Source organism: Onychostoma macrolepis, chromosome 23 (assembly GCF_012432095.1).
Source record: "Onychostoma macrolepis isolate SWU-2019 chromosome 23, ASM1243209v1, whole genome shotgun sequence".
Classification (NCBI taxonomy): domain Eukaryota; kingdom Metazoa; phylum Chordata; class Actinopteri; order Cypriniformes; family Cyprinidae; genus Onychostoma; species Onychostoma macrolepis.
In genome coordinates this window covers 2,715,773-2,776,720 of record NC_081177.1, presented here as the reverse complement: position 1 = coordinate 2,776,720, position 60,948 = coordinate 2,715,773, and the positions used below count along the sequence as shown (strand labels likewise).

Here is a 60,948-nt window from a genome sequence, read left to right as displayed (position 1 = left end):
ACAAACCACACATTTCAGTGTTTTTTTTGTTTTGTTTTGTTTTTTTGTGGATATTTCAGCTGACAGTTTGCTTTGTACATTCAGTTTAACAACATAAAGTTAAAGAGGGTAAACTTTATCATTCAACTGAACTGTGCTCGTATGTTTTAAACACTTCGTCTACCTGTTCTTACTCAACACATGTATTAAATGTAAGTTTTTGTGTTGTAAAAATTCGTCGGTCGGACTTTTTAGCTCCGCACTCCGACTGTAGTAAACTGTCGTAAAGAGAGCGCAGAAGACGGCAGACGCGTGTGGAGCGCCGCACACGTGGTCGGTGTTTTGGTCAGAGAGTATCGAATGAATCCATGTAAAAACTCTTTTGTGTTGATGTGGTGAAGATGTTACCTGTTATGGACAACAACGATAAAGCAGATGATGATGATCGGAGAGGAGTTAAGCGCAAGATGGATTTGTCCAGGTCAGTTAACTTACTGTAGTCTAAACATGTAAACAGAGTAAAATCTCAGTGATTGTGTAGGTCTGTTTACATCTGTGTCGCATTTCTGATAGTCTTGTCGTATATATTCGCTTGTGTAACGTTACATTCAGCTAAAACATCTGTTTACAGTTAGAAATAATATCAGCAACGTATAATTCAGTACCATAGTATATTTAACTTACCATGGTATTTACTATTCCATTGCTGTAAAAAACGAATACTGCCCAAATTAAATTGCTAATATTTTATGCACATTATTGTATCCTGTATATATCAGCATTGTATCGACTTATTTATAATGACATTTCACTTTATTCGTAATGACATAAAAAAAAAAACTGTATTTATTGATCGCTAAATTGCATATCTTCATTATAAATTGCATATGACTTCTTCAGCTGTGACATTTGTGCGACTAAAGAGGCCAAATACAGATGTCCGAGCTGCATGAAACACACCTGCAGGTAACACACACACACACACACACACACACACACCCCTGGATGTAACTTTACTCAGGGTTATTGTACACTATTAATGACGTTGAATTTAATAATGTTGTCAAGTCATGCATCACTGTAGTCAGTGTTAATGCTGTAATCAGACCTCTGTCTATAATTTATTATCTATTATTTAATATTTTAACATCTAATAATATTTTAATATATTTGATTATATTGCTACATTATTAAAATAATAAAATTATATTACAAAAAATACAGTGAACATATATATACTTATATTATAAATGCATTATTTATAATATATTTACATTTAGTCATTTAGCAGACACTTTTATCCAAGGCAACTTACAAATGAGGACAATGGAAGCAATCAAAATCAACAAAAGAGCAATGATACGCAAGTGCTATAACAAGTCTCAGTTAGCTTAACGCAGTACATGTAGCAAGGTTGTTTTTTTATTATATAATAAATAAAAAGAAAAACAGATAGAATAGAGTAAGCTAGTGTTAGAGACCTTTTTTGCTTTTGTTAATTATATAATAAATAAAAAGAAAACAAACAGATAAAATACAAAAAGATTAGAAAAGCTAGTGTTACTATTTTTTTTTTTTTTTTTTTTTAAAGAATAGAATTAGAAAAGAGAGTGCTAGAGTTAGAGGGTCAAATATAATTATTATAAAAATTAGAAAAGAGAGTGCTAGAGTTAGAGGGTCAAATATAATTATAATAAAAATAATTTAATATCATTACTATGTATTATTTGATATCTAATTATATTTCAATGAATATTAATTATAAATATGGGTCAATATCACTGTAGGGTGCCTTTTGGTGTCCTGTACATAAATAACTCATTTGCCATGATAACTTAACATGAAAATGACTATGAAAGGGTGTGTTATATTAGGCTAAGTTTTTATATTCATAACAAAAGCATTACTTGGCTCTTTAGATACATTTTCTAGATTTTTTTTTTTTAGTTTTGTGTATAAGAGGATGCATGTTATTTTGCTTTGTCCCATGCACCGCTCATTAAATTTGAATGAGAGTAGAATACAGTCAAATCATAAAGTTAAAAAATGTTGTTCTCTATTAATAGTTTGTTAAATTTATATAATCCAGTGTGTTCAATAGCTAGGTGTGGGGGCAATAACATGCAAACAAAAAACTGCATCCAAATATCACAGTTTACTCCAAATGAGAAAAAAAAAATACATGTGCGAATTGAACAAGTTTCTTTAAGAACACATGGTTTACATAAAATCTTTTATGTATTTATAATTTGAAAGCAAACAAATAACCCTGTTTAGGAAAGGGACATCATACTTTTCAGAAAATATCATTTGCATCTTAATTTTGCAGTGAAAACGTATTTAACATTAATATATATGTGGATGACAGTACATATACAAGTACTATAAATTTAATATTATTAATTTAATTATAACAAAATAGTATTATTACCATCTACATGTGATTCTCAATAAATTAGAATGTCGTGTAAAAGTTCATTTATTTCAGTAATTCAACTCAAATTGTGAAACTCGTGTATTAAATAAATTCAGTGCACACAGACTGAAGTAGTTTAAGTCTTTGGTTCTTTTAATTGTGATGATTTTGGCTCACATTTAACAAAAACCCACCAATTCATTCTCAACAAATTAGAATATGGTGACATGCCAATCAGCTGATCAACTCAAAACACCTCCTGCAAAGGTTTCCTGAGCCTTCAAAATGGTCTCTCAGTTTGGTTCACTAGGCTACACAATCATGGGGAAGACTGCTGATCTGACAGTTGTCCAGAAGACAATCATTGACACCCTTCACAAGGAGGGTAAGCCACAAACATTCATTGCCAAAGAAGCTGGCTGTTCACAGAGTGCTGTATCCAAGCATGTTAACAGAAAGTTGAGTGGAAGGAAAAAGTGTGGAAGAAAAAGATGTACAACCAACCGAGAGAACCGCAGCCTTATGAGGTTTGTCAAGCAAAATCGATTCAAGAATTTGGGTGAACTTCACAAGGAATGGACTGAGGCTGGGGTCAAGGCATCAAGAGCCACCACACACAGACGTGTCGAGGAATTTGGCTACAGTTGTCGTATTCCTCTTGTTAAGCCACTCCTGAACCACAGACAACGTCAGAGGCGTCTTACCTGGGCTAAGGAGAAGAAGAACTGGACTGTTGCCCAGTGGTCCAAAGTCCTCTTTTCAGATGAGAGCAAGTTTTGTATTTCATTTGGAAACCAAGGTCCTAGAGTCTGGAGGAAGGGTGGAGAAGCTCATAGCCCGAGTTGCTTGAAGTCCAGAGTTAAGTTTCCACGGTCTGTGATGATTTGGGGTGCAATGTCATCTGCTGGTGTTGGTCCATTGTGTTTTTGAAAACAAAGTCACTGCACCCGTTTACCAAGAAACTTTGGAGCACTTCATGCTTCCTTCTGCTGACCAGCTTTTTAAAGATGCTGATTTAATTTTCCAGCAGGCTTTGGCACCTGCCCACACTGACAAAAGCACCAAAAGTTGGTTAAATGACCATGGTGTTGGTGTGCTTGACTGGCCAGAAACTCACCAGACCTGAACCCCAGAGAGAATCTATGGTGTATTGTCAAGAGGAAAATGAGAAACAAGAGACCAAAAAATGCAGATGAGCTGAAGGCCACTGTCAAAGAAACCTGGGCTTCCATACCACCTCAGCAGTGCCACAAACTGATCACCTCCATGCCACGCTGAATTGAGGCAGTAATTAAAGCAAAAGGAGCCCCTACCAAGTATTGAGTACATACAGGTGCTGGTCATATAATTAGAATATCATCAAAAAGTTGATTTATTTCACTAATTCTATTCAAAAAGTGAAACTTGTATATTATATTCATTCATTACACACAGACTGATATATTTCAAATGTTTATTTCTTTTAATTTTGATGATTATAACTGACAACTAAGGAAAATCCCAAATTCAGTATCTCAGAAAATTTGAATATTACTTAAGACCAATACAAAGAAAGGATTTTTAGAAATCTTGGCCAACTGAAAAGTATGAGCTCCTTTTGCCTGAATTACTGCAGCAATGCGGCGTGGCATGGAGTCGATCAGTCTGTGGCACTGCTCAGGTGTTATGAGAGCCCAGGTTGCTCTGATAGTGGCCTTCAGCTCTTCTGCATTGTTGGGTCTGGCATATCGCATCTTCCTCTTCACAATACCCCACAGATTTTCTATGGGGTTAAGGTCAGGCGAGTTTGCTGGCCAATTAAGAACAGGGATACCATGGTCCTTAAACCAGATACTGGTTGCTTTGGCACTGTGTGCAGGTGCCAAGTCCTGTTGGAAAATGAAATCAGCATCTCCATAAAGTTGGTCAGCAGCAGGAAGCATGAAGTGCTCTAAACTTCCTGGTATACGGCTGCGTTGACCTTGGACCTCAGAAAACACAGTGGACCAACACCAGCAGATGACATGGCAGCCCAAATCATCACTGACTGTGGAAACTTCACACTGGACCTCAAGCAACGTGGATTGTGTGCCTCTCCTCTCTTCCTTCAGACTCTGGGACCTTGATTTCCAAATGAAATGCAAAATTTACTTTCATCAGAGAACATACCTTTGGACCACTCCGCAGCAGTCCAGTCCTTTTTGTCTTTAGCCCAGGTGAGACGCTTCTGACGCTGTCTGTTGTTCAAGAGTGGCTTGACACAAGGAATGCGACAGCTGAAACTCATGTCTTGCATACGTCTGTGCGTAGTGGTTCTTGAAGCACTGACTACAGCTGCAGTCCACTCTTTGTGAATCTCCCCCACATTTTTGAATGGCTTTTGTTTCACAATCCTCTCCAGGGTGCGGTTATCCCTATTGCTTGTACACTTTTTCTACCACATCTTTTCCTTCCTTCGCCTCTCTATTAATGTGCTTGGACACAGAGCTCTGTGAACAGCCAGCCTCTTTTGCAATGACCTTTTGTGTCTTGCCCTCCTTTTGCAACGTGTCAATGGTCGTCTTTTGGACAACTGTCAAGTCAGCAGTCTTCCCCATGAATGTGTAGCCTACAGAACTAGACTGAGAGACCATTTAAAGGCCTTTGCAGGTGTTTTGAGTTAATTAGCTGATTAGAGTGTGGCACCAGGTGTCTTCAATATTGAACCTTTTCACAATATTCAAATTTTCTGAGATACTGAATTTGGGATTTTCCTTAGTTGTCAGTTATAATCATCAAAATTAAAAGAAATAAACATTTGAAATATATCAGTCTGTGTGTAATGAATGAATATAATATACAAGTTTCACTTTTTGAATAGAATTAGTGAAATAAATCAACTTTTTGATGATATTCTAATTATATGACCAGCACCTGTATACAGTAAATGAACATACTTTCCAGAAGGCCAACAATTCACTAAAAATGTTTTTTTTTATTGGTCTTATGAAGTATTCTAATTTTTGAGAGTGAATTGGTGGGTTTTTGTTAAATGTGAGCTAAAATCATCGCAATTAAAAGAACCAAAGACTTAAACTACTTCAGTCTGTGTGCATTGAATTTATTTAATACACGAGTTTCACAATTTGAGTTGAATTACTGAAATAAATGAACTTTTCCACGACATTCTAATTCATTGAGATGCACCTGTATTATTTAACATCTTAATAATGACAAGCAATTTATTGATGGTGTTTACTCTGTCAGTGTTAGTACTGTGCTCAAACCTCTTTGAGACATAATAAGTTTTGACAAATTAATAACAGTACAGCTTTCTTCAAGTGTGTATTTAGTGTTATTTGGTTTCTGTGTAGTTTGGCCTGCGTCAAGCAGCACAAGATGGTGTCAGGATGCTGTGGTGTTCGTGACAAGACAGCGTTTGTCCCCCTCGCTGGTTTTAACGAAATCAGCCTGCTCAACGGTGAGTATCTGCTCCTGTCTTTACAGAATCAGCTGAGTGGATGTGATCACTGAGGTGTTGTGTCGTGTAGATTACAGGTTTCTGGAGGACACGGCTCGACTGTCACAGCAGTCCAACAGAGATGCCGTCCTGATCAGCAGCCGTCGACACCCGAAGGAGGTGAGGCCTGTGAATATCTGTTCCTCATACAGACGTCAAAACCAGGGGAAAACATGGGCTCTGTTTCTTCCTGTCTTTGAAGGGCATGTGGATGATCAGAAAAGCAAGAGCAGTCAAAGTCACCCTGAAGTTTCTGCCCAAAGTGTTCAGCAAACACCGGGAGAACCGCACCATCTTCAGAAGAGCGTAAGTCTGGGGCCAAATTCAAGAACATCTCTCATTTTTAAGATCAATTCTAAACAGCTCGTAAGAAAGTTCCAAAGTTTTTACTGAGTAGACGAGAAGAAAATGACAATAATTTGAAATGAAAAATATAAAATATATTACTATCTAGTATTTAACATCTAATTATTAAAGTTCAGTGTGTACGTCATCATGCAGCATTTGTTCTCTTAAGGACAAAATGACCAATTTAAAATGAAAATTGCTAAAAGAATAATAATTTAGTTAAAATAATAATTTAATAATTCAATAATTTATGTATTTAATGTCTATATATTAGTTTTTAATACTGTAACATTTAATATTATTAATATAACAATATAAAATTAATAACATTGCTATCTATTATTTAATGTCTAATTATTGACGTTCAGTGTGTGCATGTAGCTTTTTTCTTATTTTCTTAATTTTAATAATAATGTAATATTTGGATATTTTATACCTTTTTACTGACTTGCTCATCAGTTTAATGAAAAACATCTTATCGTATTAACCATAAGCATGCACGCTATTTTTCATTGTGACTGTCTTGATGAGGAGTTCAGCAAAAGATAAGAACATTCTTAAGATATTTTTTTGGGAATACCAAATATTCTTAATTTTATTCTTAAATTAGAAAATAAGAATAAAGTATTTACTTTTTTTGTCTATCTGTTTATTGATATTTAATATTTTAATTAATCAGAATGTCTTGTGAATCTGGCCCTTGTGCATTTACTGTAAAAACCTGCTGTTTTCATCCCAGCTGCCTGCAGTTCTGCACTGAGCCACGTGGTGGCGCTCTTGCTAAGTGCAGTCAGTACAGGGATGTTGATGGCTTGTTGAGGGTTTTGGTCTCAGCTGATGATAAATGACTTCTGCTTTGGTCGGGCTGACCCACCCTGACCATTTCTGCTTCTGCTCAATGGGATTCTGTTATTTAATTTGTGTTTTCAGTGTGACGGCACAGAGCTGGCAGAACAGTCTGTCAGACTGCGGGATCCTGGAAAGTTCATAATTACGCTCTGTCCTCTTTTAATAAGCGTAATTAATGTCATTGAAGAGGAGAAGGCGGTTAACTGAACACACCTCCCTTCATGACATCACCACATTCCATAGATATGGAGGCAGAGTGGGCGCTGGTGATTGGCTGGCGGCGTTGCTGGGGTGCTTGTGATTGGCTGTAGTGAGCGAGGGCATTAGTAGTTGGCTGAATGCTTGTGATTGGTCGAGTGAGTTCCAGGAGCACTATGATTGGCTGAATGGGTTGCCGGGCTGCTTGAGAGTGGCTGTAGTCAGCATGTGTACTAATTAAGAATGCCATAAGCATTTTTGTGGACCAAATATCAGTATTGTCAATCTCAGCTGTATTTGTTGGCATTATATTTAGCAATATTTGGATAATGATGATGATTCCTTGTGTTTGAAGCTGCATTTGCATTAAAATTAAATTTTACCTTGAACTGATGCTGCAACATATTTGGTTTAGTTGAATTATTTGTTGTTTGCTTGCTTTATTACTGTTCCTGATCTTAAATATCAACAACAAATAATCAGTGATTAATAAATCATCAACAACCTTAGCACAAACAGCCTGTATTATAATCATTAGTAACTTTTAACATTTCACCTGTAATGAAGAATAATCAGAGGAACATTAGTCCAGCTGGAAAAACCACATGTTTCCACATGTCAGGCTCATGTTGTACAAATCATGCAGAAATTATGAATCACTATATTGTTGACTTCATATTTCTGATGCCTTGTCCCATTTTTATAATTATTTAATGTAGTTGTTTTGGGACAAGCGGCAAGCTTTCAGACTTTTTGATCTGGCAATCTGATCGGCTGTCAGCTTCCTGGAGTAAAGTACCATTTTTTTTAATTGGTCCATCTGGAAACGAGGTCATCGTACTAGGTTCACAAAGCAAGAGCTATTGAGCAAGAACTAAGTACAAAGTTTAGCATTTAAGCGGCATCAAGTGTTTTATTTCTCTGAAGTTTTGGATTTTCTCTACTTTGCGCTGTGATTTAAAGTCCCGATGTAACGGAACTAGCGACAGATCTGTTCTTCTGAACTGTGACATAAATTTATCAAAAAAGAAAAAGGGGCGTGCTCTTGGTTCCATCCGTTGGTTAATGAATGGATGGAGGCAGATCTGAATGCAAGCTTGCAGTTAATTATACGAAAGGTTCAGGGTTTAAGCAAACAAAGTGATTGAAGTCTGAAATATGGCATCAGAGAAGTCTTATCAGTTCACTGGAAGGTCAAGTTACGATATTCTTGAAGCATGATACTTTAATAAAAAAAACTTGCGAGGTAAAATTACAATAAGGTCAACAACATTCATTTCAAAGATATTTGTGTCAGCTTTATTTATTTTTTTTCTTTTCTATTTCTATTTTTTATATAGTAATCCATATCAGATGATCTTGCCCTTAACACTTCATCAAAACAGAGATTGGTTGCTTTACTTGTCAGTCATATGTGCTTTTATTAGTGGGCCTGTCTTGACCAAAATAAGCTGCAATGTGGATCAGAACTTATTTGACTGAAAGCGTATGTCAAGCCCTATAGCAGATGTTTATGTACAGTATGTGATGATCCGTATCTAATTACATTAGATACATTAGATACAGATGAGATTAAACTGAATCTCATTCATGCACTGGTACGGCTGACAGAAGCAGGACAAATGCGGGAGAGAAATCAGTTTCAGAATGTACCAAGTACATTATATCAGAAGCAGATGTTTAGCAGCTGCACATGGTTAGCGACACGCTGCACTCGGGCCAGATACTCGCGGCTCGCCAGGGTCCGTCTGTGACAGATGTGCTAGTGGCAGGCATGATGCAGACGATAAAGCCAAGAATGTCTCTCTCATGAAAACGAACGTTCAGATTCCACGACACGCATCGGACGCATGTGGCACGAACTTGACCGATCGCAGCGCGGCACGGTGCTTTTCTTGCATTTGGGTCAAAGTTCACAGCTTCGCTTGTGTTCGAGGACGCTCCTTGTTGGCGTGCTGTTTACTGTTGGAACATGTGTTCTAGATGAAGTTTTAATCCCCCCAAATGAGTCTAAATCACTGTAAAGCTGTTGCGTGTGCTTCCTCAGGAGGATCGCTGTCAGCTCCTTAACAGGCCACTTAGCAGAATTCGCAAATTCTTTAGGAAATGATGAACAGCGTTCGTTTTGGCATCGCGCGGGTGGAACACGGTGTCCTGTGCTGAGACGACGCCCATGTGCTTGCTGGGTTTACAGTGGGGACACCGGGATTTTTCCTGTCTGTGCCGTTGTTGGCGAATTTTCTTGTCCGTTGTGTTTTGCCGCCGCCATGTGCGGTTGCAGCATCTGGCTTTTCTCTTTCACACCGTTCTGTCAGATCGCAGTGTCATGGTCATTCCATTTTCTCTCTTTACTGGCACCGTTAGCTGCGTTTGGGACGCCGGTGTCGGCTTTTAGACGCTACGCAGACTTCACCGCGCAAAATCTGCCTGAGGTGAAGGCCAGCGCGGTGTTTGAGTGCATACGTGCCGTTACCTTTGGGATGTTATGTAGAATGACAAATTCATTACTGAACAGGACGCGTTGTTCGGACTGAGCGCCAGGACTCACCTGTAGTCAAGTTGACTTTTGCAGGTGTTTTTGAGCCTTTTAACGGATTCGACTGTTACAGCTTTTTTTTTATATAAGTACATTACATTTTTATTTATTTATTTATTTTATTTTTTTCCATTTGCCTGTGCAAAACTGACCAGCTTAATTCTAAAATGCTTTGGGTGGTTGCCAGGGCGTTGCTATGCTGTTGTTAAAGGGGTCATGAACTGCCACTGGTTTTTTTTATTTTGTACTGTCCTCTGAGGTCCACTGTAATGTTTTTTTTACATCAAAAAACATTATAATTTTGAAGTAATAGGCTATTTTCTGTCCTATTTTTGACCCTCTCATCAGAATGCTCCATTTAAATAGGTGTGGCAGATTGTAGACTCGGAAGTAAACGCCCCTGCTATTATTGGCTTGTTTGACAGTCTAAGTTCTTCACAGATGGACACTGCTGTGATTTAGGTTAAAAATGCATAACTACTCGGTACATATCAAATTATCTGTTTAACAGACAAAGCAATAGTTATCATGTAATAAAAATAGTTTCTCACACTTGTGTGACGCCTTATTACTGTCAGATCCAATACAGTCAGCACAGCATCGTCTTTTAGTTTCAATCATTTGAAAATCCCACGTCGATTTGTGCCTTGTTTGTAAATGAATCCACTGTAAAAGAAAGTGAACAAAAGATGGAGTTCTTACTGATGTGGTCAGGAACTTCATTAAAAAATAAAGTTCATTCATCATGCTTTCCTAATGTTGGGATCAGAAGGAAGGCAATGCAAACACTGTTTTTCACTGTCCAACATCTTGTTGTCTTCTGTGCATCTTTATCGTTTGGTTTCTGCATAGACCTGTGCATTTGCCTCTCTCGTAAACACTACATGTGCGAATCGGTGGGCGGGGCTAAACAGGCAGTGATGTTGATCATCTTCTGCGGAGGCGGTGCTTATCCACACCATTATGGGGAAGTCGTGGCCCAATGATTAGAGAGTCGGACTCGTAATCCAAAGGTTGCGAGTTCGAGTCTCAGGTCCGGCAGGAATTGTAGGTGGGGGGAGTGAATGTACAGCGCTCTCTTCCAGGTTGTCAGGGTGTTACTATGTAGTAGGTGTTCTGATATTGTGTTGCTATATGGTTGCTAGTGTGTTCTTGGTGGTGGTTTGGGTGTTACTAAGCAGTTGCTAGGTTGTTGCGGGTGGTTTCCAGGGTGTTACTATGCAATTTCTAAGGTGTTCTGATTGATTGTTAACATGTTGCTTTGTAGTTGCTAGGGTTTTTTGGATGCATGCATGCTTATGTATTTCTGGGTTTTCATTCAGTGTTTAAAAGCACATTTCTGAAAATTCAACCAAGAAAGAACTTAAACGGCACCTATTTTGCCCCTTTTTTACAAGATGTAATATAAGTCTCAGGTGTCCCCAGAATGTGTCTGTGAGGTTTCCGCTCAAAATAGCCCACAAATTATTTATTATATCATTTTGAAAATGCCTATTTTCATTGGAAACAGAAACAGGCTGTTTTAGTGCATGTCTCTTGAAATGCAAATGAACTGCTGTTCCTCACCCCCTTTTGCAGAATAGAGCTGTGCTTTTACAGCTCTTACCTCAAATACTCTGCTAAAAACATCTGTTTGGTTTTGATTAACATGTCTATTGCGCTGAAAACATGCATTTTAAAGCCATAATAGTTTAAACTTCTGATATATGTGTTTTTTGGAAGCACACATCCAAAGAACGCTCACAGAAAGCAGCTGTCACAGGTATGTGAGTACTAAACTAAGTTCTCTTTCATTTCTTATTGTGCTTAAACTGTCAAATGCACACACATTTATGTTAAAAACACACATTAGTTACAAAAAAACAGTCGGTTATGTCTGTGAAATAAATTGCATGTTTATATCAGATCTGTGTATTAAGTGACAGCAGTGTAATATACAGTACCTGCTGCTGTGTACGCTGTTAAAATGACCCAAACAATAAAATAAAAACAGAAAATTACTCACTGCTTATGAATTATGGGGATTGAAAAAAGGAGCGGATAGATTTTTATCATTATAGGGTGGCTATGTACACACACTTCCAACACACATTTATGTTCAAACGACATATAAAAGTTAATTTTGCATAATAGGTGCCCTTTAAAACATTTAACAGCTGTGGGTTCAACATTTTTATTTTCTTTCTTGGGTTAATTATGTCAGCTTCTTGTATCCGTGCCCAAATGGTCAAAACACGTCATAAAGTGCATAAACTTGTGAATTTTGTCTATGGTATGTTTATGAGTATATCAAGCTTAATAGTAAAATAGTTAGGCAAAAAGTTTATCTGTGCTGGTTTAATGCTTCAACCTGCTATTCAACCTGTTGCTGTCATTTCTCAGATATCGACTGCATCTACTGTATCTGTGTGCTGCAAATAAATGCCATTGGTAAAGTGGTAAACAGCATATTTGGTCTAAGACCTCGGGCACTTTCATATTTCCCACCGCCTGTTTCTGTTCATAATGTTTGCCTGAGAGCGACATAATAAAAGTCCGCAGCTCTGGGTTGCCTGTTACTCAACAGGCATCTTTTTGAAATTACTGTCTTAAAAGGCCATCTGATTGAACCCGAACTGTGCTGTCTGTTGGTTTTCAGAGTTTGTTCATTGTTTACATCGATTAACCTTTTGTGTTTTGCATTGAGCAAAACTCAATGCAAAACTTGTGTGTTTCGGTACCAGTTCAGAGCACCACAAACGGTTTGATACAAGACTAAAACAAAGTGAGTTTGAGCTCTTGGATCTGTGTTGATAGCTCTGTTGCTCAAGTATCTTTACAGTGTTCAGTGTTCTTTGGCTTCTGCAACATGGACAGCCTGAGAAATAATCTGGACATGATCGATCAGTTCGAGCTCTAGCTGAGGGCTAACCAGGTGCTGTGAAAGCTAAGACAGCGCTTTATGATTTTTCCTCGCCCAGGGCCTACAACAGGTGAATAAGCAGGATGACCTGAGCTCATCGCTGAAGAATCCTGATCTCCTTCTGTATTCCAGCATCATTATGAACAACAAAACCTGTGCGGATGATGATCAGAAAGCTCACGCTTCCTTTTACATTTTGTGTGTCCCAATCTTGGCATCTCTCTGATCTGAAAATCTAAACATTTAAATTATAATACATTTACTTTGACTTGAAAAATTATATAAGATGATAAGCCTTGTTTTACTGAGAAATGGTTCAGAAAAATATTTTTTGTTGTCTGTTCTGTCAGATCGCAGTGTCATGGTCGGTTCGTTTTCTCTCTGTACTGACACCGCTAGCCGTGTTTGGGACGCCAGTGTCGGCTTTTAGACGCTACGCAGACTTCACCAGCGCCAGCGCGGTGTTTGAGCGCATACGTGCCATTACCTTTGGGATGTCATGTAGAATGACAAATTCATTACTGAACAGGATGATTGGCCAATTCCCAAGTTCAACAGAAACGTGTGTGATTATTTATTTATGCTCAACGCTGCACAAAACAGTGTGTGAAAGCAGTGATGCAGTGTGAGCGAGTCTAAATGTAATTCCATGAATTGACACTTTTCATTAATTTTCACATTTCATTTTAATCGCGACAGCCGTAATACATTGTTTAATTGTGCAAGGGCATTTTTTGCCCCTTTGTACTGAATTTATGGGGCATTTTTGTTCATGTTCGTGTCATTTTTGGTCTGAGAGTGAGTGTGCTTGTCTGCAGCCAAGCCTATTAGCTCTGATTGAACCTGAACTTAACCTTTTGTGTTCTGCATTGGGCAAAACTCTGTGTTTCTGTATCAGTTCAGAACGACACAAGCCATTTGATGCAAGACTTAAATTTTCCACAAACTCTCCAGACTGGTGTAAAACAAAGTGAGTTTGAGCTCTTGGATCTGTGTTGATAGCTCTGTTGCTCAAGTATCTTTACAGTGTTCAGTGTTCTTTGGCTTCTGCAACATGGACAGCCTGAGAAATGATCTGGACGTGATCGATCAGTTGGCGCTCTACCTGAGGGCTAACCAGGTGCTGTGAAAGCTAAGACGGCGCTTTATGATTTTTCCTCGCCCAGGGCCTACAACATCCAGCTATCTCTGTGACTGAGTAATCAGCAGCACATTTGTAATGTAATACTGTATTCATAGAACAGTTCAGTAAAGTAGTGGTTAATATTAGGTGCCTTACATTTTAGACAACATTACATTTACATTTACATTTATGCATTTAGCAGACGCTTTTATCCAAAGCGACTTACATTGCATTCAAGTTACAGTTTTTACATTTTATCAGCTCATTATCAATCATGACGGTTTTGCTCTATTTTGCCAACGAAAATAGTTTCAAACAGTTTCAGATTTGTTACTGAATGAATCTGCATTTTTGAACAAATGAATGACTCAACAACTCACTCATAAAATATTTACAGTCATGATTGTAAAAAAAGTTCTGGTTATAGAGATAGATTGCGTTTATAAATAAGACTATTAGGAGTGAAATAAGATATAATAATTGCAGTCGCACTGCATACAATGTTTTTGTCTTTTTTCCCTCATCGGGGGCCTCCAAATTGCAAAGGCCACCTCTGTCTCTCATAATTGTACATTTGTACATAACATTTCTAAGAATTGTACATCTATATATAAGATCTGTACAATCATAAATATATATCTATTACTGTACTATATTTAAAAATTATTAAACAATATAAATATTATCGATCAGTTGGGAGCTGTAGCTGAGGGCTAACCAGGTGTTGTAAAAAGCACTCTATGATTTTTCCTCGCCCAGAGCCTACAACAGGTGAATAAGCAGGATGACCTGAGCTCATCGCTGAAGAATCCTGATCTCCTTCTGTATTCCAACATGATTATGAACAACAAAACCTGTGCGCATGGTGAATCGAAAGCTCACATTTCGTTTTATATTTTGTGTTAAATAGATGAGATAGAAAGTCTTGTTTTCTGAGAAAAAGAACTTAATTTAAACGAAAAACAAGTTTACTTTTCTGACCCCATTGGCATGTTTTTTTTTTCTTATTTGAATTATAGACAACAGTCTTATATGAACAATTTGTCAAAACTGTTTCTAGGTTGTTGGTGGTGGTTTCCAGGGAGTTACTATGTAGTTGTTAAGGTGTTCTGATTGATTAATGCTATGTGCTTGCTAGGGGGTGTTCTTGATCATTGCTTCAGTGTTACTAAACAGTTGCTTGGTTGGAGTGGTGGTTTCCAGGGCATTACTATGCAGTTGCTAAGGTGCTGATTGATTGTTGATGTGTTACTTACTATGTGGTTGCTAGTGTTCTGGGTGGTTACTTGGATGTTACCAGAGCCGTTGAGTTATCCAACGGTACCTTTTTTTAGCTCTTTTCTCTTAGTCACATGGACTATTTTACAGATTTCTTTGCTACGTTTCTGTGCCTTGATCATGGTAGTGTCCTTGTTGTCTATGGAGGGTCAAAGAGCTCTCAGATTCCATCAAAAATATCTTGTCCAAAATATCCATAAAAAATATGAGTAATTAATGACAATTTACATTTTTGGGTGAACTAACCCTTTAAAAGTACAGAGTTCGGTACCCAACCCTATTTACAATACCACTTTATTTTGTGGGTTGATAAAGAGACAGCATTAATATGTTCTCATACTCCTTTGGCAGTCAAATGTGACCAATAGGGGTGGCACGGTACACAGATGTCATGGTTCGGTACGTACCTCGGTTCGGGGGTCACGGTTCGATACGATTTCGGTACAACGGGGGAAAAAAGAAATCTACTATGCTCAGTTTCTTTTCATTTATTTTTAACAGACAGTAGTGCAAATTACAATTTTTCCATCTAGATGTGATATATATAAAATCTATTTTGTTTTCACTGTGAGTGTACACAAATAAAAGCAGTCCTTTATACAGTGATTATTAATAAGACAATAAGTGTTTAAAGTTGATTCTGCTGGTATAAGGAAACAGTTGAAGTGATCGCGCCGGAGCGCGCACACACACAAACAAAACAAAAAAAAAACACATCAGTTCCAGCATTGCTAAATTGACAGCTCAGTTGGTACTTACAATAAAATTTAATTTACTTAAAATACAGTGAGACAAACATCAGCGCGCACGCCTCTGTGTCACCGCTGGAACGCTACTGAAGTACAAAGCCTATAATTTACATAATAAATAATAGTTTAGCATTCAGACATGTTACATCGAAAATATGGAAATATTATGGAATATCTGGATTTGTGCCGAATGAGAAAGGTAGGTTACACACAAAGCCCCATTTCGCAAACAGTTGAGTGCGCAAGCCTTTAAAGTATACTCCTTTGTCAGTCTATGTGAGAGACGCATTCAGAATCAGCACATGGTCACTGTCTAGTGGACTTTGTTTTCAAGTGCGCATCTCATGGCATTCGCTGTTCTTCTGCTGGCGGTTTTTAAACAGCGCTGCATTACTGCGGGCGCCTCCTTCTGGATTGGGGGTGAATTGTCTGTATTCGTCGTAAGTCCTCATGCACCGAACCGAGATGCCCATACCGTACCGGTTCGGGACGAATACATGTACCGTGCCACCCCTAGTGACCAAACACCTTAAGTGTAACTTTTAAACAATTAAATAATTGTTCAATATAGTTCAGTTCTATTTAGTTAATATTTTGAGGAGTTTTTTTCAAAGGGCATTTTTTTTTTTTAGTTCATTTCAAATTGGATGCCTGCTACAGGTCTCAAAAAAGTTGGCACAGGGGCAATAAAGGGCTGAAAAAGCAATACATTTTGAAAAGATTCAGCTGGGAGAACATCTAGCAACTAACTAAGTTAATTGACATCAGGTCAATAACATGATTAGCTATAAAAGGGATGTCTTAGAGAGGCAGAGGCTCTCCAATCTGTGAAAGAGTGCATAAAATTTTTTGGAATACTTTAAAAACAACGTTCCTTTGCTTTGCAAATCTCATCATCTACAGTGCATAACATCATCAAAAGTTTCAGAGAAACTGGAGAAATCTCTGTGTGTAAAGGCCGAAGACCTTTGTTGAATGCCGTGGTCTTCGGGCCCTCAGACGACACTGCATCACTCATCGGCATGATTCTGTCATTGACATTACTAAATGGGCCCAGGAATACTTCCAGAAACCATGGTCAGTAAACACAATCCGCAGTGCCATCTGCAGATGCCAGCTAAAGCTCTATCAAGCTAAAAAGGAAGCCATATGTGAACATGGTCCAGAAGCGCCGTCATGTCCTGTGGGCCAAGGCTCATTTAAAATGGACTGTTTCAAAGTGGAAAAGTGTTCTATGGTCAGACGAGTCCAAATTTGACATTCTTGTTGGAAATCACAGATGCCGTGTTCTCTGAGCTAAAGAGGAGGGAGACCTTCCAGCGTGTCATCAGCGTTCAGTTTTCATTTAATTCAAATATAAAAAACGTACCAACATTTCCGGAATTCCGGTTGTAGTTGTGGTGTGGACTCTGCTATTCTTTAATATTGAGAACGATTTTTAGACCTATATCTTTATCATTATCTTTATTGTTATCTTTAGAGTTATCGTCCTTGGTGTGAATGGGCCTTTAACCTGCTAGATTTCTTAGACACAGATTATGTAGTTTGTTTTTATGCCTCCATTGGTAGATATTTGATTTTACTTAAATCGTAAACTTAATTTTAATCAATTTCTCAGCAAACAAGAATGATATATTATGATATTTTGGATCTTAAGTTAAAGTATCTTTAAGAGTGTTTAGTCATTTCTACTAGAAAGCAAGCCTAAAATGTTGAGGAAGAAAATCCCTTTTTCCATTAGAGCAAAAAAAAAGTTTCCATTGGAGGCGTAACAATGCCTTTGCACCTGGTATTTCAGGCCTTTTCCGCCACGCCTCCACCCTGAGCTCCAGCGGGCTGCCAAGCCCGAGCAAACCCATAAATTCCTTTGCCTGGAGGGAGCGTCTTTACACCTGCGAAAGAAACCCTCCTCCACTGCGGCACACAGACCAAACCTCCGCCCCGACCTGCTGCCCACCTCAGGCTGGAAATTCAGTCCAGACTCTCCTGCCAGAACCTCCGTATCTGATCTCGCATCTGAAGAATGCATTTCGGAGGAGCTGATAAAATGTTCTGGTTGTGTAACTGTGCCATCTGGTTTGGTGTGCATGCTCAAGTCCTGGCGGAGGCTCTTTCTGGGATTGGCATGCGGGGTTGGATGGAAGCAGATGAGTTGGCAGATGATGGGCATGTCAGTGATTCTTCTCATCTTAGTCATGTGATTCGTGACATATGTAGCAAATAAGCCAGCGCTGAGTGCTTTATTCCACCTTTGCAGCATTTTGACTCATGCAAAGTTAAACAAGAGACATGTCATGTTAAGAGCTCATCAAACAAACAGTCATGGTGTTAAAATCTGCAGAATGAGCTGCGATTCAATGCCACAGTCTGATTCCAGAAGTAAAATACTGTGCCTTTCCCTCTTTTTTTGTATTTTTTATTTTCAATAACTTATAAACAGACTTACCATAAGCTCTTAGGTTGTTAATCGATATAGATGTACTTCATTTTTTAAAAATAGTTTAATTGTAGATAAAGAACTACACTACTCTTGATCCTGTAGATGAAGACAAACCAATCAGAGAATCACGACACTATATATATATATATATATATATATATATATATATATAATATGCATGTATGTATGTATACATACATGTGTATATGTGTGTGTGTGTGTGTGTGTGTATGTGTATGTACATACATACAGACATACATGCATGCGTTGGTTGGCAACCATTAAACAACCCCCAATTACTGAGCGTTCATACCGACTGTGATTTAATTATCCCATTTATAGTTTCTACTTGGCATCATTGCTCATTTGCATAAAATTGGTCTCCGCTCAACTGAGTTGCGAAGCAGATCTCGCAGCTTATTGCTTCACCCTGAATTGGATAAACTGCAGTGAGTCTTCAGCAGATGCGGCTGGCATCCACGCGCCCTACAGGGGCCCGATCACAGCACTCCGGGGGCTTGTATTTCTTCTGTTCATCCTCATATTGAAGCCGAACAGCGCCAGGATCACGCTGACAGAGCCAAGATTGACTCAATCGAACTCTGATGCGTGTTGAAATTAAGAGTATAAAACTCTTAGCAGCAGCTGTGGAAGCGGTCAGTGTTGTTTCATGTTCTTTGGATCTCGTAAAGAAAGCCTTCATTTTTATTTTTTGTCTGTGCTCCAGATCCGCGGCTCAGCTCCAGGCTTTCGGCCAGCTGAATTGTCGTCATCATAACCGTAATGCCCAGCAATTCGCTCCCTCCAAACGCACACCTTCTCGCTTACATTAGCAACGCTGGCCCATTGACGCGCCAACATGTCGTTCCAGTAAATAGCAACGTTTAATGCCAGACAGGCCTGTGCTTCTGTCCACCATTTACTGTCGTACATACTGATGCTGTCAGAGATTCATTACTGGAAAAACACATTTGCTGTTGGCTGTCAAACTGAGCTTCTAGGAACAAGAACAAAACAACGGTCTTTCTGTTAGAGCATCTAGTCATCTATGAGTTCAATGCATCTCATCGATCTGATTATTGCCCTGATGTGAGTCAGTCACTCCAGAGCTGGACATATAGTGCGGTATGAGGTCTGGTTGGTGTTCTGGGAAGCGTAACTCAGTTTTCTTGTTTTGTTCCTGCAGGGAAAGACGATTCTACTGGCATCTGAAGATCCATTTTCCTCAAAGCGACGCAGTTTATTCAGAAAGGTATAAAAGCCCTTCTCTTCTCTACGGTTTTGGTGTTTTAAAAGTGTTTATTTGGCGCTTTGAGGATTTCCATGATGCAGAAAACGCGGACAGAATCACAGAAACTAGTCATAAAAAATAAAGTTTGCAGTATAATGCAGATTGGCAGTTAATTGATTACTAAAATTTAATTTAACCATTAAAACGAAATCCAGAAAAATTTAAATGGAAAACCTGGAATTTGGAAAAAGATCAAATGGATTTAATATGGCTCTAAAAATGTCATACATTTCAACTTTTTAACTGTTAATTTTAATTGTTAAAGTTTTAAGAATTCAATTGATTATGCATGCTTTTTAATTATTAAAAAGTAGTAAGCCATTAAAGTGGAATTATATTAAAATGGAAAAGTAATTTGGGAAAAAAATAAAATACTTTATAGTTGTGCAAAAATTGTATTTTTGTTAAACATTTAATTAATACATTTTAATTAATAATTTTAAATTATTTTAGTAATCAATGAATTTATAATTCAACCATTAAAATGAAATAAAACTGGGATTTGGGAACAAATAAAACGAATAATGTCATGACAAGCCGATAGTTAATCAAAAATGGAAAATCCTTAAGTATTCACTCTCTCAACCATCATAATGACCTTTATATCATTCCAAATCCATGAAATCCTAGATGTTTTGAAGAACATTTCAGAGTAACCAAGATGAAATAAAAATAAAAACATCTCAAGCTCTTAATGAGTAGTTCATTAGATAACTGGCAAGCAGAATGGGAAAAATGTCAAAATGACAAATGATTTGAAATAAATCTTGTGGTGGGAGAAATGTGAAATCCAGACATGACTATGTTGTGTATAGAAGGTTTACTATAAGCCATATTAGACTGACTCGTGGGCATTTATTGATAATGCATATATTTCCTGGTCTGCCCAATTTTTATTATCATGAAACAGGGATTTTGAACTTACAGTGGGGCAAAAAAAGTATTTAGTCAGCCACCAATTGTGCAAGTTCTCCCACTTAAAAAGATGAGAGAGGCCTGTAATTTTCATCATAGGTATACCTCAACTATGAGAGACAAAATGAGAAAAAAAAATCCAGAAAATCACATTGTAGGATTTTTAAAGAATTAATTGATAAATTCCTCGGTAAAATAAGTATTTGGTCACCTACAAACAAGCAAGATTTCTGGCTCTCACAGACCTGTAACTTCTTCTTTAAGAGGCTCCTCTGTCCTCCACTCGTTACCTGTATTAATGGCATCTGTTTGAACTCGTTATCAGTATAAAAGACACCTGTCCACAACCTCAAACAGTCCAACTCCAAACTCCACCATGGCCAAGACCAAAGAGCTGTCAAAGGACACCAGAAACAAAATTGTAGACCTGCACCAGGCTGGGAAGACTGAATCTGCAATAGTTAAGCAGCTTGGTGTGAAGAAATCAACTGTGGGAGCAATTATTAGAAAATGGAAGACATACAAGACCACTGATAATCTCCCTCGATCTGGGGCTCCACGCAAGATCTCACCCCGTGGGGTCAAAATGATCACAAGAACTGTGAGCAAAAATCCCCGAACCACATTTGGATGATCCAGAAGAGGATTGGGAGAATGTCATATGGTCAGATGAAACTAAAATAGAACTTTTTGGTAAAAACTCAACTTGTCGTGTTTGGAGGAGAAAGAATGCTGAGTTGCATCCAAAGAACACCATACCTACTGTGAAGCATGGGGGTGGAAACATCATGCTTTGGGGCTGTTTTTCTGCAAAGGGACCAGGACGACTGATCCGTGTAAACGAAAGAGTGAATGGGGCCATGTATCGTGAGATTTTGAGTGAAAACCTCCTTCCATCAGCAAGGGCATTGAAGATGAAACGTGGCTGGGTCTTTCAGCATGACAATGATCCCAAACACACCACCGAACAGCGAAGCAGTGGCTTCGTGAAGAAGCATTTCAAGGTCCTGGAGTGGCCTAGCCAGTCTCCAGATCTCAACCCCATCGAAAATCTTTGGAGTCCAGCGACAGCCCCAAAACATTACTGCTCTAGAGGAGATCTGCATGGAGGAATGGGCCAAAATACCAGCAACCGTGTGTGAAGACTTACAGAAAACATTTGACCTCTGTCATTGCCAACAAATGGTATATAACAAAGTATTGAGATGAAATTTTGTTATTGACCAAATACTTATTTTCCACCATAATTTGCAAATAAATTCTTTAAAAATCTTACAATGTGATTTTTCTGGATTTTCTACAATGTGATTCTTCTCATTTTGTCTCTCATAGTTGAGGTATACCTATGATGAAAATTACAGGCCTCTCTCATCTTTTTAAGTGGGAGAACTTGCACAATTGGTGGCTGACTAAATACTTTTTTTGCCCCACTGTAGATGGACCCAAAATTTTGTAAAATGGACCCAAAAATTAACTATATAAAATATTGCTATTGAATGAAAAAGAGTTGCATGATGTTTCTTCAAAATGATGTTTGTCCGCTAAGGGTGGATAAATATTGACACAATTTTCATTTTAGGGTGCGCTCTTTATTTAAATTTGTCTGTTTTGTTTGTTTTCATTATTTGATTTTCTCTTTCCTCAGGTGTCCTGATAACCGGCAGCTCGATCAGATTCTCAACGACTACATTCATCCCTCAGAATCAGATCCAGTCAAACGGCAAAAGTACGTATCATCCTGTCAAACATCCATGTTTCATCAGTCCCACATTTATCCAACTATTGCATTATCTTGCGCTGGTAACGAGCCTCCACAGGTTTTCATGGGTGCGGTTGCCAGATTTCAAGAGTTTGAATCTCCCATATACATTTTCTGTCCGGTCTTTTACTTGATCTTCCCAAACTGGTGACCATAAGCACACTTTAGTACAAAAAAACAAACTTCTTATATGCTGGATCTTAGATAGATAGATACTTTATTCTTCCCAATGGGAAATTCACAATTTTCCAGCAGTGTCCACACTTAAAGGGGTCATCGGATGCCCATTTTACATAAGTTGAAAAATGAAAAGTCTATAACATACTTTGGTTAAAATTTCTCAATGGTAGTGTAAAAAAACACCTTCTTTACCCTGTCAAAATCAGCTGCTTTCATCAAGCCATTTTAGTCCATGCTGCTTTAAATGCTAATGAGCTCTGCTGACCCCACCCCTCTCTTCCGTGGAGTGACGAGCAGACTTTAAACTTCAGCCGCGAAACTGGCTAACTAGCATATTATTAGGAAAGGCAATTTGCAAAGATTCTTAAAAAACCCTTATACTCACTTCTGTAGATGAAGCTGGATCACGAATGATTCGTGCGAACATAGACGCATTTAGGCAGATCGGGATCGGCACATTCACTTCATAGCGAAAGTAGCGTTAATCCTCTGCGTCTTCAGCGGCTCAGATATCGGGAGTTAATGATGACTGCTATATTCATTATTACATCCAACAACAAAACAACTCAATCACTTAATCGGAGACATTCTTATCTTCCCTTGTACCGGAGTGGACACAATGGCGGACCACTCTCAGCTCACTCAGGGCGGGTCTAAGGTAAGACGGCCTTGTCAATCAACTATCGTGGGAGCAGTCTGTGCAGAACTATGTCATTCTGACAGGAATCTCAGAACAGCCTGATTTGAGAAAGGGTATTTTAAAATAGGGATTTAAAAAAAAAAAAAAAAAAAAAAACACTGGGTGGATTTTTATCAATATAGGATGGATGTGTACACACACTTCTAAGACACATTTATGTTCAAACAATTTATAAAGTGAATTTTGCATCCGATGACCACTTTAAGGCATCAAAGCATGCAATAAATACAGAGAAAAAAAAAAGAAAAGAAAAAAAAAATATTAGTGTTGTCACGGTACCAAAATTTCAGTATTCGGTACCGATACCAGTGAAAATCCACGGTTCTCGGTACCAATTTCGGTAGCACATGCTAGTTAAAAAACACACTATTTTTAATAATAAAGTCAAACAAAAATAAAATGCACAAAAATCAATGCCATTCTTTATACTTATTTAAATTATGTTTCAAGTTTTTCCGCAAATAATAAAAGTATGAAAAACAGTAAACAGTAAAGTTTCACCCAAATTTAATTTGTCTTTTAATTAATTAAATTTAAACACATTTAATTTTTTTGGTAAATAAAGGGGATTTACTATTAAAATAAAAATATGGAAGAAATATTGTGTGATTTATTTCTTTAAAAATAAATATACAGTTTTTTCAACAGTAGTAAAAGTATCACATACATTCTACTAAATAATAGTATTATATTTCTGGCACAATGTCTTTAAGATAAACTTTTATTTTGATGGGTTGCCGTGAATACCTTTAAATTTCTGTGTGTAGCTATATGATATGACGCTGGTTTTACTCAATGAAGCAGTAAAATGCTCGTGAAGTGACTCTCAGAGCAGTTCTGGAGATGTTGTTTATGTATTTATGTCCTCATTCAGACGGCAGATGCTGAAATCACCGCGAGCGTGCGCTTCAGTGTGTGTAATAAAAATTTTTTTTAAACGCGTGTCTCTGCCATTCATTCGTTCATACAGAGAACATGGGGGATTCATATCTGAATCCGGTACTTAAAAAAACCTGGTACCGTGACCATTTGACTTGGTACCAAAGTACTGGGTCTTTTGACAACACTAATATATTAATATATATATATATATATATATATATATATATATATATGTATATAGTCTGTGTTTTCAACATTTGCTGCGACTAAATCTACAGACAAATCTTCTAAATCTAAACTCTAATCTTTTGCCGTCTCATGTTTAGTATCCGCTAATTTTGGCCAAAGTAATATTACAGCAACCAAAGACTCGTTATGTTCGTCGCTGTATTGTTAATGTTTAGAGGCTTCGCAGAGGGGTTGAAGGGTTGCCATGTCCACTTATTATAAGCGTCAGTTATTAAAGCACAGATTTATCTGCCTAAAATCGGTATCAGTCAATAAAAGCAGTTATCTACACTATCGACCGTCAATGGATTGTTTATGAACTGTATTAGTTAGCTTTAAAAACACTAGAGGGAGCTTATTTATTATTTATTATATGCGTTGAATAAATCTGTCATGAAGACAGATGAAAGGTACCTGATGTGCAATTGAGTTGTATACAGTTGTTTTAATTTGAGCGTGATTATTTTATATGAAAATAAATAGCATTGAATATAATAGTGTTGTTGTTCATTTTAACCTCTAATATACTAAATGAGAGAGCTGTCAGTATAGTTTACAGCATTATTTGAGAGAGATTTTTTTCCTTAAAAAAAAAAGCTAAACCATTGGTATTGGCAGATATCATTCTGAATAATCGGTTATTGGTATTGGCTGAGAAATTTGGTATCGGTGCATCCCTATTTAAGCATCTTTGGCTCATAAAGTGATCCACTTTATGCAGTTAATAAAGTAGGCAGATGCAGGTTGCAATATTTTGGTATGTGGTTTATTTCCAAGATAATGTTTTTGGATATAAGTTTATTTTGTGCTTTGTTTTTATTTACTGTTTTTTTATAGTAAGAGTCAAAACACACCTCATTCACTATGATTTCACAACTGTAAAGCACATTTAAATACATCAACAACTAGTTGTTCAGTTTGGTTCCATGCACACTATGTAAAATTTCTACAAATGCGGTTGCCACTCCATAAATGACTGAACTGTATGCATACAGATCAAGATTAAACACTAAAAGATGAATTAACAACTGAATTTAGCTGTAGCACATACAGGGCCTTGTGCACCTGTTGAACTTGCCGTCAAAACAAGCTCCGACTGCAGAAAAATGCACACGTGTCGACAATGACGAACAGGGAATTAACACTGAGCTGACATCTGATCGTGGCGTGTGACATTTTCACATTTCTTGATCGTCTGCTTCTCATTTTGGATGTTTAATGTGATCTCGATGACTTTTTACGGCTGAAATGTGGCGTAAGTGCAGCATTGTCAGTCAGTGAGATTGTGTCTGGCCCTTTTTGGTGGTTTATTGATGTCAGACTCGCAGGGAAAACTGGGACAGATTCATTTTTTAACTTTTCCACAAAATGCAGTAATGACTTGACAATTAACGTGATGAAGTGGAGCATTTTCTCTCTATTGTTTCTTCATGGAACGGTTTTAGGGCCATTTGGATCAGCACATCATTATTATGGCTTGAAGATCAACAAAACGTCTGTAAATGCAGAAATGAAGCTGCGGTTTGGAGTTAGAAATAAACTCTTTACAGTGTGATAATAGGCCACAAAATCAACACTAGAATAGAGTTGGGCGTCTTTTGCTCTTAAACCCAGGCATCTTTCAGGGAGGGTTTGATAATTGTGTAAATTATTGTGAAAAGCAATGCTGACGTTTAACAACTAAAGACTTTTACCCCAGAGATCAGTGCTGATTCATATTATTCCATAACAGAAACTCATTAAGCATGTACAGACGAGTCGATTTAAAGAGGTGGAAAATTATCTTTAAAGGGATAGTTCACCCAGAAATGATCATTTGCTGAAAGTTTACTGCTACTCAGGCTATCCAAGATGTAGATGAGTTTGTTTCTTCGTCAGATTTGGAGAAATGTAGCATTGCATCACTTACTCACCAGTGAATGGGTGCCGTCAGAATGAGAGTCCAAACATCTGATAAAAACATCACAAGAATCCTCAAGTAATCCACACCACTCCAGTCCATCAGTTAACATCTTGAGAAGACAAAAGCTGAAACAAATCCAGCATTATGACATTTTTAACTAAAATCCGAGTCCATAATCCACAATAATGCTTCCTCCAGTGAGAAAGTGTTCTGGTCTGAATCAGGAGAGAAATCTGCAGATCAAGCAGCGTTTACAAGACAAAACAGCTCTAAACAAATATATGTCTGGATTTTGATGTGAGAGACAACAGGAGATGCACTTGTTCACTGAAGGAAGCGTTATTATGGATTAGGGACTTGGATTTTATTTAAAAAAACGTCTTCATGATAGAGTTTGTTCTAACAAACACACAGTTTTAAAAAACAGCAATAACACAGAATTTCTGAAAAAAATAAAACGTTTCATAGGACCCTGTTATTGTTAAATTTGTATAAGTATTAAATTGTTACAATTGTATCAATTCAGTTGATTATATATTGTTTTTGGTTAATAGAGTTCAGTTAAACCATTAAAGTGGAGTCCAGAAAAATTAAAAGGGAAAACATGGATTTTGGGGGAAATGTCATTTTTGTTAAACCTTTAATACATTTGTGTTAAATTGTATGGTTTTAATTTGTTAGACATGCTTTTTGATTTTTACAACTGAATCCAAAAAAACTGACTTCAGAAAAAAATAAGACCCAACAAATAGTTTTTGTTGAACTTTGAATAAACTGTTGTTTATTTGTACAGTTTTTATTATTTCAATTACTTAGGAATGCTTTTTTTTTGAGTACTATAATTATATCCAGAAAAATTCAATTCAAAAAATTGTTCATTCTAATATTAAATTCATATGCAGACAATTTATATTTGTCTAAAGAACTAATTTTATGCATTTCAGCTGTTTTTAAGATCAAACACAGAGTTTTTGTCTTCTCCAGATGTTAACTGATGGACTGGAGTGGTGTGGATTATTGTGATGTTTTTATCAGCTGTTTGGACTCTCGTTCTGACGACACATTTTCCAAATCTGATGAAGAAACAAACTTGTCTACATCTCGGATGACCTGAGCGTGAGGACACTGTCAGCAAACTAACAAATCTCTACCGATCTTACAAGCCTCTTAATTGTAGCTAATTGTGTTTAGAAAACATCCAACAAACCAAATCAACTGAACTCCTCCTAAACGGTCTCACATGTTCTCGTCTCCTGACAGATAGCAGGGGGTTCGAATGATTCAGCATCACGTCCAAACCTTTCTCCCTCGTCTCTGTTTGTTACGCAACATCGAGAGCAGCGACTGGATTGTTTATATTTCAGGAATCATCTGTCAGAACATGTTCCACGCTTCCATCTAAATGCCTTTGTGTGTTTTGGAGAAAATCTGAACCGTTGAGCGCTGTCAGCTTCGGCTCGGCTCCGTCTCCGTGTGTTTCAAATGAACGATGGCTTTTATCAAGATAATCATCGGCTTCAGGAACACAATGGAAACGCGTCACGGCGGGTTGAGATGTCGGACACTGGATAGTTGAGAATGGTCTGGAGTTTGGACACATGCACTTATTCTGACCGTCTCCCTTATGTTAGAAAACACTGAACTCACACTGATGGAGTTAAAGGGATACTCCTCCCCAAAATAAAATCACTTACCCCCATGTCGCTCCAAACCTGTAAAAGTTTCATTCGTCTTTGGAACACAATTTAAGATATTTTAGGAAAAAAAAAAAGTATTCTCGTAGCTTCATAACGTTACGGTTGAACCACTGATGGCAGATGGACTATTTTGACGATGTCTTTCATACTTTTCTGTGCCTTGACATTGCTAAGTGTTTAGCAGTCAATGGGACAGTCACAAACCTCCAGAATATCTTAAATTGTGTTCCGAGGACGAACAAAGCTTTTACGGGTTTGGAACGACATGGGGGTAAGTGATTAATGACACAATTTGCATTTTGGGGTGGAGTATCCCTTTAATTGTAACATGGAATTTGGGTGAATAAATCAAAAGTAGAGCTGTAATTTAATCAAACTGTGATTTGGAGTAGTGTCTGTAAGCATTTCACCATTTCATTTGATAAAACCACCATCAGATACAGAAATCCAAAGGTCTTCACTACAAGCTGCAAAATAGTTCAATATGATTTAAAGAAATTGCGACAGAACTGAATTACTGTTGTACAGTAGAATGTACTTTACAAAATAATAATAATAATAATACTTTATTTTTTTATTGTATTGTTTTTTTTTTTACTTGATTTCGTCATTTTTTAATGTATTGATTATTAATTTAATGATTAATTTATTAATCATTTATTATTTATTAATTTGGTTCCCAAATTTATACAGTTAGCAGTTCTGTTTATTAATTTACTTTATATTATATGTATATTATTAATGTATATTTCAATAATAATAATAATTAAACCTTTTTTAAGAAATAATAACAGTTGTTCTTCCCTATTTTTATTTTTACAGTAAACATCTCTTGTGAAGCACTTTGTTTGCCAACAAATAAAAGTTAATAAATTTTCACTTGAAAATTAAGTATAATTTTCACCATTTTTAACAATAAATTTGTATTAAATCATAAATCCTGAAAAAAATAAAATAAATAAATAAATAAAGCCCACTATTATTGTTAAAATTGCAATATACTATTAAATTGTTAAAGTTCATTTTGATTAGACATGCTTTTTAGAACGTTAGAATTTAATTAAGGCTTTTTAGAATTTTTGGAATTTAATTTAAACCATTTAAGCAGAATCCAGAGAAACATAGAATTTGGGGAAAAAATAAAAGTTTTTTTAGAACTCTAAAAATTTTGTTTTTATTGAATCTTTAATAAATCGTTGTTAAAATGTATAGGTTTTATGATTTCAATTGGTTATACATGCCTTTTGATTACTAAAATTAAATCCAGAAAAAAACATTAAAACACACACACAAAAGCTGGAAACAGCAAAAATATGTGGAAAAATTAAAAGGGTTTCATAGGACCCTACAATTTATTCAGTTTAATACTTCTTTTATATGTAGACACGGTTTATATTTGTCTGCAGAAATGATTTTACACATCTCAGCTGAGGCTTTTAAATCAAAAGACGATGAGAAACATAAATTCAAATGTGTCCAAACTTATGACTGGCATACGTTACCAAACCAGCTAGTTTATCATATCAGGCATGACTTTCATATGAGTCTGAGCATATCGTGTGTGTGTGTGTGTGTTCACCGTTAAAGTCAACATGAGTTCAAAACTGACACTGTTTAACTTTCTTAATGTACATTCCTGCATGCAGCCAGATTCAGTCAGATATGTCACGTTATGTAAGTAAAGCGTGTAGCGAATGCTGTTTAAAGGTGTTTTTCACATGTCACACACCCTCCTGTCGAGTGAATGTGCAGTGTTTCTTTCTCTGGAGAAGGCTGATTTCATGTGTGTTGTGTTTCCAGGTTAAAGATCTACGTCCACAGTCCTCCGGAGGACATCAGAGTCTTTCTGAAGTCAGAGCAGAAACAGCCCGACTCTCTCAGGTAATAATATATACTGCGCGATTTCTTCTCAATAACAAAATAAACACACAACAAACACGACAGCGGTGAGAAAACAGCAGTTCAGAAAGCATCTGATCGTTTGCAGCAGCTCTGCTGTCAGGCTACAGTAAGTTACATCACGTCAAGTTTATGTATATAGCGCTTTATACAGTAGATGCTTTAAAGCAAGCAGCAGCACAATATTGAAGATGAAAAATCAGTGTCGCTTTCAGTTAGAATTACGGCTTGATTTTCTGTTATGAAGCAGCACTATATGAATGACTCAATATTTTAACAAAATACAAAATCTGAATAATCAATGATTAGCTGATTAATCATTCTAATAATAGTTCGATTAATCAATTATCAAAATAATTGTTTGTTGCAGCCCTAATACTGTATGACTCTTCTGTCTGTCTCTACTTTTAGATTGATTGATTGGTTTATTATAATAATGTTTTTAATTATTATTAATATTCTTTATTTATCATGTACTTTTCATTTTATCATGTATTATAATTTATTAACAAAGTTTTTTATTATATATTATAATTATTTAATGATTTATTTAATAATTATTTGTTAGTTTGGTTTCCTATTAAATAGATGTATTTATTTATTTTATTTTAATTATGACATTTTTTAACTTTATTTCTTCATGTCTTTTTGTTTATTAATTAATTTGTTAGATAATAATCATTAATTATTTAGTAGCTTGGTTCCCAAATTTATGTATTAATTAGTTTTATTAATTTATTAATTGAATTCATATATTAATGTTTATTCATTTATTATATTAATGTTTATTTATTTGAATGTATTTTGTTTATTAATCAATTTATTTAATAGTAATTGATCATCCCTCCCCATATTCATATATTAATTAATTTATTAATTGAATTTATTAATTTATTTTATATATTTTATATATTATTTATTTTATTAATTAATAAATATTTATGTGTTTTTGTTTATTAATTCATTCATATATTTTGTTAATAATCATTTATTATTTGTTAATTTGGTTCCCAAATTGTCAAAATACCTAAGCCAAAATCATGAAAGTTCATTGATTAAAAGCTATAATAAAAGGATTTAAATCATTCAATTGGCGACATTTTTAATGCATTCCAGCAATTATATTAAACCAAATACTGTCAAAAATACGATGAGATAATTTTATCTTTTCATATCTCAAAATGGAACGAGCTGCCCCAGCTCCTGAAGTACAAACGTGTTTTAGTGTAATCGTTGGGTCTAATCTTAGCATGTGGCACATGTTTTCGGCTTCCTGTCCTTGTAAATGCCACCGGAGTGAAATGTGTGTGTTTTATTGTGTCTTTGGTAAGAACTGAAACACACCCAGCGATAACGGAGGCTGTCCATTGGCTGACGCTGTCATCCTGATTTATTCCTGCGCGTATGAAATACAGAATGCTTTATGGGAATGACATCACTGCTCATAAATTCTCCCGTAGTTACGCAGTTTGAGCGCTTTGGGACTCATCAGAGATGCTTTTCTCTGGTTCTGTCTCTCTCTCTGCGTGTTTTGGTGTCCCTCGCTGGGGTCCGAGGGCCGTGTGGGAGCCGTAAAGCCCCGCGCACCTGTCGGCCCTCACACACACCTGCTTTCTGAGCCTCACTGCTCCTGGATCAGCGGCTGTGAAAGTCTATCCCTCAGAATTCTGGTTTTGCCCCCGTGATGCGACCATTGCTATTTTGTAACATTTAAAATGAATTCAGTTGCGTTTCTTTTTTAGGGTTTTTCATACAGGCTACACATATACCTTTTTTAAATACTTTTTTTTGGATGCAAAATAAAACTGCGTATGATTACTATATAAACAAATCAAATAATTATATTAATTATATCGTGAATTTTGAAAAAAAAAAAAAAATTTTCCTTCCATTTAATACTGCCCTACAGAAGCAAAATTAGATACTTGCATGTTTCCCGGAAGACAAATTAAGTACAATTTACCTTGATCTTCAAATTCAAAAAGTATTGGTCAAAATGACTGGAAAATATCACCCTTTTAAAGCATATCAGCAATTATACAAAACTGCCAAAGACTCGTCTGCATTGTATATGTAGATATTTGGAGTCCAAATGTAATTGTGTTGACATTTCTCACTGAAGATGTTACCAGATATGGTTCTGATGTCTGTATGCCGTGATTCTGTCCTGCAAAACATAACCACACTTGAGTGATTTCTGCTTTCACCTCGTGGCTCGGTTCTGAGTTTTTCCTGCATTAATGACAGACGATGCAATTTAACCTGAACTTAAAACATTTTCCAAAACATGTCGATCAGTATATGAGCAGATGATTGTTTTATGATCTGTCTCTCATGTGAAAACGGTTTGTTTTGTTTAGCCTTTCTGTCCTTCACCACAAACATCTCTTTACTGGAAGCTCACGGTTAATATTTACTCAGCAAATAGACTGTTTCCATCTTGAACTAACAGTTTAGTACAGCATTTATTAATCTAGGTTTCTGTTCATGTGTAAATGCAGTACTCTTCAGTCTCCGTTTGAAATGACCACGAACCTTGATTAATCAATGCAGCAGTCACTGACATAAAATGATCTAAATATCAGTCATCACTCTCAATGTAAGATGAGATTGAAATGATCCAAACATGTAATGCAATGCAATGCTGATTGAGAGATGAAGAAATAAACACTCCTCAGAAGATGTGAGATGAAGATCATATATTAGGAATAATATATTGGTCATTATAATATTTTGCAGAGGAAATTTTTTAGGATTTTTTTTTTTTTTCGTGGCATATGTACCCGATGCATATTTAAAGCGAAATACTGAGAAATGACTTTTTAGTATAGTTTAATACTTTACTTTTTTAAAATAATTTAAATAATAATTTATATTATTGACTCTAATTATTGTACATTTTCTAATTTGACTTTTTATTTTATTATTATTTTTTTTAAATCATTTTGTGGAAAAATGCACATGAAAATTAAGCATATTTACCCCATGCATGTTTTAAGCTGCAGTAAATACTCAGAAATTGTATTAATGCTAAATTTGAATTTTGTAGTAATTATATTATATATTATAATATTTTGTGTAAGGATTTCTTTTAGGTTTTTAAATTATTTTAAGGAATAATTTACATGACAATTAAGCATATTTACCCCCTGCATATTTGAAGCTAAATACTGAGCAATTGTAGTAATGCTAAATTTATTTATTTGTTTTATTTATTGCTTTTTTTTTTGGTTAGATTTATTAAAATAATGTATTATTAATTATAAATTATATTGTAAATAATTTTCAGGAATAACTTGCATGACAATTGAGCATATTCAACTCCATTCTTATTTTACTTTTACACTTCACTGAAATAAATGAATAATTAATAGTCTTGGAAATGAATGCTTTCTAATTGTTTTCTGCATAAACTTGAGTAAGTTTCAATGTCAGCACGATTGTCCAGCAGTATCTGTAATTTAGTCCATAAATCTCAATCCTTATGCCAGTGGTTCTCAAACTTTTTACTGTGGCGTACCCCCTGGGGCATTTAACAGACCACAGTCACATCTTTTCCATTAAGGGACAATATTTGCCCCCTTAAATTGATTTACAGGTGCATTTTTTTTCAAGTCACTGTCTTAATAACGAAGCATCACGTCATTCATTCATTCATTCATTCATTCAGTAACGAAGCAAACGGCTGTAGATGAATAGGTTATTAATCACTAGTGGTGCAACGGATCACAAAACTCACGGTTCGGATCATACTACGGATTTTGAGTCATGGATCGGATCATTTTTCGGATCAGCAAAAAAAAAGAAAAGAAAAAGTTTGCTTTTCATTTATTTCTAAAAGCTTACTTTAAGTACTTCTATACTCCAGCAGAAACTACTAGCTTAACTACTAAAGTCAGTAATACAACAAGAACAATTGCACAAATTCCAAGCATAGATGTAACACTAGTATTCTAGTGTAATATGGGGTAGTCGTGGCCTAATGGTTAGGGAGTCGGGCTTGTAACCTGAAGGTTGCTGGTTCGATTCCCGCACCTGCAGGAATTGAAGGTGGGGATTGTGAATGAACAGCACTCTCTCCACCTTCGATACCATGACTAAGGTGCCCTTGAGCAAGGCACTGAACCCCTAATTGCTCCCCGGGCGCTGGAGTAAGGCTGTTCACTGTGTGTGTGTGTGTGTGTGTGTGTGTGTGTGTGTGTGTGTGTGTGTGTGTGTGTGTGTGTGTTAGTGTCTTCACTACTCACTGCTGTGTGTGTGCACTTGGATGGGTTAAATGCAGAGCACCATTTCGAGTATGGGTGCAGAAATGTAATAATTAAGTTTAAAACAACACAATAATGCTTACTGCATAAGTTAAATACAGATTGATCTTTGTTAAAGCTGTGGTGTTGTTTGATTAGCAGACAAGACAGACGTAGGTATTTCTAGGCTGCTGTCTCTTTAAGACTAAATGCACGTTTTTTTCTTAGCTGTATACGTTAACTTAAGACATGGACATGTCTTAACCTACTGTGTTTACCAGAATACTTGCCAAAACGGGTATTTTCACATAACTTTGTGTGTATGTATCCATCAGAATGCGTGCCGAACCGTGGGGACTGGTCCGTACGGATCACGGATCATCTAAGATCCGTTGCACCTCTATTAATCACTGACTCTCCGAATCGTTCAAAGCTGCAGATTCCTTCACTAACGAAACACCGCTGTTGATGCAGTTCTGTCGCGGATTTTGTTGAAAATATTATTTTGTTGTAAAATATAACAAACAATAAATGACAATATTGTGTTTAAAATGTAGGCTACATTCAAAATGTAAAATGTTCACTTAATATTACCTTTTTTGTTGAACTGTTATATAAAATAAATGTCACAGTTGCTATCGTTTGAATATTCAGGGAAAATTGCATTCTTGGTCTTCATGCTATAAGTGCTACAAATCTACTTTTGAAGATGCAATGAACAGCAGCATAAACTTGTTGCTAAAGCAGCATATGCGGGCATCCTATAATACGCACGAATGCGTCTGTGGATGCAGTCAGTTTTGACCGCAAAAGATGAGGTAATTTGCTGTCATTTGACCCTTTATGGCACTCCGATTTTCCTGTTCTATATTAGAAGCGGCATTTTGCTTGTTAGAAATACATGCTAGGTTTTAATGTTACTTTAAGTTGGGGTAGAATTAAACGAATGCCAAAAGCTCAGCAATTAGTTTGCGTACCCCCATCCGTCACCTCACGTACCCCCGTTTGAGAACCACTGCCTTATGCAACTGAACTTTGAGCTCCGTCTGTGGTTTTCAGCACAGAAACAGGCCGTTTGTTTGTTTGTTGTGTGTGGATTTGCCGAAGCCTCGCACATCCCAATGAGGTTTGGCTCGGTCCGGCTTGTTTTCCTCTGCGTCGGTTTGGCTCTTTGGTTTGGCCTGGAAAACAGAGCGAGCTTCTGAGCGTCGACGCAGCAGTCTGAGGATCTGTTGACGCAGGTGTCTGTATGTTCACCAGCAGCGCTTTGTGTTTGGGACGGATCCCGAACCGCTCTCAGAACGTAAACAAGCGTGAGCTATGGACCGCTGTGACATCCCTGATTTACGATGCTCTGCAGGCCTCAGGGATTTGCTGATGTCATGTGAGAGAAAGTTAAAGGGCACGGAGGCTCGCGAGCGGTTGTTAAAGCTGTTACTGATTCGGCTGAACGAGTCTCCAGCTGTGAGCGGGGTTTAGCCTCCAGTTGCTTTTTATGGAGCCAAAACATGAGCGCTTCCTCTCGCACCTCCAACTGTGATATCATGGGAATGTTCTACCGGAGAACGTCAACACGGATGGACCAGTGTATCCAGCATTCATAATATAGTCACAGTGAACCACTTTAAATGAATCGGTTCTTGATTCAGAACTTTGATTCAGTGGCATTTACATTTACATTTACATTTATGCATTTAGCAGACGCTTTTATCCAAAGCGACTTACATTCAAGTTACAGTTTTTACATTTGATCAGCTCTTGCTTTCCCTGGGAATCGAACCCATGATCTTAGCGTTGCTAGCGCCATGCTCTACTATTTGAGCAGTCATATTTAAGTGGCATCAGTCATTTATTAAAGGGGTCATGAGTTAATCCGTGTATCATTCGTTCATTCATTTTTTGATTTAATATTGAAAGTAGAAAAATGAAAAAGTTACTCCTTTTCGTTTTTCCAAAAACTAAAAACGAGAATTCAGCTTAAATTTTCGTTTTTCCTTCAAGGGTAGAAAAATTAATAAACAGCTTGAATATTCGATTTCTACATGTGGGCAGGAATTAAACGCCCTTTCTGCTGATTGGTCAGCCGAAGATCAAACCGTGCCGTCATCAGTTCTTCCGCAGTATCATGCAGCAGAATAATAGTCCTCCGCTGCTACAGTTATACATATCCTTAACGCATTTATTGCAACTACATTTCATCTTTTTTCATCAAACACACAGACTAATGAATTGCTCGACAGAGTCTAGACAGGCTTTCTTCTGTGTAGATATAAATTATATTCTTTGCATCAGCTGGGCATGGCAGGGTATGATCTGACGGCTGTCATAGTCTGTTTGTTTAATTAATTACTTAATTAATTTGTTTCAAAATAAATATTTTAAACACTAAGACAAAAAGGAAAGAATAATAAATTGGCTTAGGTAGGCTATATATAGGCCTATAATGTTCACATAAGAACTGTCATTCTGACTGTCAACCGGATAACAACAGATATTAAATAGCCTACTGTTAGAGTTTTATAATGTAGTCTTGTATTTTATTAAAATTGATTATAATTGATATCTCAAAAGGATCCACTTGTGCGCGGCGTGAGCTGCTGTGCACTCGCACACAGGACTGCAACACAAGATTTTCATAAAATATAATAAGTTTAGTTTATTTACTTATATAGCACATTTATACAGCCTCAAGAGCAGCCCAAAGTGCTGTACAATGCATTCAAAAAAACAATCAAAGACAATAACATCTTAAAATGGAAACATATATTACGTCTCCCCTAAATCAGACTCAAAACGCCATAATATAAAAGTGCTTCTTCAAAGCCGTTTTAAAAGCAAAGACAGATGGGGCAGAGCGAATGGCTAGAGGTAGATTATTCCATAGCCGAGGGCCGGCAATCCATGCGATGGGTTAAATAAACTCAATAAGCAGACAGACGCAACTACAGTCAAGTGCAGACCAGTATTGAAGTGCACAGGAAACAAGCAGCAGTCATATTTAAAGCAGTTTAAATTAATATTGAGTACTGATTGATGTTCACTTGGATTTTTTCCCCATCGAGGGGAAATAACCTAATATTCTGTCATTTATAGTCGTATGGTAAAATGTATATTTTTATTTGTGTAACGTTACGTTCAAAATAACTACAAAATGTCATGCCTTTTAAAAATGAAGAGAACAACAGAATGCCCTGCTTTAGTGCGTCTCGGTCTCCTTGAGCATCTTTCTGGCGCATGCCACAAACATGAATACCTGTCTTTTAAAAGGCTTCATTTAGATTATTTGACGTTAAATTAATCATACAAATCACTTTGGAATAAATCACAGCCTATGTATCATGATAAAAGAGGGACTTTACAGTCTGGAAATAAGGCTATAGCAAATTATTTTGCTATCACTTTTAGAACCGCTGGTCTACACAGAAGAAAGCCTGTCTAGACTCTGTCGTGCTATTCGTTAGTCTGTTTGATGAAAAAAGATTAAATGTGGTTGCAATAAATGCGTTAAGAATCTGTACAACTGTAGCAGCGGAGGACTATTATTCTGCTGCGTGATACTGTGGAAGAACTGATGACGGCACGGTTTGATCTTTCGGCTGACCAATCAGCAGAAAGGGGTGTTTAATTCCCGCCCACGTGTAGAACTCGAATATTCAAGCCGTTTATTCATTTTTCTACCCCGGAAGGAAAAACGAAAACTTAAGCTGAATTCTCGTTTTTTGTTTTTTGGGAAAAAACGAAAAAGGAGCCGTTTTTTCATTTATTAATATTAAATTGAAAAAACAAATGAACGAATGATACATGGATTTGAGTTGCCTCTGTTTTTATTTTTATTTTGTACTGTTCTTTGAAGTCCACTATAATGTTATGAAGATTTTTACATCAAAAAACATCATAATTTAGAAGTAATAAGCTATTTTCTGTCCTATTTTAACCCCCAGACATTTTGAAATGTCATGCCAAATATTGGCTCATTTTGGATTTCATGAGAGCTACACATTCCAAAAAAGTTGGGACAGGTAGCAATAAGAGGCCGGAAAAGTTAAATGTACATATAAGGAACAGCTGGAGGACCAATTTGCAACTTATTAGGTCAATTGGCAACATGATTGGGTATAAAAAGAGCCTCTCAGAGTGGCAGTGTCTCTCAGAAGACAAGATGGGAAGAGGATCACCAATTCCCCCAATGCTGCAGCGAAAAATAGTGGAGCAATATCAGAAAGGAGCTTCTCAGAGAAAAATTGCAAAGAGTTTGAAGTTATCATCATCTACAGTGCATAATATCATCCAAAGATTCAGAGAATCTGGAACAATCTCTGTGCGTAAGGGTCAAGGCCGGAAAACCATACTGGATGCCCGTGATCTTCGGGCCCTTAGACGGCACTGCATCACATACAGGAATGCTACTGTAATGGAAATCACAACATGGGCTCAGGAATACTTCCAGAAAACATTGTCGGTGAACACAATCCACCGTGCCATTCGCCGTTGCCGGCTAAAACTCTATAGGTCAAAAAAGAAGCCATATCTAAACATGATCCAGAAGCGCAGGTGTTTTCTCTGGGCCAAGGCTCATTTAAAATGGACTGTGGCAAAGTGGAAAACTGTTTTGTGGTCAGACGAATCAAAATTTGAAGTTCTTTTTGGAAAACTGGGACGCCATGTGATCCGGACTAAAGAGGACAAGGACAACCCAAGTTGTTATCAGCGCTCAGTTCAGAAGCCTGCATCTCTGATGGTATGGGGTTGCATGAGTGCGTGTGGCATGGGCAGCTTACACATCTGGAAAAGCACCATCAATGCTGAAAGGTATATCCAAGTTCTAGAACAACATATGCTCCCATCCAGACGTCGTCTCTTTCAGGGAAGACCTTGCATTTTCCAACATGACAATGCCAGACCACATACTGCATCAATTACAACATCATGGCTGCGTAGAAGGATCCGGGTACTGAAATGGCCAGCCTGCAGTCCAGATCTTTCACCCAACATTTGGCGCATCATAAAGAGGAAGATGCGACAAAGAAGACCTAAGACAGTTGAGCAACTAGAAGCCTGTATTAGACAAGAATGGGACAACATTCCTATTCCTAAACTTGAGCAACTTGTCTCCTCAGTCCCCAGACGTTTGCAGACTGTTATTAAAAAGAAGAGGGGATGCCACACAGTGGTAAACATGGCCTTGTCCCAACTTTTTTGAGATGTGTTGATGCCATGAAATTTAAAATCAACTTATTTTTCCCTTAAAATGATACATTTTGTCAGTTTAAACATTTGATATGTCATCTATGTTGTATTCTGAATAAAATACTGAAATTTGAAACTTCCACATCATTGCATTCTGTTTTTATTCACAATTTGTACAGTGTCCCAACTTTTTTGGAATCGGGTTTGTACAAAAATATTGTGCAGCACAACTGTTTTCAGCATTGATAATAATCAGAAATGTTTCTTGAGCAGCAAATCAGCATATTAGAATGATTTCTGAAGATCATGTGACACTGGAGTACTGGAGTAATGATGCTGAAAATTCAGCTTTGATCACAGAAATAAATTACATTTGAACATATATTCACATAGAAAACAGCTCTTTTAGATTATAATAATATTTCACAATTTGTACAGTATTTCTGATCAAATAGTGCAGCCTTAGTGAGAAAATGAAAACTTATTTATTTTTTATGTATTCCACACTTTGACTGGCAGTGTTTATAAATATAAATGCATTATGTCATGATGCGTATTGGATATCATCAGTAGGCAGGCTTTTTCCTCTTTGACTTTAACTTTGTTTGTTTGTGTTGTTTTTGGCAGGTATCTGGAGCTGGATTTGAAGAAGAGTCTGCAGGAAAACCTGATGCATAAGACCATCGTGGAATACCCGGAAATCTTTGTGGTTCTGAAGGACCACAGTCAGGAGTACCTCGCTCGCAGACCAGGTACAAAACACACACTCGATCACACAAAACACTGTCCAAACATCTCTAATACTGAACACAAACACACAGTGTCTGCAGAGCCGTCAGGAGCTGATGTTTGACCGCTGGAAGAATCCTGCTCGGATTTCATCCCACAATCAACAGGAAAAGCATTCTGTATTTGTTTGCATTAAAAATAATATATTATAAATATAAATTATATTATTATTTATAATATTTTGTATAAGGAACCGTTTTCTTATGTTTTTTCCTTAAAATTCAGCATATCTTACAGCATAAGCCCCATTCTTATTGTAAATACTTTACTGAAAGATGGTAGTCACTGCTAAAATCATTAATTCATTCATTCACTCACTCATTAATGCAGTGTTAGATGTATTAAAATATGTTATTCATTCTAAATTATTTTATAAATTAGACTATTTTGCATAACAAACATTTTTAGATTTTTAAATAACTTTGAGGAATAATTTGAGAATTTCACATATTTACTCCATTCTTATTTGACCTCTTTTCACTTTTCTGTTAGATGTATTAAAAATAATATATTATTATTTATTATAATATTTTGCATTGATAAATTTAAGCATATGTAAGCATATTTACCCCCATTCTTTTTACTTTGTTAAATACTGAAAAATTGTAGTAATTGTTTTTTTGTTTTTTTGTTTTTTATGTTAAATGTATTAAAAAATAATATAGCAATAATTTTATTTTGTATTGAATTGGGCAATGTGTTTATTGTCCAAAAAAAAAAAAACAATGGTCCAAAGCATTGTTCACTTCTGTAAGCAAACAAAAAAAGTCTTGTTTCTTTCCTGCGATGGGATGAAGCGTGTTCTCATCAGTTTTCATGAGCTCCAAACCAGACTCTCACTTCACTAAACAGGCCAGACTGACCAAACATGCACTGAAAAGTTTCTGTTAGCAGTCATCCAACACCTCTAACTCTATCTAATGCTAATTGAGTTATGTAAGGCACTGCTGGTCCATCAAAGCCTGCCGATGGCTCCGAGAGAGATGATGTGCTAGAGACTCTCACGCAGCGCTAATAACCTCAGCTCGGTGTGTTTTTAATGTTTAACGAGTTACCTGCCCGTAAAGATGTTTATAGAGAAAACAGAGGCACTTCCTCCAAACACACACACACACTTGTACGCAGAACATGTGTGCTGCTTCTTCTGTTCGTTGCGTAACCCTGCTTAGAGAGAGAAAACGGTCCATCGGAGCCGAGCAGCGGGGGTCTAGCCTCGCTCAAGCGGACCGCCGCTTTCACTGGAGTCTGTGTTCTTAGATTACCTAACCTATGATCTAATTACGTTGGTTTATAACGTCTGAATGAAGCGGATTCTGCATCAGCTGTTGTCTCTCATGCACTACAGCTGTAAATCAGAGTGAATCATGAGATGATCTGACAAAAAAAACTTTAGATGTATTATTTATTTTAATTGCATTTGTTTATTTTAATAATTTTTTAATTTATTTTAATCGTATTTTAATCAATCGTTTTTGTTTTGTAGTTATTTATTTCTATCAAAAGATTAATATATTTAAACTGATTTTCCATGAAAGTTTTCCATGGACCCCTAGTACCCCCCTGCTAGATGTATTATTTATTTATTTTAATCAATTTTTGTTGTTGTTGTTCATTTGAATTTTTATGTTATGTATGTTAGTCCAATTTTTTTTTTTTTTTTTTTTTTTTAAACAAATTTATTTATTTATTTTTTTTGACACTTTTTAAAACATTTTTTTACACTGCTTTTCTCTCAACTCTTCCACAGACCCCCTCACACACTGTTAGACTGTCTTATTTATATTACTTACACCATGCATTTTTTCTCCTTCTAGAGCGTCCCAGTGCTGTCCAAAGCATTGCATCAGTGACCGTCACCAGAACTTCATGTTCCCCGGCTGAAACGCTTTCAGAAGCTCTTGTGCGTGTGGCGAAGAAGCCAAAAGTCTCAGAGGACGATGAGCTGGAGGAAGGAGAGATCCGAAGTGAAGAAGAAGATGGAAGCACTGAAGACGATGATGGTGTCAATGATGACACTGAGAAGAAGATACCTGTACTGCATCATGAGGATGATGACAGTGAAGAAGAAGAAGAAGAGCTTCAGGAAAATCAGAATCTCGAGGTGGAGATGAAGGACTGTCCTCCTCATGACAGTGTTCAGGACGCTCAGGTGGATGATGGGAACCAAAACAAAGAGGATTCAGTGAACATCACCAGCAAAACTGAAGAAATGATGATGGTTTCTCAAGGTCCTGAAGAAGCTGACAACACTGAGACTTTCACTGATGACGGTAGAAGTCTATGTGAAGATGATAAGTTTGATATTTCACCTCATGAATGTCAGAAAAACATCAATTCCAATGCTGGACTTCCAGAAGATGATGGAGTTCAAGAGAAAAATGGCGATAATGGTGCAAATCATGACGAAGAAGGACAGACTGACTCCTGCATCGCCGAAGGTCAGAGTTCACCATGTGAACAATCAGGAACGATTCAAATTGAAGGCCAGGAAAACACGCATGTAGAAAACACTGATGTTTATTCAAGTGCAAGCGAAAATCAGGCTAATATGTGATAGCAAAGGAGCCAAAAGTCCTGATGTTTATACAATGTTAACAGTCCTGTTATCCGACAGACTCAATCCAGCGCCGATAACCAGACAATAGCAGATAAGGCTTCAGATAAAGATAGTAGCAATAATGGTTTGGAGGCGATGGACTGTTTTGGCGACTGGTATGTTTTGAGCGCAGATAAGTGATATCAGACATCACACGTCACTGTGTTCATGGAGACGGACAAACGCTGAACATTCCTCATAGAGTTCACACTGTTATTTACTGCAGAAAATGATGGAAAAGGAGTTGCAAATGTTATATTTCTGTTATGAAATCAAGATCATGTATACTGTGAAATCTGTGCTTTCATCATGTGCCTTACAGTTGCATCAGAAGGTTTACTTTCTTTGACAGAGTTATGGCATCTGTGTATTTATGTGACAGTATTTTTATGCCATGTTCCTTTTTAATAAACTTCTGAATTTCTTTGTGAGTGATGCCAGTTCTGAGTCTCTTTTGTCTGTGATTTTTGTGCACACTTAAAGAATAGTTCAGCCAAAATTGAAAATGCTGAAAATGTGCTCCAGCCATCCAAGATCCTCTGCAGTGAATGGGTGCCGTCAGAATGAGAGTCCAAACAGCTGATAAAAACATCACAATAATCCACACCACTCCAGTCCATCAGTTAACATCTGGAGAAGACAAAAGCTGAAACAAATCCATCATTCAGGCGTTTTTAACTAAAATCCGAGTCCATAATCCATAATAATGCTTCCTCCAGTGAAAAAGTGTTCTGGTCTGAATCAGGAGAGAAATCTGCACAGATCAAGCACCGTTTACAAGACAAAACAGCTCTAAACAAATATTTGGCTGGAGTTTGATGTGAGAGACAACAGGTGATGCACTTTTTCACTGCAGGAAGCGTTATTATGGATTATGGTCCATTGGATTACTTGTGGATTATTGTGATGTTTTTAATCAGCTGTTTGGACTCTCATTCTGACGGCACCCATTCAGCTGCAGAGGATCCATTGGTGAACAAGTGATGCAATGCTACATTTCTCCAAATCTGATGAAGAAACAAACTCGTCTACATCTTGGATGGACTGAGGGTGAGCACATTGACAGCAAATGTTCGGTTTTGGCTGAACTACTCCTTTAAATTCCTTCAGATGTGTGCATGTTACATCATTGTTCTCATTTTTAAAGGGTTTATACCTGCTGAGAACCTGGCTGTGATTAAATACTTGCTTATTGGATACAGTATGTACTTATATAATTATACTAAGCTGTTGTATATTATACACTTATGTTAGAAACAGTATGTGAAACAATAATGCACTAACTGTTGTTTACCTTTTTTCCATCAGGAAGCACCGACCTCACTGTTAATTCATTCTTGCATGTGGAAGATTGCATTTGGGATGCAGTTTTCCATGTAGCACATTACTTAGTAAATTTTGGTACGTCCACCAAACTTAGACTTATTTTATTTCAATTAGTTGCAAAGGCAACATTTCTAATTTTAATTTAAGTTTTTTTTTTTTTTTTTTAAGTAAAGGTTTTTCATCATATATTTATATATATATATTAGTTAACAATAACAACACAGACTTGATTTGCTCCCAAAGTAATTGATTGTATTCTCACTAGTGTCTCCATTATAAATGTGGCTCAAAAACAAGAGGGACTGATGACGTCATCTGAAAAGTAAAGTCATTTCAGAGGCGGAGCATAATGATTTCCCCCCCCGCTACAGAGTAATGTGCATTTATGAATCATTCAAAGTAAGACCAGGAACATTTTGTTTTGCCTTCATGCTTACTGTAACATGTTTATTAGTGTATTTGAGGGCACGAGCTGGTTAGAGTTCAAGTGTTTTCTATCTCTATGCTCCAGCACAATGTGTGTTTGCACCAGATGTGTATTTTTAGGGCACTGAGAGGTGTTCTGCCCATCACGGGTGAGATGAAGCTGTTTTACGCTAAAATGAGCACCGCAAACAGGAAGTACAGCACAGAAGTGCTGCTGTGATAAGTAGCCTACGTTCTGACCTCGTGTTATGGTGAGTGTTTGTTTTTCCAAGCCAACGGGAGAGAAAAAAGCGCCTAGACGGAGAAAACCACACTTCAACCGTCTGGACCAGGGCCGTAACCACATTAAGTAATGAGGGGGACAAGCCCCCCCAATCAGTGTTGCCAACTAATTTTCAGAGAAAGTTGCTAAAGGAAGGTCAATTTGTTGCTAAAAGTTGCTAAATGACGTTGTGATGTCATTGCGCGGTGACGTCATTGCGTAATCACGGCGCAAAATTGTCACAACATCAAATATCAGCAAAAATATATATTTTATATGTGTTAATTTAGATTTGTTTGTAAAATAATATGCAAAATATTATATTAAAATATAAATAACTATTTTCAAATACATTGAATTATTGAACATTTACACATTTTTGAATGATTACAATTTAATTTTTTTTTAATTTTTTTTTTTTATAGCTAGTAAACTAGTAATATAACACATTCTCAACAATAATGCTTTAAGCAGTGTATTAGTAGTTAGTATGCTACACTCCAAGAAAAGGCTGTAAAAATAGGGCACAATAAACTTATGTTAATATGAAAGAATTTTTTTACCTGCATTTTAAATTACTGCATTGTGTTTTTGGGTTACAGGGTTACAATGGATAATGGATAACATCCTGGAAAATTACTAGTAGCCTATCTTTTCCATTTTTCTTACAGCCTACTAACTGATCAACAATCGCAAGTACAAGCTACTAACAAAGTGTATCATAAATGAACAATTATTCAATTATTCAGTTATTATTATTATTAAATTGAAGAATTGCAAATAGCAGCTAACTCAATTCACATGATGGGTGTACTGCTAGGCATCTTTGGTTTTCTTTTGTGTAATTTTTTGTGTCTCTTTGACATTTTCCATCCTTTTGAAAGAGTCACTTATCAAAAGTTGCTAAAAGTTGCCAAATAAATTTTTTAAAATTGCTAAATTTGTTGCTAGGTGCTTTTGGAAGAAAAAGTTGCTAGGGTAGTCTGAAAAGTTGCTAAATTTAGCAACAAAATTGCTAAGTTGGCAACACTGTCCCCAATAATTAGAAAAGAACAAATTGTTAAGAGGATGACCGAATTGTTTAAAAGTTACGTTTTTAGGCCGCTCTGCCTCAGCGGTCTGACAGCGTTCGTCAAAATGATGGCCAATCAAATCAAAGTAGGCGGGGTTTTCTGCTCACGGAAGCCAGAGCGCGAATTCTGGCGCGAAGCCTCAGTTTTACCGTTAAATGAGAGCGAGGTAAGAAGTAGCCAAACATTTAATATTTCACGAATATTTTGCGATGGAAATGTGAAACTAACAACAGTAATAGCCAGTGATGCACATTACTCTACTTTTTTCTCAAACACGGGCATTTTGAATTGAAAATATGGGATCGTTTATGTGATTCGTGTAGCTCCAAACTGAATGTCATGATGAGACACAAAACGTTTTGCGTTTTCGATTCATATTAGGTATACATATGAGAGTGAATGGATAAAAATATTATTTGCAAAGAGTTCAAAATGCTTACCAGCTCGAATTCACTGTTCTGGTTAACTGATTGACCGGCTACATCTGATTTAGCAGACAGATGAACCACACCCTCAGTGACAGACGGGCCACGTTTTGTTTTCTAGTACACTGGGTCCTGAAAAGTGTTCTGCTTTAATTCAGACCAGAGATGTGTGTTGTTTTAGCGTAAATGTAGCATGTTTGCCAGCAGAACACTACGATCTTGTCATCGCTGCGATGCAAAGAATCCCAAACAAATGCGGTTTGTTTGAAGGTCTGGGAAACTCGAGAGGCTTTGAGAAGTTTGCATGGTTTTTGTTTACAGTGTTTCAAAATCAACTTGATTTAGTTTCTCAAATTTGTGGCTTGGACGTGCCACTGTTTGTAATTGCGCCTTAACTAGACAGGATTGGTGACTCCTGATGTTCACATACTCGCTGCACGCGGAGGTGCATGCTGGGAAAGTCTTCTTTAGACCAGTTTGGTCGTTATTCAATACTGGTCTTTTAACTAGGGATGCACCGAAAGGAAAATTCTTGGCCGAATGTTTTTTTTCCCCATGTATTTTGCCTTTCTTTTTTTTTTTTTTCTTCTTCTTTTTTTAATCATTGCATAAATTAAATAGCCAAAATGTGCTTTTTACGGTTTTGTCTTGTTACAAAACAACAATTTAAAAATATTTAACACTGAACATTTTTTAACATTATAGCAGACGTTATACCAACAAAACACAATTTAACTTAAAATTTAAGTTAGTAAAATAAAAATATTTTTTGGCCATTTTTGAGACCCCTTCTTGTATCAGGTGAAAGACAAAAAAAGAAGGAAAACTGAAAACTGAGCAGCAAATAAATCAGCATATTAGAATGATTTCTGAAAGGTCCTGTGTCACCAAAGTAATAATGCTGAAAATTCAGCTTTGATCACAGCAATCAATTACATTTTACTGTATATTCACATGCAAAACAGTTATTTAAAATTGGAATTATATTACACAATATTCCTATTTTTGTATTTTTTCCTGTACAAATAAATGCAGCCTTGCTGAACAGAAGAAACTTCTTTTAAAACATTAGAAAATATTACAGATCCCAATTTCAACACTATGTGTGAATGTTATAATAAATGTATTAATAGAGCTGTTGTAATTATTTATTATCATTATTGTGCTATCTTTGGCCGAATAATTTCGGTTCCGAACATTCGGTACAGCCCTACTTTTAACATTACTAACAAATACTTCAACAAATCCTGAATGTTAAATATTAAACTAAATTAAATTCAAGTAAATGAGTTCTGAACGGTTGTTAGTGGGTTGCTAAGATGTAACGAAGGAGTTCTGAACAGTTTTACGTTGCAAAGGAGTTCTGAATGGTTCTTAGTGTGTTTCTAGGGAGTTGCTAAATCATCCTTAAAAAAATGCATAGCAACACATTAACAACCAATCAGAACTCCTCAGCAGCTACATAACAACTAAACACCTTCAGCAACTATTTAGCAACACACTAATTCAGAACTCCTTAGAAACTGCCTAGCAACACACTAACAACCGATCGGAACTCCATAGCAACTCCCTATCAAACAAACACCTTCAGCACCTGCATAGCAACACACTAAAAACCATTCAGAACTCCTTAGGAACTGCATAGCAACACACTAACAGCTATTCAAAACTCCTGGAAAGCAACACATTAACTGTTCAGAATTATTAAGCAGCTGCATTGTAAAGCTCTGGCAACCACCCACAGTTACCTCAGTCTATTTTTTTTATTTTTTTGGTCTGTTGTCTTTACAGTGCATGGCTGTCATTCTAACAACATCCCATAATGATCTACTATCAGTAACATGACCAGGAGTTTGCATGCGTTCTTCTGAAAGAAGCGTTCTTGCTCTTTGATTACACTGGGGTATATCGGTCATGGACTCGTCGTCTGTTGTTTGGCAATCAGTTCGTGTTCTTGCCCAATATGAGTAAAGTCTGTGCAGCTGCTCCTTCATAAAGCACCTATTGTCTGTTTGTTTTAGTCATGATGTTCAGAACTAACCTATGATCATCATCCTATACTAATAACCGCTGACTAACTGATCTACATTACAGCTTATTCTGACCCAGTTGCTTGCATTTGGTTTTATGTGCAATTTATCTAGTTTACTTGCTTTTACCTGAACTCTGAATATCCCTCACAAATTTGATGCCACAGTTTATTTTTGAAATGTTTTTCATTTAACATTAAAAAAAATAAAAATGAAAGTGTAAAAAAAGTTTAGGTTTACAGTTAAAATACATTTTGCATGTAAAATGAATATTTTACAAAATATTTTGGAATTGCTATAAAAATCAAAGCTGCATGTCGGAACTAATTTATGTTCCAAATTTGAAGTTGATATTACAAAAATTGAGGTTCCTGTGAGATTTTGTTTAGGAGCTATACCAAAACTAAACTGATTTTTTTTTTTTTTTTATGTATTTTCCTCTCACATATTTATAAATTTATTTCACAATATTACTTCTTTCACAAAATAACCTCCAAATATGGATCCTTAAGACTTCAGGCCTTTCCAACGATACGTGTTTTGTCAAAATGACAAAATGTTTAGATTATTTTGTCATATGACACTTGACACTGCCCACTAGGGGGAGGAGCCTGCTAAAAGGATTCAAAGCACCATTTCTATGGTAATGCAATATTCGAAATGGTTTTCACAGGATGAATTTTGAGTGTTTAAGCTTTCAAATGATACATAATTTAGGATAATAGCGAGATGCTGACATTTAACAGGTTAAAGGGTTAGTTCACTCAAAAATGAAAATTCTGTCATTAATTACTCACTGTAGCTTCGTAAATTTACGGTTGAACCACTGATGTCACATGGACTATTTTATCGATGTCCTTACTATGTTTCTGGGCCTGGGAACATTTCACTTGCATTTCAGATTTCATCAAAAATATCTTAATTTGAGTTCCAAAGATGAACGAAGGTCTTACGGGCTTGGAATGACACGAGGGTGAGTAATTGATGACAGAATTTTCATTTTTGGGTGAACTAACCCTTTAATGTCCTTAATTTTTCACTATAAACACAAATTTGTTACCAAAAAGCCATCCAGTAGGATTAGAGCTGTTCATTTCAGTCATTTTAGTGTGCATCAAACCAGCCAGGTTTGCCAAATTTGGCAGGCCTGTAGTTGTTACAGGCATTTGTAAGTAATCTCATGTCACTTTGGAGTTGAATCCATGTGTTTTCTGTTCATGGAGTTGAAGAAAACACCCAGGGACCATCTCAACCTGGCTCTCGAATGCTTTTCCACAGACACTAACGGCACTAACGCTTTATTTCCTCATCAAAGAGTGCTTTGTTTGAGCAGATAAATATTTATGCCTCCTCAGACTCGCCACTGACGCCTTCTCTGGAGCGCGGACTGATTTTCGTTAAGTTCTTCATTAGCGCTTATGTAACGCTGTCTGTGGCATGTCGTCATTGCTTATATCCAGCGCCTGTGTGAGATGAGGTGTCTGTCATGGCTAGTTAAGCACTCTAATAGTAACTATTCCCCATCCTATGGTTTTGGCAGCACACCTCACACACCCGTTTACATCACTACATGAGTGTGCGTGTCTTACTCAAGCTATTCATCATTTTACATGTATTCTCTCCAGCATGTTCCTGAAGCAGCGGACACATGGATATTCAATTTCCCAAATCGTATGTCTTGTTGAAAAGAGGTGTGCTCTTAGTTTACGTGATCAGATGCACTATTTTGACCTGCTGGGCCATAAAACAGATGAAAAAAATCCCACAGATGCACATTAAAGAAGGGACCCAAGCCAAATCTAGATATCAGGGACTTGGACTAGTGAGCAACACCCTAGCAACTTCCTAGCAACACACTAAAAACAACTCAAAACACCATAGCAACCACAAAACAATCCTTGGATAATATTGCCTCATGGTAGCAAGTTTTGCACTCAAATTATCTTAAGAAAAAGTACAAATGTAGTTGACATTTTGCCTTTTTAGCAAACCGATGCTTTACAAGATATAAATTTGCTGTTGGCTCACACTGTTTTGGAAATATTTAAAGAGTTAAAGAGAGAGTCCACCAAAAATGAACATTCTGCTATGTTTTATTCACCCTTATTTCGATCAAAACCTGAATGTCTTCTGTAGAACATTGATATTTTGAAAAATGGTTTGTCTATACATTGTAAGTCAATGGGGTCCAGTGTTGTTTGGACCTTTAGCGTTCTTCAAAATGTCTTCTTTTGTGTTAGCAGGAGACCACATAATTAGTAAATTATGACATAATTTTCATTTTTGGGTGGACTGTCACTTTAAAACATAGCAGCAGCTCTATATTTGGCCACTAGGGGTCATCGGTTAGATGACAGACAGCTAAAACTTGAATGAGGAACATCACTAAAGAGGACGAGAGACCTCAGGACTGAAAAATGATGCACATTAACCTTCTCTTATGAACGAACCTTAAAACCCAATCTGTCAACACTTTATTCCTGCTAAAAGACTTAAATGCACCAAAAAGTGCATGTAGGTTTGTTGAAGCTGTTTGTTTCATTCCTATCAGATGTCAAAATAAATAAATTAATTAAATAAAAACATAAATGGCTCTGCATCGATGATGCTTAGTGGAAAACCATTCAAATGACTTGACAGTTTTCATTTAATCTGAATATCTGTGTTGTTTATTTGTGTCTTTTTTTAGGAGCTAAATTGCTGCGGGTTTTGTCTGCAGAGTCATATCACAAGGAAATGTCTGGATCACTGTCCTACTCTGATAGAAACTGCTTTTTCAACTTTTTTGCCTTAAAGGCCTCCGTGGAGTGATATAACTGTCCATTTGTGTTCCCATCATCCTTTGGGATGTCATAAAGCTGAACTTGCTCTAGGGCAGGATCTCTGTTCTTTCAGAAGTGGCATATTTTTAGCAGGATGGCCCAAACCGAACAAGCTGCTTCCAAATATTTTCCAACATCTGCCGACCATCAGCGCGTCTGCATTCCTCAGCTGGATTTCCTTCACCTGGATCAAACCTCACTGGAGATATATCATTCCAGCTGAAGGAGGGGTCAGAGACAGGGAAGATGGACAGATGCCCTGCAGATCTGGTCTTCATAATGTGTGATTAGGGAGCTAAAGGTCTCCGATCGAAGATAAGATCAATATTCATTAAACCCATGTGCAGCGTCTTGCATGTGCTACAAGTAAACAGATTGTTTGGTGAGAAGTTGTCTAACAAATTAAACCATTACACCCCATAAAGACCTCCTCGTCTCCCCTGTGATTCCTGATGTTTTAGTTCTGTGCTTTTTGCTCTGAAAACTCCTGTAAACACCGACTGGAGCTCAGTTTGGAAAAGCACTCAAGATTCCTGGCACAGCTCCATGCTCTCTGCTATTGCTAGGTCTCTTAATTGTTTTCTTGAAGGAACTAAATGAACGAGCAGCTCAGGTTTTATTGTAGGAAGCAAGTCAAGTCTTACGGTTCCCCAGTAGCATTCCATTCAACAGAGATAAGCGAGAGAGGGAGAGAAACTTCCAGAACTGCTGTTATATAACCAGCCCTTAATTCTTAACGTTGAAAGATCGTCTCATGACCTGTGCTTTTGGCACTGTTGTCAACATTCAAGAACGCAACACAAGGTGATTAGTTCATAAATAAATCTTTTATTTGTAACATATAAAATTAGATCATAGATAATTTTTACACTTTATTCCAGTATGACATCGTTCAAATAAAAGAGCTACATTTGCGATAAATAATATTAATAACAATAATAAAACATTCATTCAACCTTTAAAGTCTGTTGTTAATCATAATGTGGAGTTGGATTTCTCTAGCTGCCAAACAATGAGGATGCGTTCACCCACATTAGGAGGGAGTGTTACATGGACAAACTCAACCTTGACCAGGTTCATAGTCTACCAGTTGTACATTTTGCATGTGCATATCTACAATTGGGAATATACACGCATACAAGTCTACAGTTTGGGTCATGTTTTGTATTTAGACATCAAGATATACATCAGGAATTGTAATATTAACATCTGCATCTTTACAGGTTGCTCCATAACGAAGCTATAAAACGTAGCGCTCCATTGTGGAGCGAGCCTTTTCGAAACGCTGATGCGGCCTCAGCAAACAGTGCACTTCAAAGTCCCCATAATGTAAGTCCGTAATTCCGTGGGAATCTAGTTACAACAGGAGATGGTAGTTGATTGGCCGGCGGACGGGTCCTCCGATTGCGTAGCTAGGGCTGCCATTGGTCGTTGCTCATGACGCGCTCCCGGTCACGCAAGGGTCGAGACGGGATTCCCTGGCTGGCGCTCAGTCTCTGAACTTGTGGATGTCGTTGAAGAGTCTGTAGAAGGGGTAGGTGGCGTCATTGCCATGGGCGCAGTTGTGGGTGCACTTGCAGGACTCGATCATCATGACGTTCTTGTTGAAGGTCTCGCCATCCTCGCAGCGGAACTTGACGCGGATGGTGCGGGTCTGCTGTGGGCTGCAGCAGCGGCCGTCCACGCAGGAGCCGCAGTACCTGGGGCGGTACTTCTTCAGGCTGGAGCATCCGGCGTAGGTGAACTTCACCGGCTGCATGGACTTCTTGGTCCGGTTGCATTTCTTTCCCTTCTGTTGAGAGTACACAAGATAAGTCAGATGCATGGAAGATAAGTCAAATGCATGCAAATAACTTGATGCAATGCATTTGTTTTGGCAGGGATGTTGCATACCTTGAGGCTGGTGTATGGTGATTGGCTGCATGGACGGACTTCGCAGATCCTGGTCTCTTTAACCAACTTGCATTCGCCGTTGTCGTTGGTTATCCTGGTGGAGATTCCAGTGCCACAGGTCTTGGAGCATTGGGACCAGGGTGTGGTCTGCACGATGCACTTCTCAAACTGGCGGGATTCTGGCTGCGATCGGAATGCTGTGAACAAACAAAGCTCTATTTAAAACTCTGCTTGTATACAAATCACACATGCATGCTAAGCCAAAGCATCTTTGATCTTACCAGGCAAGGATTTGAGTCCGGCCTTCACGATGGAGATGAGCTCGTTCGTTTTAGTGAGGTCGCTCTCGGTGTCGTCGACCATCAGAAGGTTGCCAAACAGCTTGTCTATGGAGTCCTTAGTCTTCCCATCATCGCAGACCCATTCCTCGCAGCACTGGCCTGGCACTTTGACCAGCCTGGGGTTGGCGCAGCCCAACGTGGGCAGGGAGAGCTCTTGCGGGCAAAGCGGAATGCAGCCCACTGCCCCGTCGATGCAAGTGCACTGGTGCTTGCAGTTGGGCTGAAAGCTCTCTCCGTTCTGGTAGATCCTGCTGTTGTACTCGCATGGTCTGCCCTCGGATTTGGCTGTAAGAGAAAATGAAGGGTATATTTTAATCTAACTGTCCTCAGAGTTTTGAGCATTCCAACGCAAGAAGTCCAAACATCCAACTTATTTTTATTTTTTCCTTCCAAAAGACCCCCCCCCCCCTTCCAATCCACACATGCTTTCTATTCGGTGTCTTTTACAAAGTAATGAGAAACATACCTCGGCAGATGCCTCTGGTGGCCCCATGGATGGCCCCGAAGTTGCACTCCAGCCCTTTGGTGTGGTCACACGGCTCTGTCTTGCTGCAGTCTTCGTTCAGCTGTCTGGCACACACTTTGCAGCAGCCGCAGCCGTCTGAGACCAGACTGACTCCAGGCGCGCATTTGGGAAGCTCTAGCGGGCATGAGCATGTCGCTGGGCAGCTGGAGAAGACCTGAGCAGAAAAACCAGGAGTCTTTAGTGACATTTATAACAAAGATAAAAGTAATTGTAGAAATGTAAGGAAAAGCCAGTGAAAATAAAACTCTGATCTAGCACCTAAGTGTCTATTGTATAATACAGCGTTCAAACTGTTTGTGCTTTTAAAAACTAATCCTCCAGTGTAAACGCCCCCTAAATGATCAATAATCCATTCGTCCAGTAAGTTCTGTATTGTAAGCCATCAAACACAACATATATAATAAGCATATGAGTAATAAAAGTAACTTACCACATTAAAGTGTGCAATAAGGATGACGATAACAGCCCAAGCAAACATCTTCGCTTCTCTGTGTATTGTAGAGTGTTGAATCAAACGAACAATTCCTCGGTTTAAGTCCTCGTTTGCGCGTTGTGCTGACTCCCGCAGATGCGTCGCGTTCTCGCTTTGTTTTCGTGCGTCTGAAGGCGCAGCGCTCTGAGAGTGAAGACGCGCTCCGCTCCTCTTTTATACTGTAGTGGAGCCCTGACGTCACCATCGCTGAACTGTTTCGAAGCTATGCAAGGAATGTTTCTTGGCGCGTTTTCCATCCGAGCTAAGCACCACCCTGTCTAACTTTCTTTTTTTTCTGTCTTAAATGAATTTTCCCCTCTCACTGAACACATTTATTTTTTTACTGTTTCCCCCCCCTCTATATTCTCTCTCTCTCTGTCTCTGCTCTCCACGTTTCCTTTTTGCGTTTGCATAAAGTTAATACTTTAATTCTTGAAACCATAACTATTTTTATCTAGGCTATATAAAACGTTCTAATAACGTATTCCAACGTGTAAAGAAGTTTCTATTTTTTAATTTTTTTTATTTTGGAGTCAGATAGATGCAGTTGTACAGGTTTATTTATAATTTTTAAAGTAATTTTTGTTATGTCTCGTTTTGTGGTTGAGGTTCGCGCCTTTCTAAACCATTATACATGCTAAAGATGCTTTAAATAAAACACTAAAGATTTATTTGATAGGCTATGTGTACCTTGTAGCCTAATGAAGTGATGAATAATGACACTATTTTATATCGATGTAAAATCCGAATCAGATAGCAATCAAACAGCTGTTGCCAAAGTTATTCCGAACGTGAAATTATATTCGCGTTCGTTTATTTAACGCGTTGTCACAATAAAGTAACTTTAAGTGTTGAAAACACCGTTTTGTTAAAATCTTATACTTGTTTTGATAAGGATAATTTTAAGTATTATTTCACCGACATAATGCTTACTAACTACTTTGTTTTGGATAACGTCATGTCAAAGATTAGCGTGATTACTCGCCATTGAAATATGTCGTGGCCCCCAGGGGTCTATTAATGGCGTTATGCGAGTTCATTCCGAGCGCGTCAACCATAAATTATTCCACAGGATGCGCGCGTTCGCTTATCCAGATCAGCTATGCGCTTTGGGGAATTTTATCCATTTTCAAACACGCCAACTTAGAGTTAGAACTGTTTGAAAACCCTTTATGCCGTCATGCACCTTAAAGCAGTATTCTGTGCGCGTTTAGAGACGTTCTAAACTCAAACTTTACGGCTTCTATTTTTGGCTCGGCTCGCTCCTCTCTCTTGACTCAACAGCTCTAAGCGATTCCAGATGTGGAGCCTGATTCCAGACGTAACAATATTACCATATTTGGTCTGGGCAGTAGCCTGCATTATTAACATTTTTGCTGGAGTTATCCAACCACAAAGCATTCCCGACAGCTTAAAGGATCCCTAAATACGCTCTCCATGGAGGAAATTCCTTCAGCTAATTTAATATTCATGCAGTCTGTCCATCACATAGTGAAAGAAAAATGCAACAGGCATCCAGTTTTGCATACGAGATGTTTTAAAAAAAGAAAAAAGCGGACTGTTTTTGTCTGAGATTCCAAATAAGTGGCATTCCACTGAAATTCAGAGATTAGAAGTCCTTGGATACACACAAACCAAACTGACTGTGAGAGTAAGGGAATGTACAATATTGTCCTGACAGCACTGAATAGTTCTTTCCACAGACTCGCAGAGAGCAGAAGCGTCTGGACACTGAGATGTCCTGATGAAGAACGTTTGCCACCTGGATTGAGGACTTTTGGAGATGTGTTTTAGCTCAGGTTTGTTTTACTTTTACATCTTTATGGACCGTTTGTTTGTATCTACAGTATTCTTTAGCCTGGTGTGCATGCGCGCAATCAAACAAATCAGGATGGCACTGGTTGTTTTCTTCTGATCAGTCAGGCAACTGGTGTATGAAGATGTTTCTGATCTGTTCACTGAGATCCTGAAACCCTGTAGTTAATCTGGTTTCAGTTTATTTTTCCCATATTGCGACACTAGATGGTGATGTGCTGTACTGTGTCATTGTAGTAAAGATGATCTGTAGTCTATACCATGACTTGATGATGTGATTTTACTATAGTAAACATCAATAGCCGATAAATAATTTCATTTATTCATACTAATATTTGAATGAAGTCATTTTGAATTAGTAGTGCTGGAATATCCAGTTTTAGAACTGGATAGAACTTGTTAGCTGGGTCTTTGGCTTGTAGACCATCCCGGACCATCTAAGCTGGTTTGTATTGAAATGGTGTTGTGTTTTGCTCGTGAATGACCAGGCAGTTAGAACGTTCCAAACACTGCTAGCAGTTTAAGAAGTATTTCCTAACAGCTGATGATGTGTAAACCTGCCATATTTGTTCATGGACATGTATGTGTCTGAGCCAATCAGCTGGGGTGTACATGATGAAAAATGACATCATGATAATGCTGATTGGCTGATGGCACCACAAGAATGCAAGTGTTCCCAAACCCTTTACCAGTGACTATCCTGAGCTGTGACAGCAAATAATTCTGCTCTGCCAGAATACATGACTGTCATTAGTCAAAGATTCTTATATAGCCAAATGGTTTTAAAACCCCAACTGCTTGGTTTACCAGTTTCTAATCAGAATTTAGCTTTTAAGCTATCATTTTTATTGCTATTGTTTTATCATTTAAATACCTTTGTTTGGTTTGAAATGATAAAATTGTTTTGCTGGAATGTTGTACTTGTAAGTTATGCTTGTGCTGTTCTTAAAGAGATATGCCGATTGTATTTTATATTTTATTATAGCCAACCCAATGTCAACAAACCTACATGACAAAAAATAATTGACAGACGGAGAATGTTTCTGATTGGCTACTGAAAGGTGAGCTGCTTTCCTGATTTGTTTTCGTTTTGTAGTGAATTTGTTTCAGTGATATCCATTAGGTAGTCATGAGTTTTTATGCAAAGCATTCTTTAAGTGTTCAAATACTGCTTTTGCCAGTGCTAGGAAGTTCTGGGTGGTTACTAGGGTGTTGCTAGGGTGTTCTGGTGGTTGTTAGGCAATTGCTAGGGTGTTCTGGGTGGTGGCTTGACTGTTGCTAGGGTGGACTGGGTTGTTTCTAGGCTAGGGTGTTCTGGTGGTTACTAGGCAGTTGCTAGGGTGTTCTAGGTGGTTACTAGGTTATTGTCAGGGTGGTTAGTAGGCCATTACTAGGTGTTTGCTAAGGGGTTCTGAAAGCCTACAAAACTAACTGCTATGATGCTAAGGTGTTATGTTGGTTACTAGGCCTTTGCTAGGGTGTTCTAGGTGGTTGCTAGACTGTTGCTAGGGTGGTCAGTATGGTTACTATGCTGTTGCTGGGGTGTTCTGGGTGGTTACTAGGCAGTTGCTATAGTGCTTTGGGTGGTTACTATACCATTGCTAAGTGGTTGCTAACTGCTATGATGCTAGAGTGTTCTGGGTTGTTAGGCAGTTGCTTGGGTGTTCTGGGTGGTTACTAGGGCATTGCTAGGTTGTTCTGGTTAGAGTTAGAGTTATACTTTATTGTCCTTTACAGGAAATTTGTCTTGGACTCAAATCTGCAGCAATACACACAACAACCACACAAAAACAACAACAACACTTGTTGTGACTACAATTTACCATTTAAAATCCTAATGGATACCGATATAAAAGAATTCTTATAGCGATTACTTCTACATAATGGAACTCTATAACGCCTCCCTGATGGCAGTAATTGATATGTTGAAAATAAAACATGGCTTGAATCACTTACTATTGCTTGGTTGTTACTAGGCTGTAATTAGGGTGTTCTAGGTGGTTACTAGGTTGTTGCTATGTTGTTCTGTGTGGTTACTAGGCCGTTGCTGGGGTATTCTAACAGGTTACTAGGCCATTGCTAGGGTGTTCTAGGTGGTTACTAGGTTGTTGCTAGGGTGGTTCCCAGGCCGTTACTAGGTGACTACTGCTACTGTATGATGCTAGGGCAGGGGTAGGCAACGTCGGTCCTGGAGTGCCACTGTCCTGTAGAGTTTAGCTCCAACCCTAATCAAACACACCTGAACAAGCTAATCAAGGTCTTCAGAATTACTAGGGCTACAGGCAGGTGAGGCTTTTTTTCAGGGTTGGAGCTAAACTCTGCAGGACATCGGCACTCCAGGGGCTAGATTCACAGAAATCTTCTTAAGAAATTTCTTAAGATAAATTCCACGAAGTTCATAAGAATGTTCTTAAGTGCAATTCTTGAAAAATTCTTAAGTTCTCAAATATATTCTTAAGAACATCTTAAATTTTTTCTTAAGAAGAAAATTACAGTCTTTATCGGAGTGAATACATGACGCACTGATAAACTCACACTTTATTGTCTTTTTGCGCTTCCTGCAGATTACCCTAATAATCATAATACGCATGCACATTCTTTTTGTCGCGACTTTGACTGGTGCTCAGCTTCACGTTTTTAATGTGGCTTGTTTTTGAACAGCCTGTCTCAATCTGCAGAGATCTGTTTCATTCATTTTTGTGCAGTGATTTTGCGCTCTCATCCGAGTGAACGCTTCCGGTATGTGTCTGGGCTGCTACAGCAAATAGGGGGTGTGCAATACTGCAAATTTTGGTATCGATCCGATACCAAGTAAATACATGGCAAGTATCGCCGATACCGATACTTTTTCCTTTTTAATAACATACATTTAAATGACCAATTACACTTTGAAAATTAACAATAACTTATGCTGATATGACTAAAATATTACATTCACCTTAAAGCTATGTGGATATTATTTGCCTTTCTGAAAGGAGTTTGCAAGCAGAGGAGCCCAGAATATGAAAGCAATGCGTAAAGTTTCGTGTTAAGCATTAACGTGGCCTAATGCATTAAGAAAGTAATATTGAAAGGTCAACTCAGTATACTGATGATGCTAACTATATGCAGGCAAGCAGCCCAGGATATGAACGCAAAGTGCATGCATGTTAAGTGTTTTCCTCTGATAGAAAACCTTTATAAAGAAAAAAAAAACAACATGGCTTAATGGTTGAAGACAGTAATACTGTATAAAAAGGACAAATTCGGTAAATTTAATGGGTCTGGCTTCCAGTCTCATCCACTTCCAGCAATTTTTAACTGTACAAAACAGCTCGTTTTGCTGCTTGCTTGGTATTGCAAACCGGTGTTTCTTACCATATTATTTTAGTGAATTGTCTTAATTATAAACACACACGATGGATAGAACAAACAATTTTACAGTTATTTTTCTCATGATTTCCTTACCGTGCCTAATGAAGTGGAAGTCATGCACATTCAGTCTATGAAAAAAGCTTACTTCAGCATTGAAAAAGGTGAATAAGTTTGATGCTGTTGCCACAGTAGCGAATTTCTACCGTTCCATCTCTCGCTGTAGCCAATAATATCCGCTTGCGCTTGGAGCCGATGAGTCACGTGGCATAACAGCAAAAAGCAGGGGAGGAGCAGTAATGTTTGCATACGAGACATGAAAAGAGCGGTATATAAACACACAGACATGTTTATTCTTTGTTGAATGTATTAAGCAATGTATTAAGTGTAGAGGAGAGAAAATTAACCTAAAGTGTTGATCTAATCAGGCTAGTATCGATCCGATACCGATACCGATACCAACGTTGGTATTGATAATATCGATATTAGGATCGATCAGCCCACCCCTAAAAGCAAACGCTTCCTGTGTATCAGCGCATTCATATGCGCTGCATACTGCCAAAGATTATGTGGTATTTATAAGCTAAAATAAAAGCGTCCAATTAAAGCTCCCTATCTAACTCGAGTTTTGAAGTCAGCAAAAAGTAGAGTCACACATAGGCTAATCATTCATGACCGATCATTGTTTACATTATCAGTCATCGCTGTCACTTCAGAAAACTTGTGCGCATCCCTATTAATAGTCCTACTATGTATTATATGTAGCTAATGTTGTTGTAATGCTTAAATATAACAATTAATTTGAAATAACCCAATAAATGTATTAAATAATTCTTACTGTTTGGGATTTAAGACAAGTCTGGGGCTGTCCTAAATTTAAGAAGTTATTTACGATGATTTTTAAGAAGATTCTTTTCAAGAATTTGAATTCTTCTTAAGTTTTGTCTTAAGAACAATCTTATGAAAAAAGATAAGAATATTCTTCAGAAGAATATTGGGGAATACAAAATATTCTTAACTTTTTTTTTCTTCAGTTAAAAAATAAGAAGAAAATGGCAGTTAAGAAGAAATTTCTTCTTAAGAATGTTTTGTGAATCCGGCCCTAGGACCTACGTTGCCTACCCCCGTGCTAGGGTGTTCCTCTACTATGATGTTGCTAGGTGGTTACTGGTTACTAAGGGCTTACATATTGGGGCCACTGCATGTTAAGTGATATACGTCTTTATTTTCTCAATAGTAGTCTACATTCTGCTTTTCCCTGTGCAAGCGATCAAGGTCAGCTGAAGCGTCTCCCCTGGAGAGAGTGAGTGTAGAAAATGAGCTCACGAAGCCTTGACATCTGTTCCTGCACATGCCGTACGGAAAGCGTTCTCCATCTCTCCTGACGAGAGGGGCGCGGGGCTTTTAGGAAACAGTGCTGTCATTGTGTTCCAGTGGAGTCACCCCTCATTTTTCTATTCTGGAATTACACATCCAGGAACCATTACAAGAGCGTTTTTCATTTGTGTCCGCCATGTTGTAATGGCAAACATAATATTTTCCACTGGGCTTCACTTTCTTCCAGGGCTTTGGCAGCAGCTATTGATTACGAGCGCATGACTCCTCCGATCCCACCCCCCT

At 37.4% G+C, this 60,948-nt stretch overlaps 3 protein-coding genes across 3 annotated transcripts in view; 2 read left to right on the top strand and 1 right to left on the bottom strand.

Moving 5' to 3' along the window:
• Window positions 1-253: 253 nt before the first annotated feature.
• Window positions 254-42,999, top strand: znhit6 (zinc finger HIT-type containing 6). The gene is made up of 10 exons (XM_058764263.1): window positions 254-460; window positions 880-945; window positions 5,728-5,834; window positions 5,905-5,993; window positions 6,076-6,179; window positions 19,483-19,548; window positions 22,148-22,228; window positions 29,652-29,732; window positions 39,809-39,933; window positions 41,785-42,999. The coding sequence occupies exons 1-10, from the start codon at window positions 381-383 to the stop codon at window positions 42,522-42,524; spliced, it is 1,539 nt and encodes a 512-aa protein (XP_058620246.1). The 5' UTR covers window positions 254-380; the 3' UTR covers window positions 42,525-42,999.
• An 8,739-nt stretch (window positions 43,000-51,738) lies between these two features.
• On the bottom strand, window positions 51,739-54,319 carry ccn1 (cellular communication network factor 1). The gene is made up of 5 exons (XM_058764428.1): window positions 54,121-54,319; window positions 53,631-53,844; window positions 53,105-53,449; window positions 52,824-53,020; window positions 51,739-52,722 (listed from the first exon to the last, which is right to left on the bottom strand). Exons 1-5 carry the CDS (start codon window positions 54,166-54,168, stop codon window positions 52,420-52,422), a joined length of 1,107 nt encoding a protein of 368 aa, XP_058620411.1. The 5' UTR covers window positions 54,169-54,319; the 3' UTR covers window positions 51,739-52,419.
• Window positions 54,320-55,714: 1,395 nt separating this feature from the next.
• The window catches only part of ddah1 (dimethylarginine dimethylaminohydrolase 1), an 82,394-nt gene continuing 77,160 nt past the window's right edge, over window positions 55,715-60,948 (top strand). Inside the window, exon 1 of the mRNA XM_058764430.1 lies at window positions 55,715-55,961. The gene's annotated coding sequence lies outside the window, so the exon portion shown is untranslated. The remainder of the gene's footprint in view (window positions 55,962-60,948) is intronic.

Bases quoted from the DNA above. Each gene is read 5' to 3' on its own strand.
- znhit6 (XM_058764263.1), top strand. From the start codon at position 381: ATGTTACCTGTTATGGACAACAACGATAAAGCAGATGATGATGATCGG. The intron at 5,835-5,904 runs GTGAGTATCTGC...TGTGTCGTGTAG, and splicing joins CGAAATCAGCCTGCTCAACG to ATTACAGGTTTCTGGAGGAC. The intron at 6,180-19,482 runs GTAAGTCTGGGG...TTGTTCCTGCAG, and splicing joins CGCACCATCTTCAGAAGAGC to GGAAAGACGATTCTACTGGC.
- ccn1 (XM_058764428.1), bottom strand. From the start codon at position 54,168: ATGTTTGCTTGGGCTGTTATCGTCATCCTTATTGCACACTTTAATGTG. The intron at 53,450-53,630 runs GTATGTTTCTCA...TTTCTCTTACAG, and splicing joins CACCAGAGGCATCTGCCGAG to CCAAATCCGAGGGCAGACCA. The intron at 53,021-53,104 runs GTAAGATCAAAG...GTTTGTTCACAG, and splicing joins CGGACTCAAATCCTTGCCTG to CATTCCGATCGCAGCCAGAA.